At 44.9% G+C, this 72,089-nt stretch overlaps 1 protein-coding gene across 1 annotated transcript; it reads left to right on the plus strand.

Moving 5' to 3' along the window:
- The first annotated feature begins 5,050 nt into the window (after positions 1-5,050).
- Positions 5,051-50,965, plus strand: DBP (D-box binding PAR bZIP transcription factor). Its single transcript, XM_083162367.1, has 4 exons — positions 5,051-5,749; positions 15,234-15,566; positions 40,966-41,186; positions 43,304-50,965. Exons 1-4 carry the CDS (start codon positions 5,584-5,586, stop codon positions 43,517-43,519), a joined length of 936 nt encoding a protein of 311 aa, XP_083018493.1. The 5' UTR covers positions 5,051-5,583; the 3' UTR covers positions 43,520-50,965.
- The last annotated feature ends 21,124 nt before the right edge of the window (positions 50,966-72,089 follow it).

Below are 72,089 nucleotides of genomic sequence, written 5' to 3' on the forward strand. Positions count from 1 at the left end.
TCTAAACCATCGCTCAAGCATTCAATGTTCCAGCCATCGTTCAGCATTCCACATCTCAGTCCAAGGCAGCTCAAGCATTGCTTTCCTCATTGATGTTGGCTGTTGCCATGTAAAGGACTTCATCAGTGCTCTGCACGGGAAACGGTCATCTGTCAGACCAGACTTAGGTCGACAGTCATTAGGTCGACCCCGGATAGTCGACTGTCCCCAAGTTCGACAGGGTTAAAGGTTGACATGGCTCAAGGTCGACATGACTTAAGGTCGACATGGGCCAAGGTCGACATGGTTTTAGGTCGACAGTCATTAGGTCGACATGAGTTTTTCACTGTTTTTTGAGCCGACATGTGCCGACGGGCGGTATTTCATGCCCTACCATCCACTAGGGCATGCTGGGAGAATAAAATAGTGTGCCGAGCGCAGCGAGGCACCGTGCCCGAAGCATTGCGAACAAAGCGAGCGATGCGAGGGGCTGCGGTTCAACTCCAACTGTGTCCATGTCGACTGTGTCGACATTCGGGTCAAAAAACAGTGAAAAACTCATGTCGACCTTATGACTGGCGACCTAAAACCATGTCGACCTTGGCCCATGTCGACCTTAAGTTATGTCGACCTTTAACCCTGTCGACCTTGGGGACAGTCGACCTTCTGGGGTCGACCTAATGACTGTAGACCTAAGTCTGTTCTGACAGATGTACCGCTTCCCTTCAGAAGACCCTTCCTCCCCGATTTGTGTACTGGTCCGAGTTTCCACCAGAGGTCCTTGTCACAGTGACTCTGACCCCTGACGTGACACGTTCCCATTTATCTCTAGCGATAAAAGGCTGTATTAGGGATATTAAAATCAGATCGTAACTGTTCAAAGGACTTAAATTGTCCTTCTACATACACCCGGAGTAATGTTGTAACTCCTACCATCACCCATATATTATCTCCCAATAAGTGGAATAGTTCCGGAATTGAACCACAGCCGAGATTCTGCATCGAGGTCTCGACTAGGGTTGAGCGCCGGGGCCGAAGATTTGGATTCCTCAATGAGATTTGAATTTGGATTTGGCTTTGTCAAGTGGCGGTGAAAAGCTTTGGATTTGGATTTTTTTTTTTAAATGGTCAAAAAATGCCCAAATCATGTAATTTTTGCGTTGTTTTTTTTTGTCCCTAGAGTAATATTAACCTCAATAACATTAATTTCCAGCCCTTTCCAGACAATTTTGACCACTTTACACCTCACAATGGCCCTTATTCTGATCGGTGCGGATATATCCGCGTGCGTTCGTGCCGCCGATGTTTTGTGTCTGCGCATGTGCAGAGGCGTCTCTGCGCATGTGCAAGCGGGGCGTACGGCTTAATCCCGCATGATATGTGAACACTCCGAACAGGGGGTGGAGAGGGGCGTGAAAGGCTATTTGGGCTCATTACCATATGCATACGCCCCGCGTTTCATGGGCGTTCCCATGCAAACGCTGGGCGTACGCATGGTAATGCGGCCGTGACGCACGTGTAGGGGGCGGACATATGACATCGCCGGATGTCAGCTGCCCGCCCAGATCCCTGCTTTTGCACGGAAAAATGTCCGTGTGGTCTGAGGTTGCGGGAGCTGGTGGACCATTCGGTCCTGCATTCGATGGTCTGCGACCATCGAATGATGGGGGAGGTTCCCTGAGATGGAGGAGGCGTATTCCATGAAAAAAACACATGCGGTCCGTTCGGCCAGCTTCTTACCGCGTACGGACGGAGTTGGCGATCCGTACGGAAGGCGGGGTTTCGCACGCACGGTCCTGGCCGCATAATCGGATCCGGCCGCACCGATCAGAATAAGGGCCAATATTGTTTTTAGGGCAAAAGGTTGCACCGAGGTAGCTGGATAACTATGCTAAGACACACAAGTATATACTATGGGTGCAGTACAAACAAAGAATGAATAAAGACGAGAAAAATTGATTAGAATTTTGTAAATTTTAATTTGTTTTTAATGTGCAGCTTGTACAACGCTGCTTGGAGGCCAAACAATCACACACCCACCTTCTGACAGTATATACTATGGGTGCACTACACACAAAGAATGAAGAAAGACAAGAAAAATGTATTAAGATTTCTTGAATTTAATAAATTGAATTTGTTTTAATGCACAGCTAACAGCTGCGTGAAGGCCGAACAAATGCACCTTCTGACAGTATACTATGGGTGCAGTACGCAGTACACACAAACAATGAATAAAGAAAAGAAAAATTGATTTGGATTTTTTACTTTAATTATTTTTAATTGGATAACACAGCGTGGACCGTGGAGGCAGAACAATCACACACTGAACTTGTTCTGCTTCTGACAGTAGTATATGGTGTATTGGATTGCAGTGCAGCACACCACAGTGACCGTACACCACAATGAAAAAAAAAATTAACAAAAGCTGACTGACAGCCTGCCTGTATGCTACTGTACCCCACTACACTGACTGTCAGCCTGCCTGCCCAACACACGACCAGTACAATTACAATATAATTAAGTATATTTAATTATATATATAATATTAATATATATAACCCAGAAAACAAACCCCTCTGCAGTCTGCACAGCACAAACCCCTCTGCACTGCACAAACCCCTCTGCTGAGTCTGCACTGCACTGCCACAAACTCCTCTGCACAGCACAAACCCCTCAAGTCTGCACTGCACTGCACTGCACAACACCCCTCTGAGTCTGCACAGCACAAACCCATCTGCAGTCTGCACTGCACAACACCCCTGAGTCTGTACAGCACAAACCCATCTGCAGTCTGCACTGCACAACACCCCTCTGTCTGTGCTGCCCAGCACCCCGCTGCACTAACTGAACCCCTCTGCTGCACAACACCCCTCTGCACAAGTAATGACACAAGACACGCCTCTAGCCAGCACAATGCCCAGAGTGACCCCACTGCTATGCAGAGCTGTACGCAGCAGAAAGCGTGACTGTGAAATGGCGCCAAATTCTCTGGACTCTGCGTCTTGCGAGAATCTGACACCAGATTCCTGCGTTCGGCCGCGCTTGAGTTTCCAAACAAAGCTGGAAACTCGCGAACGCGGCTCGCGGGCACTTGGGCTGGGGTTGTTCAGAGCGGTTCAGATTCCACGGAATCCGAACCGCTCATCTCTAGTCTCGACACTCATAGAGGACATGGGCCAGACCCCACACCAACAGGGCCTGACTTAGAATAGGAGGGAGAGCAGAGACAGAATGACCAGATAGTAAGAATTGGATAGGAGAAAGAGGGGACTCCACCCACTTACTATAAAAAAAACAGTTCGCGTGGAACCACCCTTACCCCGGAGCCAATTGTAAATATAAAGTAATTGTGAGGCTAGATAGTAAACTTGCATATTGGAAAGGGGATGCAGTTGAAATCCCTGCGGTCGGAATCCCGGCGGTCGAAATCCCGATGCCGGAATCCCGACTACTGAAATCCCGGCCACTTGTCCCCCCCTTGTAGGAATTTTGGCAGTCGGGATTCCGGCATCGGGATTTTGACCGCCGGGATTTCAAATCAATCCCTTGGAAAGACCCATGCCTCCATCCAGTGTGGATTTAACCAGAGCCCCCAGTGCCACCCTGGGTGCTTCACCACCCCATATGAAAGAGGATATCATACACCCGGCGCATGCACGTGCACAGAAATTACTCTGCGCATTCGCATATGCCCACCATCGATGCCCTTGCGAAGATTCTGGTCCTTGCGAACGGACCAGAATAAGGACCTATGTGTGTATGTGCAGAAGCAGCCTGCGCTACGTGCATACATAAGTGCATTCTCTGAGTGCTAATTTGCATAGCCCCGCGATCAGGTGATCATCGACTTTCAGAGTGAAATCCAGGCAACGCTTACGATAATCACTCACCATCGAATGATTTCCCCAGTGTGTGCAGGCTGTGCGTAACCCAGGACCTACTCGGCCGGTGCGATAGAAACAGTTTGACTGGGGCCGGAGCTGACGTCACACACCTTCCATTCAATCGCCTGGGTCTTCCCTGACACTCCCAGAAAATACCAGTTTACCCCCCCCCCAAACACCGGCTTCCTGTCAGTGTACGCTCAGCGAATAAAAGAAGCTGGATTTTATCGCTGGATGGCGTCACGCATGCATACTATGGGCCGATCGCATGCACATTCTATAGACTATCGCCCGGCCTGCAGATTCGCAGCCGTGGGATCTGGTCCGAATACCCCCTAACTCCAGAGTAACCAACTTGCTAAAGAGGCCGATCCAGACCTGCTCGTTAAGCAGCTAGTTCGGCCCCATTCTTGATGGTGGGGGAGTGTGCATGTGCACCTGCGAACGTCAGCACCCGCCCCCATTTCGGCCATCCCCACGCAGGATAAAAGTCCAGGCTTACTTTTACCAGCAGAGAGAGGAAAAATCATTTGATGTGGGTGACCATCGAATGATTTTTCCTCTGTGAGGCTGCATGCGAGCGGACATGTAAGTGCACACATCAGCTCGCATTGTGACGCGGGGTTGAGTTCGGTGGGGCGGCATTTATCTGCTCGCTAGGCAGCAAATATATGCAGCCTAGTGAGCAGGCCTGAATTACCCCCATCATTTGTTCAATTAGTTGACTGAATCTGTGTTGTGCTACTGCAATCAATTCCTAAATAAAAACAAATGAGCGTGTGCTCCACCACATTAATCACCCTGCATTCCACACACACTGTACACACACTGTACACACTGTACAGAATGTTCACACCTCTGCAGCAGCCACACCGCGGCTTATGTACCGGTACAAGTGTCCCGGCTCTTCTGTACAACGTGTGCCCATAGGCTGCTGCTGCCACTAGCTGAGTCACAGTCCCTTTAAGGGAAGCAGCAGCGCTCCTGCCGCACACACTCAGCTCCCTGTAATCAGCAGCACAGCCCAGGTGACACATGCCCGTCCATGTGTACCTAACTCCACGGGGCACGCCCCTCCTCGACGATCATTGGCCATAAGTGGGTCAAGCCCCTCCCCGCCGCTGGCTGATTGGACAAAAATAGGTCAGGGTCCACCTGCCTCTCCCCATGTCAGTGCCACATGACTATCCCAGTGCAACTTGCTAAACACCAATACACACATAGCAGCAGCCCAGGCAGGCGCACAGCTGCACAGCAGCACAACACAGCACACAGCACAGCACAGCAAGCGGCTGCTGGTGATGATATAAAGGTAATAAATAAATGGTGCACGAAAAAGCTGCAAACCCCACCGCTGATTGGCTGCCAGGGAGTTCTCGTTCCATGGATGCAGAGCCCTCCTGCATTCTCACTGCCAGGGAGGACAAGCAGAACATTGCAGAACACTTTCCCATTGATCAGGAAATGGGGGGACTCCTATCTTCTCCCCAGTGCACCCCATGCCAGCAGCCTGCCTTCCTAGCCTGCTGAGCTGCAAGCCTGCATTGCATTCTGTCCTCCTACTCATTTGCTTTTATTTTGTTTGTACTTGCACCTTAAGGGGCATTTATTATACAGCCTATCTGGAGTGAGAGAGGTGTTGGAGAACCACAAGTACCATTTGTGACCATTCGTCTTCTACATCATCTGCTTCTTACTGACGTGCGAGCTGTCAGAGGAGATGGCACGGCCAACAGCCCAGCTGGCTGGTAGCGAGAAGATACAGGGCCAGCAGCTGCATCCTACGCCTCCCATAGGGGTGCCAGGGCCTGGGATGGTGAGCTTAAAGAGCTTGCTGCAAGGGCCCGTAAAGGGGCAAGAGCGCAGGGCAAAAGACCTACCCAATTGTAAGTTATCTATCTATCTACAGTAACTATATATATATCTAACTACTGTATCTATCTACAGCTTTCTATCTACCTATCTACAGTATTTATATTTGCAGCATCTATATATATATCTAACTACTGTATCGATCTACAGCTTTCTATCTACAGTATCTGTATATACAGTATATCTGCAGCATATATCTATCTACAGCTTTCTATCTACAGTATTTATATTTGCAGCATCTATCTATCTATCTATATATATATATATATATATATATATATATAACTACTGTATCTATCTACAGCTTTCTATTACAGTATCTGTATATACAGTATATCTGCAGCATATATCTATGTACTGTATATATCTATAGCTTTATATATACAGTATCTATCCAGCATATATCTGCAATATCTATCTATCTATCTATCTATCACCTCTGTAGTGCATACACCTCCCCTCCTCCTAATCCCAGTGCAGTGTATAGGGCTACTCCAGCCAAAGGTTATCTCTCCGCCTGTCACACACTTTTTATTTTTAACACTTTGTGAAAAGGGACTGATGTAACCTTCCACCCTATATAAATACATACATACATACATACATACATACATCCATACCCTGCCACCCTGTACATCCATACCCTGCCACCCTGTACATCCATACCCTGCCACCCTGTACATCCATACCCTGCCACCCTGTACATCCATACCCTGCCACCCTGTACATCCATACCCTGCCGCCCTGTACATCCATACCCTGTACACCTGTACCCTATACATCCATACCTTGCCACCCTGTACATCCATACCCTGCCGCCCTGTACATCCATACCCTGCCACCCTGTACATCCATACCCTGCCACCCTGTACATCCATACCCTGCCACCCTGTACATCCATACCCTGTACACCTGTACCCTATACATCCATACCCTGCCGCCCTGTACATCCATACCCTGTACACCTGTACCCTGTACATCCATACCCTGCCACCCTGTACATCCATACCCTGCCACCCTGTACATCCATACCCTGCCGCCCTGTACATCCATACCCTGTACACCTGTACCCTATACATCCATACCTTGCCACCCTGTACATCGGTACCCTGCTGCCTCCCTGCACATCGGTACCCTGCTGCCTCCCTGCACATCAGTACCCTGCACATCGGTACCCTGCCACCCTGTACATCCATACCCTGTCACCCTATACATCCATACCCTGCCACCCTGTACATCCATACCCTGTACATCTGTACCCTATACATCCATACCTTGTTACCTTGTACATCCATACCCTGCACATCGGTACCCTGCTGCCACCCTGCACATCGGTACCCTGCTGCCACCCTGCACATCGGTACCCTGCTGCCACCCTGCACATCGGTACCCTGCTGCCACCCTGCACATCGGTACCCTGCTGCCACCCTGCACATCGGTACCCTGCTGCCACCCTGCACATCGGTACCCTGCTGCCACCCTGCACATCGGTACCCTGCTGCCTCCCTGCACATCGGTACCCTGCTGCCTCCCTGCACATCGGTACCCTGCTGCCTTCCTGCACATCGGTACCCTGCTGCCACCCTGCACATCGGTACCCTGCTGCCACCCTGCACATCGGTACCCTGCTGCCACCCTGTACATCCGCACCCTGTCACCCTATACATCCTTACACTGCCACCCTATTCATCTATACCCGGCCACCCTATACATCCCTAGTGTCTCCTCTATATTTTATTATCGTTCTCTTTATTTAAAAAAAAAACATGTCCATCTGCTGTCACTATTGTGTTATCCCTATTTGCTGTTACTTCTGTATTTGTCACATTGTATATAATGAAGTGTTTTGTGAACATATCTAGTTTGCATTTATGCATCCTGCTCACTTTGATGTTCTGTTTATTTACACTCAGTATTTGGGAAACACACATCCCTGCCCCCATGGTGTATCCAGCTGTATGACCACTGGTAACCTTCATTTCTAGTGTTTGACATTTGAAAGCATTTTAAAAGCAAATAATGTGACTCATTCTAAGAAGGGATGCATGTTATATGCTGGTCATTGCCCTAAGAAGGGATACATACATGTTATATGCTGGTCATTGCCCTAAGAAGGGCTACATACATGTTATATGCTGGTCATTGCCCTAAGAAGGGCTACATGCATGTTATATGCTGGTCATTGCCCTAAGAAGGGATACATGCATGTTATATGCTGGTCATTGTCCTAAGAAGGGATACATACATGTTATATGCTGGTCAATGCCCTAAGAAGGGATACATGCATGTTATATGCTGGTCATTGTCCTAAGAAGGGATACATACATGTTGTCAATGCTGGTCATTGTCCTAAGAAGGGATACATACATGTTGTTATATGCTGGTCATTGCCCTAAGAAGGGATACATACATGTTGTTATATGCTGGTCATTGCCCTAAGAAGGGATACATACATGGTATATGCTGGTCATTGCCCTAAGAAGGGATACATACATGTTGTTATATGCTGGTCATTGCCCTAAGAAGGAATACATACATGTTGTTATATGCTGGTCATTGCCCTAAGAAGTAAGATTTAAATATATTATTCATTAAAACCATACAGTACATGTGCACCGTGATGTTAATCTGTAATTTATAAAGCCCCTATAGATTCCAAGGCAAGGTTCTATGTTTTATCCATATAATGGTTAAAAAATATTGATCTGTATGTACAATAGATACTTTCCAATGGGATGAATTAGCCGCTGGGCCACTAAAATGTGTTTGATAGCTTTGTTTATCATCGGTACTAAGGGGGTGATTCAGACTCGCTTGCTGCAAGCTTACTTTGTTCCCCTGTCCGATGTTTGTTTGGGGTTTGAGCATGCGTGAATATGGATGGGGGGGGGGCAGAAACAGGGGAACAGCCTGCATTATATGTGTGCACCCATAGAAACGCTGGCATATTCCAGCTAACACAGGTGCATTGATACCTTCTTGGGGTGGGCGGATGACGTCCGCGTCTGCCCTGAATTTGGCCATCAAATGATTTTTTTTCCTTCCATGCAGGCCGCATGCGATTGGATGTGTAAGCGTACTAGTGCGGGGATTCGCTTGGCAGAGGGGGGATGTTCGGCGGGGGAGACGTTTACCCGCTCACTAGGCAGCAATCAGATCTGCATCGGGCCCTTTTCTGTATAGTGGACATACTTCCTAGAAATGGTAGTAGCCAGATGGACTCACATTATTTGCATTCATTAGAATCTGCAGAACACGCAGTAGATGAGGAGATACAGGGGGAAATTGATGTGTATTCTACTTCACATGTGATGTTGCTATTGGCAACCAATCAGAATCTACTTATTTATTTAGCACCCTCTAGAAGATAGTAGACAGGATCTGATTGGTTGCCCATAGCAACATCACATGTGAAGTAGAATACACTGATCTTAGTAAATTTCCCCCATAGTACCTTCAGACATATTCTTGCCCAGAGATGTCATTTTCCAATTGACAGCTGTTTTTCAGTCTCTTAATGCTGTAAGTGCCAAACTGTGAAGATATTTTTACTTAAAAAAAAAAAAAATGATTTTAGTGCAAACGTTTTTTTACAATACAGAAATATTTAGCCTGTAGAGATGATGTCACGTATCCGTTCAATGTGTTCCTAGGCCTAGTGTATCTTAATAGTAGCAAGCAGCAAACTCGCATAGCTCAATTCCAATTAGGGATGCCAATCCCGGGGCATTTTTTTTCAATCCCGGGAATCGTAATGGAAAAATGCTCGATCCCGGGATCCCGTGATTGGCATCCCTAAAAGAAAAACGCCCCCATCCCCCATATTAACTTACTTGGGGGGAGCAGGTGGAGGCAGTCAGTGGTGGTGTGACATGTGTGGGTGTCTGCTGAGCGGCGCAGCTGCTGAAGTGGAGCTGAGAGGGTTGCGGGTGTCTGCTGAGCGGCTGAAGCAGAGCCAGGAGCGGGAGGTGAGAGGGTTGCGGGTACCTGCTTAGCAGCTGAAGTGGAGCCAGGAGCGGGCGGTGAGAGGGTTGCGGGTACCTGCTTAGCAGCTGAAGTGGAGCCAGGAGCGGGAGGTGAGAGGGTTTTGGGTACCTGCTTAGCAGCTGAAGTGAAGCCAGGAGCGGGAGGTGAGAGGGTTGCGGGTATCTGCTTAGCGGCTGAAGCGGAGCCAGGAGCAGGCGGTGAGAGGGTTGCGGGTACCTGCTTAGAGGCTGAAGTGAAGCCAGGAGCGGGAGGTGAGAGGGTTGCGGGTATCTGCTTAGCAGCTGAAGTGAAGCCAGGAGCGGGAGGTGAGAGGGTTGCGGGTATCTGCTTAGCGGCTGAAGCGGAGCCAGGAGCAGGCGGTGAGAGGGTTGCGGGTACCTGCTTAGAGGCTGAAGCGGAGCCAGGAGCGGGAGGTGAGAGGGTTGCGGGTACCTGCTTAGTGGCTGAAGTGGAGCCAGGAGCGGGAGGTGAGAGGGTTGCGGGTATCTGCTTAGCGGCTGAAGTGGAGCCAGGAGTTGGAGGTGAGAGGGTTGCGGGTACCTGCTTAGCGGCTGAAGTGGAGCCAGGAGTTGAAGGTGAGAGGATTGTGGGTACCTGCTTAGCGGCTGACGTGGAGCCAGGAGCAGGTGGCGGCGGTACAGCAGTGCGGCCTGCTCAGCATGACCTATGACACACTGCGCAGGCCACATGCCGGGTCGGGAACAGCTGGGCATCATCTGAGCTGGTGCTCAGAAGCTTCCCGGCATTAGGCATTAATCCCGAAATCACAGTATTGGATACTCCAACCCCGGGATGGAAATGCCGGACATTTTGGGGCCAAATCCCAGGATCCCGCCATTCCCGGTATTGGCCACCTTAATTCCAATCATATTCCATTAATTTATGATAATACAATTTAGTAAAACAAAAACTAGTTAAATTAAATAATAAAAATAGTGGTCCAATGTTATACTGCCATTTGTGGGAACTTTTTGGTTACATACCAAAGGCCTATGCCTCTGAAACTGCTATAGTTAAAAGCTAAGACAACATTACCTGGATACAATGTTCCTCCATAATTATCAAGTAGGGTCCTCACCGCTTTATCTTTAATACCCAGGGCTATAAGTAACAGGCTCCGATTTGCAGCTCCCGCTATATTTAAAGTAGCAATTAGCGTCCTTAAAATGATTTGCTGTTTTACATTGGATGGATATTGTCAGAATCATGCCAGAACCAGTAAATTGCAGCTTTTTTGATTAGGTCTTATGGGCCTGAATCTGGTTCACTCGCAAAAGCAAATTCTCTCACCATAGGAATCAATGTTAAAATGGACTGAGTCCATTTTAACATGGAATTCAATGGGAAAAAGGGGTCCTTTTCATACCCCTACTATCCAAGTGGGCATGGAGTTGGATATAAACCTGTGGCGAGCGTAGCGAGCCACCGAGCCCGAAGCGTGGCGAGCGAACGGTATTCTGTGGCCCCTCGCGGGGCTCGCTACGCTCGCCACGCTTCGGGCTCGGTGGCTCGCTACGCTCGCCACAGGTTTATATCCAACTCCATGCCCACTTGGATAGTAGGGGTATGAAAAGGACCCCTTTTTCCCATTGAATTCCATGTTAAAATGGACTCAGTCCATTTTAACATTGATTCCTATGGAAAAATCGGGTCATCGCATCGCATCCGATGGTCGCATGCGATGCGATGCGATGTGCCCGATCCGACCCGATTTAGAAATCGGCAGCCCGGATAACTCACAAGTACCTTATTTTGTTTCTGTGCAGGGTAAATACTCTCTGCTTTATTTTTACACTCCAACATAGATCTCAGTTTAAAGTACAAACCCCACCCACATCTAACTCTCTCTGCACATGTTACATCTGCCCCACCTGCAGTGCACGTGGGTTTTGTCCATTAACGAGAGAATTTGCTTTTGCGGGTGAACCAGAATCATGGCCTATGTTCAGTTTACCACTGTCCTTCTCCCCAATTGTAAATGGCTATACTGACGCTATGTGAATAATGGGTGCTGCCAGAATTTACCTTTGCTACAAATATTGGTGTTCATTGCCCAGTAATGTTAAGGTGGGGGGGAATGTTGTACCGAAAAAGTACAGTGTCCATGCACAGTGGATACTGCCAGCATTGTGTGGTCATCATAGGAATTCTCCTATCCATTCACCCTAGAAATAGTGACATCACTGTGGCTAGAGGCACCACTAAATATTGGAACAGGTGACATCATAGCTTCTGTGTGTAGATATCTGGGACACCTTGATGGTACAATCATCCGTGACTGCTGGTTACTGTAATAGACTATTGCGGCATAGTACATGTATTACATTAATTAAATACTGTACTCATTAGGATGGATCCTCTCGTTTCCCGAAATTTGGCGTTTGCGAGATATCCGTATTGCGCAATTAGATGGAGCGCTGCCTGTGAGTCAGAGAAGGCAGGGCGTAGGTAGGGTGCATTCCAGGTGAGCAAGGAAGCTGGAGCTGCGCACCGTGTTCTGCATGTCTGTTACCTGACTGGGTGAGTCGGTACAGCACGTGTAGTACTAGGTGTTTACAGGACAGACCATGTGGCGAATGTTTTACTGTACACCCAGCAGAGCTCATTTCAGCATTGTTGACAGTAACATGCTTTTAATGAGCACAATAAATACTGCTTCCCTTACTATGGTGAGCAAGTCAATGAGAAACAAATTATAGGCATTACGATTAAAGTTGCATCGTTCAAACAGATATTGACATGAATCGTTTATATGGGGTCATTTATTCTGAAACCTATCAATAAAGTGACAAAAGAAGAAACCCCAAACAGAACGGAATTGGATTATTTGTCGCTGCTGGTTGAGGCTGCATGTAAGCAGAAGCAGTCACTAGCGGCCTTATTCTGGTTGGTTCGGACGGATGCGTATTTGCGGACTGGAACCGAGTGTTCTTAGCCCCGCCTTCCGTACAGACCGCTCGCACCGTCCGAATGCGCTAAGACGCCGACCGAACGGACCGCGAGTGGATTTTTCATGTGAACACCTCCTCCATGTGTGGGAACCTCCCCCATCCTCCGATGGTCGCCGACCATTGAATGCTGGACCGAATGGTCAGGCAGCACCGAGTGCTCCAGACCACTTGGGCATTTCTATGTGCAAACGCAGGGATATGGGCGGGCAGCTGGCATCCGGCTATGTCATCTGTCCGCCCGCCAAACGTACGTCGCGGCTGCATTACCATTCATACGCCCAGCGGTTTCATGGGAACGCCCATGAAACACGGGGCGTGCGCATATGGTAATGAGCCCAAACAGCCCTTCACGCCCCTCTCCTCCCCCTGCTCGGATTGTACAGAATTCACGCCGTATTCGGACGTACGCCTCTGCACATGCGCAAACATCGGCCATCCGAACAAACCAGAAAAAGGCCCTAAGTGTGGCCCACTACAGTTGGGGGGGTACATCTTGTAAAATATGCTCCAATTTACTACACCATAAGCTATTGCTTTATGTTATCAGGGTATCCATCGTTTCTGTCTGCTTCATCCAATAAGGTGAGAGATTTTAACAAGGCACTATTTTGGCATTTACAAATAAGAGACGAGGAATCTAAATTTTTAATACTATCAATTTAGTATAACCAGTGACGGAACTACATGGGGTGATAGGGGTTTCAGCTGCTACGTGGTCCAGAGGTGAGTGGAGACCACAAATGCAGGGTCCATTATAGACCAGCTTTTACGTCCCCACTCTGTAAGTTGAGGCCTAGACTTTTCCGTCTTGGAAGCAGAATTAAAGCAGGTGACAGTGTTATCACCGGCCCCTAATCAGAGTGTTCAGTTTGTTCTGAAGATGTTGACTGAATGCAGAATAGGTGGAGTCAGACGTGGATCTGCATTGGTGGGGAACCACGGCCCATGCATTTCCCAGGCCTTCTTACTCAGTAATGTACTGCAAACTGCATTTGTTTAGTGGCAAAAGAAGGCAACAATCTTGCATTGTAAGCGCAGTCTGGTCTTATTATTTCTTACTAGGGGCCTAATTCAGATCCAAGTGGAACCGAGTTGCATAGTGCAGAGAGTAAAGATCTTTGGTGTTTTGCACCTGTACTGGGCATGTGCAGTCCGGGTCCTATGCAATGGATAACCATCGATGTTTTTACCTATGGATGGTCATTCATTTTCTTTGACTTGTTGGCCTGTGGGCCAATCAAAACTGGAAGGTGAGGCTTCATGGGTGTTGGAGGCGGAGCTATGCTCAGTGTCCCAGCCCATTGGGGAAAAACAGAAAAGAAAATGATTTGTTTATGCTTGACATCGATAGAGGGCGAGAACCGTCTGGTTCTCCCCCATCAATGGCAAAACTATTCTACATTGACCATAAACCATAGATGATTTAGAATCATCAATGGCCATCCCTACGAAGGCAAGCCGAGGTCAGGATCTCTGTCAGAAGACTGAGGGTTCCCCTGCCTCTTTCTAGGGACTGCAGCAGCTGGATTGCACGACCCCAAGGGTCATAGCCAGGCGATAGTGTCACGGGTGGTCCGATACTGGGTCCTAGGACACTGCACAGAGCACTAATGCATGCAGGAGGCATTTACGTTACCATCCTATTCCATTGCTGCCGCTGTCTAGTAAGCAGCAGTGATGTCACCTCCAAACAAAAAGATGTTTGTTTGTTTGTTTGTTTTTTTTTTTTAAAGCGGCACTCTTTTACAAGGCATGGTTTTGCCTAGAAAATGATTGCCGCTTTAAAAAAATGTTTCCCGCTGTGTTTTGCTGCCTCAACATGGAAATCACAAGAATGCGGTGCTTCAGCGGCATGACGGCTTTTCCAGTTAGTAAAAACTTGACCCGCCCCAAGAGCCGCCGGATTGCTGGGACATTATGACCTTTTCTCTGCTTTGACCAAACAGATTGCATGATATTATATTCTGTACCTGAAATATAGTAGAGTCCCATATAGCAGTAATTGTTATATAAGAAGGCGGTGGTTCGTGAGCAATGTCCAAGCATGCTCAAGTAATCAAGTGCAAACCTAAACAATGATAATGATGTTATTACATATTAATTTTTTTTTTTTAAAGACATTTTTGGGAGGAAAAATTTAATCGTTACTAATTAAATCTGCTTTACCCCTTATTACTAATAAGCTCCTTGCTGTCCCCTTGGAGAGTCTACTATTCCTTGCAGCCATGTTTGCCAAAGCTAGATCGAGGTGAAAAGCAAAGCTTTGTGAGGGGCGGAGCCTGCAGGAGTACCAGTCAGAAGACTCGATTTTGAAATGACCGCTTCTGATTGGGCCTTCTGAGGGATACCTCTGAAGCCACTTTAAAGTGGCAACACTAAATAATTTGCTACGTTGGTAATGCAGCATTAAGTAAATTAGGGTCAGTTCCAACCAATCATCTCCTAGCTGTAAAATCTCAGAGACTGATTGGCTAGTACTTTAATTCTCTCCATATGTGGATGATTCAAGAGGCTCCAAGTGTTAAACTGGTATGTGACTATTTAATGTGCTTCTTTGAAGGTGTCGGGAAAGATAAAGAGAGGAAACTGGAGGATGAAATGACTGGACCTCGTCCTTCTCACTGTGCTTTCCTGGGATCCCTTTTATGGGAACGCAACTTGCCATACAATGAAATAGAATATGTTGACCTGGATGAGTTCCTACTGGAAAATGGACTGCCACCAAGCCCGCCTCACCAGCCTTTCTCACCTGCCAACTTGACACCACCTCCATCTAACCAGTCAGTTGTTGACCTCAGCCGACCAGCGTCGTGCGACTCTTCTTCTTCCACTTGTTCCTCCCCAGGACAGAGCATGATGGGTAGTGAATATGAACACCCAAGTGGCAAAGCAGGTACTACATTTTGTAATATTAGCCAATTAAATTGGTATACGTTTTATATCTGTGTGTTGGGATAATTTATCTTCTACTCCTCTACATCACAGAATTTCATTGAGCATGACCATGTTTATTATTATTATTGGGTGTTTTGCTTTGCTTTGGATATTGGTATAATTATAACTCCCTGTGTAGATGGTAAGTTTGTATGGTGTTTAGGAGTATTATGTACTAAAACGCAGGTTCTCAAACTTGGTCCCCAGGACCCCACACAGTGCATGTTTTGCAGGTCTCCTCACAAAATCGCAGGTGAAATCATTAGCTCCACCTGTGGATCTTTTAAAATGTTTTAAATGAGTAATGAAGGCACCTGTGCACCTGCCGGGTGACCTGGAAAACATGAACTGTGTGGGGTCCTGAGGACCAAGTTTGAGAACCCCTGTTCTAAGACTAAACAACACTGAGCGCAGATCCTTTACAGAAAGGGGGCAGCCAATTCCAGTCTCCGAGCACCACCAACACGTTTTTCAGGTGAAGTAATTATCTTCACATATGTCAGTGAGTAATGAATACAACTGTGCATCAGGTAGGGGAACTGTGTGTAGCTCTGGAAGAGTAGATTTGGCTACCTCTGCTTTACAGACAGACATGTTTCAGGGCTACCAGGGTATCTATTTGTAATATACATTGTGATATATTATATGATTTTTTTTTTCCCTTTTATCCGATACTGTTTTATGATACCATAATTCATTTTCCGCTGGTATGATGGAGGCAGAAGGGGACATATATGAAAAAAAAAAATGTATTTTGTTTCTGTGCAGGGTAAATACTGGCTGCTTTATTTTTACACTGCAACTTAGATTTCCGTTTGAACACGCCTCGCCCCAATATAAGGGGGCATACACATGGGCGATTTTTTGAATATTTTCTAAGCGATCTGTCTAAATCGCTTAGAAATGAAGCACATGTTGCCCTACTGTATATGTATACTCCATAGCAATGGTAATGCCATCAGGAGCTTGGTGTATATGAAGTTAGCGGACAAACCTCCGACTGCAGAATCAACTTTCATGCGTCACACCGTGGCCCTTTATAGTGCATAGTCTCTGGTGCATCCTAGTAATATTGTGTTGCAACTAAGATGTATCTTCAGGCTAAAAAAAAAAAATGCTCTTTGAGTTGCATGGAATCTGGCGGATCACTGGTGCTAGGCATCTCGCACTGCATGGCGTATTGAGGCTAGATCATACTTGCCTACCGTTTAGAAGCCCGGGAATGAGACTCCTATGCAGCTAGGGAGGGCGGAACAGACCCAGACACCAAATGATGCAATTTGCATAATTTTAGCCCCTCCCCAAACCCTCACGATCGCCGGTATTCATGTCTGCAGCCTGGGGCACCACAGATGTTTTTGGGAGGATGCAGGGTACTTTCCAGGGGGCCATTTGATTTTCGGGAGCCTGCCGGTCATTCCGTATGGGCTAGATGTACATTTGTAGTTGTTTATCTATATTTGCCTGTATACAGGCAAGTCCTTTCTATAGCCAGCGGCACTACATGCCAAGCAGAATAGAACATAATCGTTTAAAAAAAAAAAAAAAAGAAAACATGGCTGCTAGTGTCGATTTAGAGCGAGAAATTTAAAATTGTTTCCGCTTGTGCTCAGGCGATGTTTTTTTGGAGACCTCATTGTGGTCAGGATGACAAATTTACTTTAAAGATCATTACGCTGTAATGCAAATTAAACGTCTTGACTGATGTATGGCAGGCTAATATATTACTGTAAAATCAGTGCCTGCGCAGTATTGAAATAGTTACCAGTAATTATATCCAGTTGCGTAGCGTGGAGGAAACACTGTGTGTTCCTGTTCCCTTGGCAAGCACATGGACAGAGGAGAAGGGCCAAGCCTGTCTCTCTCTTATTTTGAGTTTAACAGGAGGAAACCCGCCCCAACCAACAAACGCATAACCGGTTTGCCATGTTGTGCCAGCCAGAAGTGCCACTGTTTGTGTGCTGGAAGGGCAAATCCGAAAACTTAAGCAGGGAACACGAACAACAGTCCCATTCTCGGCGAGGAAGCAGAAGGGCTTTGTGCAATAGCAATAGGATTAAATGCATCATTGTGATATCTCAAACACATACCAAGGGTCAGGTCACAGATTAATCGCATGCTCTTGTAATCACCACACTGTTAAGGTTTTGTTATTTTCTCTTTGCTATAATGGTGGGATTCTCCGCTTCTCAAAATAATATACCAAAAATGAATGTTTCCTTGCACCATGGGGGGGAATTCAACATAGATCAGGGGGCTATTTCAGCCCCGTTCCTCTGTGCGGACGCCTTCACACAGGTAGGGGAGGGGGAATGCCCAACGTTTTATATTCAGGGTGGGCAGCTGATTTCACATGACGTCCATCAGGGTGGGCAGCTGATGTCACATGACGTCCATCAGGGTGGGCAGCTGCCTGCAAGGGGATTGGTTCACGTACATCCCCTCGCATGGTACCAAGGGGATGCTGGGAAGGAGGGGGGGGGGGGGGGGGCGTTTAAGCTATTCTGCGTTAAGCAGCGAACTACAGCTACCCGATATTTACAAAATGTCAGTGACATGTTTTCTTTGTTATTATTTTTTTTAACTATCTAGTAATGCTACTTTGTTATTCCATTAACGTCCCCTGGCTCCTCCCAGAACTCCTGTCTAAAACGTGTACGGGAAACTAAGCAGATGACTGCTGCCAGCAGTAGTGCGCGGTCCACGTGCAGTCCCAGCAATGATTCTTATGATGCAACCCTGAGTTTATAGTCTGCAGTTATACACAGAACGGCGGGGTGGAACAGATGGCAGAAGGCTTACAGCTGTGTGTGTATGTGTGTGTGTGCATTCTGTGTGTCTACTCTGTGTTCTCCCTGTGAGTCTATGTAGAACATAGAATTAATGTGCAATTGTTTGGCTGCATGCATGCACCTACATGCCAACCAGAAGACTTAGGCTGTGTCTCTTGCTTACTTCTCAATAGCCAAAAAAAGTAGTTTTGAAAAGGTGATGCGGGGTGAGCTGGCAGCAGCGTAGCACGGGAGTGTTTGTCAAGCAGAATATGAGAGATGAAGGTTATGGGTGAGGCTGGCATTATGTCTGCTCGGAGGAAAGCGGAGCTTGTGTGTGAATCGGATTAATCACTTTTGAATATTTAAAAAAAAAAAAAAAACAGTACGATCAGCGCTGTATTTTCTGTGCACAAAAGAGGAAACTATGCAAACACAAATATCACATTGTATAAAAGACATTGTTATTACGTGTACTCTGGACGAGAAAATCACACAAAAATTGTCGATGGAAATCAAATTGATTAACCCATGGAGGTCTGGATTTGGAGTCACACTCAAAATTAAAGTGGAAAAACACACTACAGGCTGATCCAACTTTGATGTAATGTCCTTAAAACAAGTCAAAATGAGTGTGTGTGTGTGTGGCCTCCACATGCCTGTATGACCTCCCTATAACGCCTGGGCATGCGCCCGATGAGGTGGCGGATGGTCTCCTGAGGGATCTCCTCCCAGACCAGGACTAAAGCATCCGCCAACTCCTGCACAGTCTGTGTTGCAACGTGGCATTGGTGGATGGAGCGAGACATGACATCCCAGATGTGCTCAACTGGATTCAGGTCTGGGGAACGGGCCGGCCAGTCCATAGAATCAAAGCCTTCGTCTTGCAGAAACTGCCACACACTCCAGCCACATGAGGTCTAGCATTGTCTTGCATTAGGAGGAACCCAGGGCCAACTGCACCAGCCTATGGGGTCTGAGGATCTCGGTACCTAATGGCAGTCAGGATACCTCTGGTGAGCACATGGAGGGCTGTGCAGCCCCCAAAGAAATGCCACGCCACACCATTACTGACCCACTGCCAAACCGGTCATGCTGGGGGATGTTGCAGGCAGCAGAACACATGTGACAATTGTCACATGTGCTCAGTGTGAACCTGCTTTCATCTGTGAAGAGCACAGGGCGCCAGTAGCGAATATGCCAATGTTGATGTTCTCTGGCAAATGCCAAACGTCCTGCACGGTGTTGGGCTGTAAGCACAACCCCCACCTGTGGATGTCGGGCCCTCATACCACCCTCATGGAGTCTGTTTCTGATCGTTTGAGTAGACACATGCACATTTGTGGCCTGCTGGAGGTCATTTTGCAGGGCTCTGGCAGTGCTCCTCCTGTTCCTCCTTGCACAACTGCCGAGGTAGCGGTCCTGCTGCTGGGTTGTTGCCCTCCTACGGCCTCCTCCACGTCTCCTGATGTACTGGCCTGTCTCCTGGTTGCGCCTCCATGCTCTGGACACTACGCTGACAGACACCGCAAACCTTCTTGCCACAGCTCACATTGATGTGCCATCCTGGATGAGCTGCACTAACTGAGCCACTTGTGTGTGTGTTGTAGACTCCGTCTCATTCTACCACTAGAGTGAAAGCACCACCAGCTTTCAGGTGACCAAAACATCCAGAAAGCATAGGAGCTGAGAAGTGGTCTGTGGTCACCACCTGCAGAACATCTCCTTTATTGGGGGTGTCTTATTGGGGGTGTCTCGCCTGTTGTCTATTTCATTTGCACAACAGCAAAATTGATTGTCAATCAGTGTTGCTTCACAGAAGTGTGATTGACTTGGAGTTACATTGTGTTGTTTAAGTGTTCCCTTTATTTTTTTGAGCAGTGTACTTTTTATTAATTAAGGTTGTGGGTTTTTGGAATCTGGTTGGCATACCGGCGATTGGGATGCTGGCAGATCGAAGACCAGCCCCGGAATCCCTACAACTGTCAGAATACTGACATCAGACTCCTGACAGTCCAAATCCCAAAGTAGCAATCATTTTAGGGTTAGGTGGAAGGGACATTTAGGTTTAGGCTGCAGGGGGGTTCAGGTTAAGGAGAAGGTTAGAATATTTTCACTAGAACTGTCGGGATCATGGACATCTGGATGCCGAGGTCAATCTATTGATTTCTATTAAGTAGAGACTTTCTGGCCTGTTTGGTAGGCTGCGAGTATACGCAGTCTAGGGAACAGGTCTGAATAAGGCCCTTTGTTTCTTCAGTTGTCTCCTGTTGGCAGTTCAGTGTTAGGCTGCCCCATGCTCCACTGAAGTCCTGTTCACAGCGGTGTAAAGTATGCATGGCACCCATTCACCACTATTCTGCTATGTTCTCCCAAAGCTTCAAATAGACACGGTCCCACCTACGTGGAGATTGGTTGGGGGCTATGTTATTTGCCTAAGACAGTGGTTCTGACGCCATTAGCCCAGTTCCCAGACAAAAAATTTATCCATCGCTGCCTTGGATAAAATAAGTCGGTACTTCTTTACTTTCACGGCGCCATGCTACTTCCGCCTTACGCTCACCACAAGCTATGTAAAATAAACAAAGTTAACGCCATGCCAACATGGATAGTTCATACCTCCACTATCCATGTTGGCATGGAGTTGATTTTAAATAGCGTGGTGAGCGTAGCGAGCCACCAAGCCCGCAGCGTGGGCGAGCGAAGCGAGCCCCGCAAGGGGACTGTGACGCGCGGCGCCATGCTGGCGCCGTGAAAGTAAAGAAGTACCAATAAGTCTAATGCCATCATTTTGCTGACTTGTAAAGCCTTCATTGTAACTACCTTTAAAAAAAAAATCCCAATTTCATTCTGGAGCTTATGCTGGAAGATTAAGAAACAAGTATCTGCAGGAAAATCCTCCCATAGATTTGGGTGTGTTCATGACTGTTTTTTAATAGCCTGAAGCCTTTTCTGCCACAGTCACCCCCATCCAGTTTCTTACCACCAGTCTGGCTCACATCTTGGGGTGACCGATTGCAAGCTCTGCCCGGCCTCTAAAGTGTCTGGGTGGTCCACATCTGTGGTTCTCCATCTCGGACCTCAAAGTGCACGTTTTCAAGGTCACCTGGCAGGTGCACTCATTATTCACTGACACATTTTTAAAGATCACAGGTGGAGCTAATTACTTCACCTGTGATTCTGTGCAGAGACTTAGAAAACGTGCACCGTTGGGGTTCTTGAGGACTGTAGTTGAGAACCACTGGTCCACATGACTCCCACACTAATTTTGTGGACTGAAGGCTGGTTTTCCTATATCTGTGCTAGCTATGAAGATCTCCCAAAACCATTTGTGGTATCTGCCATTGGGGCTAATGTATTTAGCATGGTGAAGAGATAACGCACCAGCCAATCAGCTGTGTTTGAAAAATGACAGTTGATTGGCTGGTGCATTATCTGTTTCCACTTTATCTTTGCACCAGGCTTGATAGTTTGCCACACAGTTCTGTATCCTGCAGGCGCTGTAGACTGATCACCCACCTAGTGACAATAACGCTAATCTATTTGGAAAAGTTAGGTCAAGAGATATCCCGATTTCTATACCTTGCTAACCTGACATTGCGCCTAAATGTTGTTTTTGTAGCGGAAGTAATAAATCAAATTTTGACCCTTTTTTTTAATACTGATAGGTGAATAATCAGCTTAATTCTTACTGACCTTGATGAAGGGCTAAACTGGGAATTGCATGGCTAAAACAGATCTAGTATATGGGTATCCTGTATCTATCCGGTACCAAACATTTCACACAACAGTTGGTGCAATGATAGATTTATGGTACTATTTTGTTATGCAGTAGTTAGAGAATGCTCTCTATAGTAAACTGCAGAACAGAAGCCCACGACACTGATCCAATTCGTACATAAGATCAACACAGTTGTGAGTCATTGTTTGGATTGTACCAATATTCATCTAAAAACCAAATCGTTAGTAATTAATGATATCACTAAAGCAGCCTCTTACCAACATGTGGCATCTCTAGAGATTCTGTGGAACAACACTTATGGACTCGCTGAAATGCTGCCATTGGTCCTGCTGGGAATTCAATTCAAATGTCTATTACGCTAATCTACAAAGGCCTCAACGGCATCTCTTTAGACATTTGACATAACTCCAAATACTACATGGTCTGGTACAATTGCCTCTGGTCAGTGTCTGACCTCCTCTCTGATGACCACTGCCGACTCCTAGGGATTAATATACTAAAGCATAGGCAAACGCAGGTGGGGGTGGGGGTTCCGTTTGCCCAGAAACCACTCTCTTCTTGGCAAGTATGGCGCACTGGTCTATATAATATGATCAATAGAGCTGCCACCACACCATGCAGTGTAAGGGACAGAGCAGAGCTGCTGCACATGCCCAGTGTACCAGCTTCTTCTACCACATTTACTGTATGTGTGGATCTGAGCCCTCAAACAACACAATGGACCAGAGAGTAGCTGCCAGGAGGAAGAGACAGGAGCCTTACCATGAAGTGGGAGATTGTGAGCTTAGAAATTGCAGTACTGGTTCTATTTTGTTTGTGTATTTATTTATTATATGTTTAACCTTTTCCTGACCATGTATCTTATGTAAATGTTTGAAACAGCCTATACTATAGACAATCTGTACTGTTACATGCATACAGTATCCAATGTATAAAAAGACCAATTTTCAGGGCTGTTACTGTTCCCCCAGACTTCCGTACTTACTCCAATGCTCTGCAGAGTGGGAGATTTTGGATCACATTTGGATATCCTGCATTTGCCACTGTAAAGGTCCATTGTCATTCCTTTTCATCAATTTTCAACCAGATCTATGTTGGGTTTCAGGGGCTAGAGCACACATTTACTGACATTATAAAAACTCATCTGCCAGTAAATGTGTTTCAGCCCCTGAAACCAAAAACCGATTTAGACCACTGTTCCATTTGAAATCCAGGAAAATCTATAGTAAATTCTATCCCACTGTACATAAAAGATACTACTGGACACTTATACGGTGCCCATGTCGACCTTTGTTGACACACCCAAAAAAAGTGATAAACTCATGTCGACCATGTCAGACTTTTCCATGTGTCAACATTTCACCTGTCGACCAATAGTGGTAGAGGACATAGCGATAACCATCACCCGGCGATTAAGATCCTGCATGCAGGATAATTCTAGTTAGATCACCAGTCAGGGTTCTCACCGGAGAACAGTCCCCCCATGTGTAGGCCCCATTAGTGGGGCCCTGAACGGTCATATTTTTTTTGGCATGAGGTTACTGATTCCAGCCGTTTTTTTTTAAGCTGGCTGGCTGGATATTCCTTATGTTGAATGTAAAGGCACTTGCTGGGCTTGAAAACGCTATTCTCCATACCTCCCAACTGTCACGATTTTGGAGGGACAGTCCCGATTTTTGGGTCCTGTCCCGCTGTCCCACCCGCGGCAGGCATTGTCCCGCTGCGGGGGGTGACAGTTGGGAGACCCCCAATCTAGTAGAATAGACGCTGTGCGCATGCGCACAGCGTCTATTCTCGTATGAAAATGAGGTTGTGGCTAATTAGCATAAGTCACGCCCTCATTTGCATACGCCCCGCCCCCTGCATACGCCGCGCGAGTGTCCCTATTTCATACAGACAGAAGTTGGGAGGTATGTATTCTCTGTATCCCACTATCATGGGGACAGATGGAGAGAGGAAACCGTTCTTAAAGATTAATGTGATGGCAGCAGAAGAGAAGTGAGTCTGTGTCATTTACTGACTTAATAAATAATGTGCTGGGATCTACGACTCATTAACTTGAAGATGAAAGGTTTAGTCATTTATTTAACATTGTACAAATATATCGCTCAACCTAATTCCTCAAATTACTGCCTTTGTCTTTCAAATTAAATATTTCTCTTTCGTCCATCCTGGTGACACAGCTTGACCTCGGGATGTAGGAGGGTCCGCCAGGAGCCAGGCACCTATGCTAACATCTTTGAGAGGCAGGCTCCTCCCTTCTGCATCCCAGCATTCCTCGGTTTAGTTTTAGGTGTCCACCGGTGTGGATGCCACGCTGACAAGGCTGCGGTAGGCAAGGCTTTCCAATTTCACAATTTATTGGTGGTGTATCCCATATCCTGAAATAAATAAAGATTATAGAGGATACCCCACTTTTTGAGAATTAACTCTAAAAACCGTTATATAAAAATAAATATATATATAAACCCCTGGCGTGCATCCATACAACTAGCTTTACTCTTCTTCCTTGCCTTTTCATATTGAGCCTACCATACATAACATAACATGCCTTGGGTATCGATACATGCATGCATGCAGAGAGGGGGAGAAGGAGCGGAGACAATTTATTGCCTTGCCCCGGGTAACGCAAATCCTAGTTTCAGCCCTGTCCATACATTTACAGTATGTGTTAATTAAACAACAGCATATCAATTACTGGGTTCTTGTTAACCTGCAGTAATCAGTGAAGCGGAATGTGAACGTGGTAGACCTGAATCATCAACAATGCAACAGGAGGCTGCTGCTCTGGAATTGCTCTGAGGTTTCCTGAGTGATGTGTTCAGTTGAGCTGCACTCACTTCCTATACACAGCTGACTCAGTATGTGGGTTCTCTCGCTCACTTCTACCACCAATATTTTAACCTGGCGCAGATTTTAACATTGTAAGCTTTTAGTTGCCACTAATTTAGAAATACTGGTCTATTGGATTAAACCACACAGAAATGCACAATTACACCTGACTGAGACTATTCCAGGGTTGCCTACCCTCCCGGAATGGCCGGGAGGGTCCCGGAAATCGGGGCCCCCTCCCGGCCCCCCGGAAAGAGGGGCAACCCTCCCGCAAATCTGCCTGGCTATGGTAGCTACACCCCTGTATATAACACATGCAACTGTCATAGGGAAGATGGCCCCTCTCAGCTGTGGACCCCATAGCAGCTGCACCTACGGTAGCTACACCCCTGTATATAACACATGTAACGGTCACAGGGAAGGTGACCCCTCTCAGCTGTGGACCCCATAGCAGCTGCACTCCCTGCACCTACGGTAGCTACACCCCTGTATATAACACATGCAACTGTCATAGGGAAGATGGCCCCTCTCAGCTGTGGACCCCATAGCAGCTGCACTCCCTGCACATATGGTAGCTACAGCAGAGCCGAATTTCCCATTAGGCACGTGAGGCATGTGCCTAGGGGCGGCACATGTTTGGGGGCAGCACTTGGATGCCTGTGGTAGTACTATCAGCCCAAAATGTACCAATAACTGCAAAAAATCCACTGTACTGTACTATATTCCATCTTAAATAGAGTGTAAATGGATAGGACAAACAGATACTGCCCCTGTAACTGTCCTACTTAGTAACTATGTATTCATAATAAAAGAACATGTCACAGTTAGTGGCTTTTTTTTAATAAATCCATTAAATTGGCTATTATCAAATGAGGGCTTATAAGTAATCAATAAAAATAATAGACAGGGGGTGGGGGGGGGGGGGGGGGGGCGCGTTATTGTGCCTAGGGGCGCCGTCATCCCGAAATCCGCCCTTGAGCTACACCCTGTATATAACACATGTAACTGTGACAGGGAAGGTGGCCCCTCTCAGCTGTGGACCGCATAGCAGCTGCACTCCCTGCACCCACGGTAGCTACACCCCTGTATATAACACATGTAACTGTGACAGGGAAGGTGGCCCCTCTCAGCTCTGGGCCCCATAGCAGCTGCACCCCCTGCACCTATGGTAGCTACACCCCTGTATATAACACATGTAACTGTGACAGGGAAGGTGGCCCCTCTCAGCTGTGGACCCCATATCAGCTGCACTCCCTGCACCTAGAGTAGTTGCACTCTCAACCTCAATTTCTCTTGGAACTTCGCAACCTGATTGGTGAAAGTCTGGATCTATCCACCAATCAAGATGCCAAGACCCTCCATCTAGTCCCCTGGCCATGCACTTTAGCAACATTATGAAGAGGGGCATGGCACTTTAGTTAATTTACCCCCTAGACACAAGGCACGAGGAACATAATAATTTGTTATGTTAGGAAAGAAAATTTGCTGGGATGAACAGTTCATCCCTTCACGCATGTGAGCTCAATTAGAGTTTGCATGACTGAGGCAATCACACATTTAACAAGGAACACCCAGCTCTTGCAATCACCGATGATAGGCCCTGACATATAAACATGAAATGTTTCAGTGTGCCAGTGTTGGTGTTTATGGCGATCAACTCTGCTGCAGTGCATTTGTGTGTATGCTATACTGAACAGAACATGTGATCATGCCTTAACAGTGCTTTACCAGTTACAGGTCCATAAACAAGGTGAGGGCCAGATGCACTTGTGGGGCATGATGGGACGGGCTTTAGTGTATAGGAAAATGTGGTTAAACCCCCAAAAACTGGGTTTTTACCACATTTTCACTTTAGTACATCCTACCCATAGCGAGTGCAAAGGAGCCAATATCTTTTAGTGGGTATGGATCATTAGGTCTACAAGAGAATGGTCGACAAGCCATTGGGTCGGCATGGAGTTTTTCACAGTTTTATTTACCCAAATTTCGACATTATCAACATAGACACTGAAACCTAGCGCAGCGGCCGCTCGCTACACTCGCCATGCTTCGGCACCTGTCGTCACATGTCTGTTCAAAAAGCAGTGAAGATCCATATGTCGACCTTTTGACTGTCGACACAATGCTTGTTGACCTAATGACTGTATCCCCTATTAAGTTTGCAGAGAACTTGTGATATGTTTTTTCCTGCCTGCAGCCGTTGCGCATAGTTGGATTGGATAATTCCTCTCACCCCCTCTTTGTGTTAATTATTACACATTAGGCCCAGGCCAGCACAGCTGTGTCACATTTCATGTCTTCCTCCAGCCACCACACAAACTCTGTTCCTGAATATAATAATGAATATTATGTTGTAGAGAAGCAATGCTCCTTTCATTGTATGAACTCCTATACTACATGCGCATGTGAGACTGGCCAACCATATCTTATCCTAGCTGCATTAATGTCTCCTAGGCGGTTAAACCAGCCAGTCACATCACAGTTTGTACAAGGGATTACAGTAAATATAAGGCTTTCTTCACTTTCTGCTGGGTTGAAACTTGGCAACAAGAACACAAAAAGTTAGCCAGCTCTAAAGAACAAGTTTGGTACATAGGTTACAGAGCGGGCAGATGCGAGGGAGAAAGGACCAGAGCGTTCCATTTTATTACTGTTGTCTGAGCTGACCGGCCATTTATACACATTGGAAAGTGTAATCAATTCTTCAGTAATATGTAAAAAAAAAAAAAATGATGTATTTAAAATGTCTGATGCTGGGAACACATTATACAATTATCTGATATCGGTGGATCGGCCAGATAATTGTGCTGTGGATGTGTGCGGCACAAAATATATATCGATCGGATATGCCAAATTGTGCGGCATGTCTGATAGATCCTTGCCAGTGGCAGTTGCAGAGGTGGGGCTGTAGCGCAGTCCAAAATTCAAATAGGGGAGACATACCAACTGCCAGTGAGATCCGTACGGCGATGTTTGGCAGAGTATGGGGTGGCAGTTGGTGTGGAATGGAATGGGCCCCCAGGGGAGGAACGCTGATATCATTGGCCATCCAGTGGGGCAAATGTACTAAAGCCCCATACACACTAGACATTTCTTAACGATATTGCTCAGTTTGGCCCTTGTGCGCGATATTTTTTGAGAAATTGCTTAGTGCTTAATATCATTAATAGTGAGTGCGCTGTCTACTTCTGTGCTGTGTGCCCAATGTTGGCTATCTCGCCAAGGAAGCATGCTGCAGCAGCGGGGGGCTGGTGACATCACAGGCAAGATTGCTTACTGGTATCATTTTGTCTGTCAGTGTATGTCCAGCACAAGACTGACTGCACACACCTCCCTCATCTTCTTACTTTTCTATAAATGATTAAACACGTAAGGCATTTGCATTCCATTACATGAGCAGCAGGGTTAGTTTGGCAAAATCTGTAAAATTATAATTTACCTTCTGTCGTATCTCCTTGTTACAATAATAATTAACAGACGTGCAGGTTTTGTGCACTATTTTACAGTTATGCAGTGTTTTATAACGAAAAAATCAAGAAAAAAGTGCCCTTTCCCGATCAATTGTTGGGGCTGATACAGAGTACATAGCTGCTGCCCAAACAGAAAGAAAACCCGCCCCGTGAGTGAATTGCAAAGATTTCGCTATTCTCTGCAAATGGCAGACTGGCAGGTTGAACTTCCAATAGGAAGTCAGTGCCAGTCACAGTAAAGTAGGGATGGCCATCATTGACATTGATGGCAATAGTGCAACTGGCCATTGATGGTGTTATAATATGCAATGGATGACCATATATTTTTACCTATCGATGGTCATCCATTTTGTTTGACTGATTGGCCTGTGGACCAATTTAAAACACGGGGGCAGGGCTTCGCGGGTGCTGGGGGCGGAGCTATGATCCGTGTCCCGGCACTTTGGGAAAAAAAATAACCAAAACATCGGTCTTGCTGTGCCATCGATGGATGGAAACCATCTGGCAAGAGTATTTGACATCGGCCATAAACCATTGATTATTTCAAATCCTTGATGGTTGATGGGCAGCCTTCACTAACACTGAGCACAGTATTGTTTTTTACCTGGGAAGGGGGGGGTTACCCATAGGTAAAACCCGCCACTGGTCAGCACCCTCTTATACCAGCCATATGCTGCAAGAGACCCATCTAAAATATGTAATACTTAAATTTGGGTGTGTTTATACAGCGGCGTAGCTACGTTTTGGGCGCCCCCCTGCCGCCCATTCAAACCCCCCCAATCCCCCGCAGCCTTACCTTTCGCGCTGGTCCCGGCGGCTCCGTTCTTCTGCTGAGGACCACCACAAAATGGCCGCCCCATACAGCAGACAGTTTCACGCCAGTGTGTTTATATGCTGTATGTCTATAGTTTTTTATAAAATGCCACATAACAAGCATCAACTATCATGTTACAGACTGGGTTTGAAAAATGGCATTTAGGAGCTGATTGGCTGCTGTGTTCTCACCTTGTACTTTATCACTTCACCTGGCTTAATACATCTGCCCCAATGTGTGGCAAGTATTGGCCTACGATACCCTTGTTATATTTCAGGTTCTCAGTACAATTCTATATGTTGTTAATATACGATTAAGTCTTTTTTTTCCCCCCATGGCATGTTATATTAGCTGCAAATAGCATTCCTATGTGGGCACAGTTCTACCCACATAAGCTAGCAACAAGGCTTTGCAAAGGACTGGCAGCAGATCTGATCCTGTATCCAGCCTTTCCAGCCCCCTCCCATTTCCCCCCTAGGAATTTAGGATTTCACATCAATTAGTCTCGCTCAGCCGGCTTCCTTTGTACAAGTCCTCTCTCTCCCTGCTCCTCCCCTCCCTTCTCCTGTCTCCACCACCCTCCTTAGCATTCCCTTCCCTGGGGCCACCTCACACTCCAGCTCCATGTGCATGCTCACCGCAAACAAACCCCTCCCTCCCTCGGCGAGAACCCGGCCAGCCAGGGAAATCCACTCACGGGGAGCAGCTGCAGGAGCTGACATGTGCTGCTGGGCCGGGGAGGGCGGGCAGCCGCCTCATGCGGCCGGATTACTGTGCATGTAGTCCCGTGCACTGGGCACGGCCATCACCTGTGTGCACAGATCAGGGAGGTGTTCAGCCGCTTCTGCTCATGGACCTTGACCTTGCACAGGATGCACACACTGCAGTGCTTTGCAATGCAACCTATGGCTCTCCAGCTGTTGTTGGACTACAATTACCAGCATGCCTAGGCAGACTTTTGCAGTCACAATTTTTGAGTTGCAGTCCCATGCAAACAGGATGACCTGAGTTTGGGTTATGCACCCGTTTTACACTAATAGGTATATTAATCTGTCCTTTTCCATTTCATGGAACTAATTGAAGTAATTCAGGTGAGTTGTAGTTTTGCAAATAATTTACGTCCCCGTCAAAAACTTAAATCGCATGATCACTATTATGCAAGCGGTTCGCTATACAGCGACATGCTAAGGGTAGCCCCCTGGCTGCGAATCCAGTCGCCGGGCCGGCATCTTCTGGGTCATAGCGGCTGTGTGCACCTCGGATCTCCCCGCAAATGGTTTAGACCACAATGCCGCATCCTGCCGGCCCTTAAACGGCGGTCGCATGTTTCTGAATGCAACCACAATTTCAGGGCTCGCTTGCAACCGGTTGCGCACGGAGGCAGATTTTCGTTACTTCCTGTCAGAAGCTGAATAAGGCCCATTATGACACACACATATAGATTGCACGCTTGTGAGCAGGGCTCTCCAAAGTTTTTGTCAGTTGGGCGCTGTTACTGTTGTGAAGAGCAATACAATATGCTGTTGCTATATAAAGCAATTGATGTCTTTATTTTCTCTGTGGCGCCCCCGGTGCTGACGCAGCAGGTAACGTCTTATATGATGCTGACGGGATCTGCTTGTCCATGTCGGCAATGGGCTAGGACATCATAACACTCCCACAAAGTAGTGGGGGATGCACCGAAGGCTATGATGGTTATTCTCACCAACACTGGAAGTATCTCAGGAAATTGATTGGTCATTAGGGTCATCCTTGAAGAGAATATACAGATTATTATGTAGTAAAACCAATCCACCCTGTACTGCTGTCATTACCTCCCATGTGCTGTCACCTTGGACCTTCAGTTTGATTATACCTATTTTTCTACATATTTGATCAGTACTGTGTGTTATGTAGAGATGTGCAGATCCATATTAACCCAGATTTTAAAACTGGATCGTATTGGCTATCCGACTGGCACATGTTTTGTAGCCAAAACATGTGACTGCTGATAGCCAATAAGATCCCATTTTGAGATCCAGGTAAATCTGGACCTGCGCATCTCTAGTCTTATGGCTACTTTTACATACTTGCTGCAGCAAAATGGCATTGGTGTGTTTAGTTCAGTATAGGCATGGCCATCGATGGTGATACTGCAACCAGCCATCGATAGTATCAAAGTATGTGATGGATAACCATAGATCATTTTAGCTATCAATGGTCATCCATTTTCTTTGACTAACTGACCAGCGGGCCAATCAGGATGTGGGGGCAGGGCTTCATGGTTGTCAGTGGGCGGAGCTATGTTCCGTGTCCCGGCACCTTGGAAAAAAAAAAGAAGAAAAAAAAAAATTGCTTCTGCTGTGCCTTCTATGGAGGGAAAACTTACCATAAGAACACTGGTGAATCCCCAGGCCCCGCACCCCCCACCCGCACTGTTGTGTGCAAGCGCCTGGCAAATAACATATTCGCCATGTCCGTTTGCACATAGCGGTTATACATGCGCATAACTAACTATGCACAGCAGTGAAAAATCGTTCCCCCGTGCGAATGCGCGGAGGAACATTTAAACCAGAATCACCCCCCTTGTCCGTGCTTTCCCAGTATCACTGGTCTGACACTGGAGCTCATTCGGGATTTGGGTGGGCATGCTGATTTTATTTGTTTTCTAATGGAGGATTTCCCATTCATTTCATTGAAATGTAGATAGAATCAGAATCAGCTTCATTGGCCAGGTATACTTGCATATACTAGGAATTAGATTTGGATTTCTGTGCAACAGCCGGGTAGGTAAAAGTTCAACAGTGACAGTACACAGGGCTATTTTTCAGCAGGCTTCAGCAGGAACTGAGGCCCTTATTCTAGTTCACTCTTTCTGACAAAATATTTCTTATATGGACAAAACCATGTGCACTGCCGGTGAGGCAGGTGTAAAACCCCAACCAAATCTAATTATCTCTGCACAAGTAACACCTGCCTCACCTGCAGTGCACATGGTTTTGTCCATCTAAGAAATATTTTGTCAGAGTGAACTAGAATAAGGGCCTCAGTTCCTGCTGGAGCCTGCTCAAATATAGCCCTGACAGTATACAGATATACATAACACATATAGGTATACAATACATGTACCTTGGGGAGGGTGATGGACATTTACAGGGGGGACGCAGGAACACATGCCCGCCAAGCTGCACAGCACCTAGGCAGCCATCAGCGGAGCCACTGGTCGCTGCAGCAGCCAGGTGGTAATGGGGGGGGGGGGATTCTCTAAACTAAAAATGCGGTAAAAACCCTGTTATCGGGGTTTTTACTGCAATTTGGGATGCTCTTGCTGACATTTTTTTACATATTTTGAGAATATCTCACAGCAACGCTGGCACGCAAGGGGTTTAATAAAAAGGTTTGCCCTTCTCAATTTTCACACCTATTTTGACAACTTCCCTTGGCACTCAAAGGGTTCACAGTTTACTTGCAAGGAAGGCCAGGACGACCGACATTGAGAACAAGTGATCCATAATTGTATTGATAGTACTACTGCGTTCAATTCTGTAAGCACATTGGGTGTGTTGGATAACAGAAGGTCTGTGTATTCATCCAAGTCATGAGTGTCCTCAGTGTATGGGTGTGTGAATTTACTAGAGCATACATCGTGTAAGATCATGTGCAGCTCATCCCTGCTGCTGCTGCTGCGCGTGTCTCATCCCATACAGTATGTGATGTTCCCTCCTACACACGTGCAATCCCATGTCTCTCTGTAATACAACAGCAGCAGCACAGCCTCTTCATCCCCAGGCACAAAGCTTGCTAATCACCAAGTAAGTCGGAATGTAATTGTGCAGGTTATAATCTTTTCTTCCAAGACTCGTGCTACACACAAGCAAAACCCTTCCTGACGTCCATATAACATCGTAAAGAATATAATATTTCTGCCTTGTTTTCTTTCAAGTAAATTGTTTGCATATTGAGTCGCTTGAGCAATACATTAATTATTAAATGATTTGTGACTTTGATACACTCTGGTGTGCTTGGAACCTTATCTCGGGCTAATTGGTTCAAGTTTCCGTATTGATTATGTGTCTACCGGTATTGGTTTTTCTGTGACCTGACTTCAGTGATGGGAATGTGGGGATTTGTGGTGTTCAGTCCATTGAAACGGTTCTTTTAAGATTTAAAGCTACAGTACTTAGACTGTTCACGGTGTGTAGCTCAAACCAGAGTGCAGTCCAGGGATATGGGTCTTTAGGTCGACCAAATTAAGGTCGACATACATTGGATCGACACCTGGAAAAGGTCAACATGCCTAAGGTCGACAGTCAAAAGGTCAACATGAGGTTTTTTGTCCCGAATGTCGACATGGACAGCGGAAAAGTGCACCATGTTCTCTCGCATGCTCGGCAAACGGTTCTGTTCTCCTTCCATTCGCATTTACGGATGACTCAGAAGTGTAAGCATGCATTTCCATCCATTGGTGATGCAGAAGTGTAAGCAAGCATACACCTCTACAGGTGACACAGAAGTGTATGCATACACCTCTACAGGTGACACAGAAGTGTAAGCATACACCTCTACAGGTGACACAGAAGTGTAAGCAGTTCATTTGCATCAAGCTGAAGCTGCAGAACTTGTCAGTACTGGGTTATTTGTACTAAATACATAATGAATAAATATTAATAAATAAATTAATAAATAAATTCAACGAGAGCGTGTCATTAGTGTAAATACATCTTTCAGATGGATTTTTTGCACTAGGATTAATAGTGCAAGGGTTCATCAATAATGTTTATTGCAATGAAACCAAGTGCCAAGGGAAGCGGTAGATCTGTCAGAACAGACTTAGGTCATTAGGTCGACCCCGGAAGGTCGACTGGCTCCAAGGTCGATATGGGTCAAGGTTGACATGGGTTTAGGTCGACAGTCATTAGGTCGACATTTCACTGTTTTTCACTGTTTATTTTACTCGAATGTCGACACAGTCAACATGGACACAGTTGGAGTTGAACCGCAGCCCCTCGCATCGCTCACTTCGCTCGCAATGCTTTGGGCACGGTGCCTCACTACGCTCGGCACACTATTTTATTCTCCCAACACGCCCTAGTGGATGTTAGGGCATGAAATACCGCCTGTCGACACATGTCGGCTCAAAAAACAGTGAAAAACTCATGTGGACCTAATGACTGTCGACCTAAACCCATGTTGAACTTGGCCCATGTCGACCTTTAACCCTGTCGACCTTGGGGCCAGTCGACCTTCCGGGTCGACCTAATGACTGTCGACCTAAGTCTGATCTAACAGATGATCGTTACCCGCGCCAAGGTAGGGGGCGAATCAGCTGCTAATAGACTCTGAATATAGGTGGATGTACAGTACGTATTTGGGGCCTGATTCTGGTTCACTCGCAAAAGCAAATTCTCTCTCTAGTGAACAAAACCATGTGCACTGCAGGTGGGGCAGATGTAACATGTGCAGAGAGAGTTAGATTTACGTGGGATATGTACTTCAAACTGAAATCTATATTGCAGTGTAAAAATAAAGCAGACAGTATTTACCCTGCACAGAAACAAAATAACTCCCAAATCTAACTCTCTGCACATGTTACATCTGCCCCACCTGAGGTGCACATGGTTTTGTACATTAGAGAGAGAGTTTGTTTTTGCGAGTGAACCAGAATCAGGCCCTTGGTTCTGAGCATGCAATGCCGTAGCCATTACAGCAGACCTCCATTCAACTCTGCATCAGCTTCTAAATATTTAATATTGCTGCAATGCCCACGAACCATGGTAAAGGGAACAGAAATCTGCTGTTCTGTTTCTGACTTCATATATCAGATCTCCAGTATATATTAGTGGGGGGGGGGCTTACACATAAGCCAGGGTTTTGACTATATATAATATGAAAAATACAAAGAAGATCTTATAAATATCTTTTGTATTATGCCAATTATTTTTATAGTCAAAACTCTGAAGTAAAAAGTCTGACAGGTGAGGCACTGCCTCCCCCACCTGCCTATTCTGCACATCTCTAATCACATCAAACCAAATTCCCAGCAGTATATACTGCCCACATGTATGTACTGCTGCACCTGGGTACAGTGCCCACATGTATGTACTGCTGCACCTGGGTATAGTGCCCACATGTATGTACTGCTGCACCTGGGTATAGTGCCCACATGTATATACTGCTGCACCTGGGTATAGTGCCCACATGTATGTACTGCTGCACCTGGGTATAGTGCCTACATGTATATACTGCTGCCCCTGGGTATAGTGCCCACATGTATATACTGCTGCACCTGGGTATAGTGCCTACATGTATATACTGCTGCACCTGGGTATAGTGCCTACATGTATATACTGCTGCACCTGGGTATAGTGCCCACATGTATATACTGCTGCACCTGGGTATATTGCCCACATGTATGTACTGCTGCACCTGGGTATAGTGCCCACATGTATGTACTGCTGCACCTGGGTATAGTGCCTACATGTATATACTGCTGCCCCTGGGTATAGTGCCCACATGTATATACTGCTGCACCTGGGTATAGTGCCTACATGTATATACTGCTGCACCTGGGTATAGTGCCTACATGTATATACTGCTGCACCTGGGTATAGTGCCCACATGTATATACTGCTGCACCTGGGTATATTGCCCACATGTATGTACTGCTGCACCTGGGTATAGTGCCCACATGTATGTACTGCTGCACCTGGGTATAGTGCCCACATGTATGTACTGCTGCCCCTGGGTATAGTGCCCACATGTATGTACTGCTGCCCCTGGGTAGAGTGCCCACATGTATGTACTGCTGCCCCTGGGTAGAGTGCCCACATGTATGTACTGCTGCACCTGGGTATATTGCCCACATGTATGTACTGCTGCACCTGGGTATAGTGCCCACATGTATGTACTGCTGCACCTGGGTATAGTGCCCACATGTATGTACTGCTGCCCCTGGGTAGAGTGCCCACATGTATGTACTGCTGCCCCTGGGTAGAGTGCCCACATGTATGTACTGCTGCCCCTGGGTAGAGTGCCCACATGTATGTACTGCTGCACCTGGGTAGAGTGCCCACATGTATTTACTGCTGCACCTGGGTAGAGTGCCCACGTGTATGTACTGCTGCACCTGGGTAGAGTGCCCACGTGTATGTACTGCTGCACCTGGGTAGAGTGCCCACGTGTATGTACTGCTGCACCTGGGTAGAGTGCCCACGTGTATGTACTGCTGCACCTGGGTAGAGTGCCCACGTGTATGTACTGCTGCACCTGGGTAGAGTGCCCACGTGTATGTACTGCTGCACCTGGGTAGAGTGCCCACATGTGTATGTACTGATGCACCTGGGTAGAGTGCCCACATGTGTATGTACTGATGCACCTGGGTAGAGTGCCCACATGTGTATGTACTGATGCACCTGGGTAGAGTGCCCACATGTGTATGTACTGATGCACCTGGGTAGAGTGCCCACATGTGTATGTACTGATGCACCTGGGTAGAGTGCCCACATGTGTATATACTGCTGCCCCTGGGTATAGTGCCCGCGTGTATATACGGCTGCCCCTGGGTATAATGCCCGCATGTGTATGTATGTATATATATATATATATATATATATATATATATATATATATATATATATATATATATATATATATATATATATATATATATATATATATATATATATGGCTGCCCCTGGGTATAGTGCCCACATGGACCTTTGGGCTTGGGTTGACATTGCTAAGGTCAACAGGGTCGGAGGGTAGACACAAGCATTAGGTCGACAATGGGAAGGTAGACAGTCAAAGTTTCGACATGAGTTTTTCTGCGGGTTTTTTGCGCCAACTTGTGTCGACGGGCGGTATTTCACTATGGCGTGGAGGGAGAATATAATAGTGTGCCGAGCGCAGCAAACCAACGCGAATGGACGCGGTACACTACTACGGTGCCAGGACAAAAAAAAAAACTTAAAACGCATGTCTACCTTTTTTGATTGTCAACCTAATGCTTGTGTCAAGCTTCTGACCCTGCCGACCTTCACAGTGTCGACCCTATAACGCAGAATCACTACTGTATTTATTCCTGTAATGATGGAGTTAATTGCTTTGATTGATAAAGTGCGGCAGTGCTGTACTTCTAGATGCAACACTCCAGCTCTTCAGTCCCTCAGTATTGTTGGCGTGGGAGTTTCTGCTCCGAGCAGAAGAGGACGGAAATAAAAATAGACATGTCTTCCATTTTCAAGGCTTCATCTGAATTATGCACACTTGAATTGCTGGCGTCGTTGCTGTAGAACATTTACAGCCTCACTAGGCTGCATGGCACAGATGTATGCCTGCTACCCATAGGATTTCTTCCACCTTGCCGAGTACTCCCTTTTCACAGTTCACTTGTGGTGTTCCTGCTGATGTGCTAGAGCGCAGCAGATCATGGGTTTAACCCTATCTGACTGCTAGTCACGACTGCTGCACTAAGGAGGAACGTATGAATAGAACCAATAACAGCTTCTGGAAGAGACATTGCTTGTCCATCCGTACATACTCCTATTTCCACTGTGTAGTCTCATAAGGCTCCCATCCACGGTCCTACTAAGGTTCTGATTCATTTTATGGTCTTTTAGGATGGGGGGAATTGAGCATCAGTTTATTGTAGAGATAACTGAGAGAATCTTCAGTGTTATTACATAGATTGCAGTAGCTTTCCCAGTGGTTCTTTTGTAGGCATGGTGATATTGATTTATTTGTGAAGTGCAGCTTCTCTGAGCGTGTCGCAGTTGGCCAACACCATCTTCAAATGGCCTTCGCTCATGCTGTCTATAGGAGGGATACCCGGTCACAGTGGGATTTACTCCACTCCCTCCCTCTTCCAAAGTGACTGCACGTGTACAGTTTATACATTTTTTTAAATTTGAATTTAGTGTTCATTCTAGCACCCGCTATCTTTGAAAACCCATGCAGTTCCTCTTCCCTGCCTGGGGTGTCGCTGTCTGCTGCAGTGCTTCTAACACTGTGTGGTCTGTATATCAGCACTGATATGCAAACCAGACCTGTGCTAGAAACACCACAACAGACAGTGACACCCGAGGCAGGGAAGAGGAACTGCATGGGGTTTCAAAGATGGCGGGTGCTAGAATGAACACTATGAATTTATATAACAAATGCGAGCGACGCTGGCATTTTTAGCAGATCTTTTGTGCTTCTCTCACAGAGATGTTGGCACTCAAAGGGTTAAAATAAATTATGTATTTTGGGGGGGGGGAAATGCTATATGGTCTGCTTAGTCCTAATAGAGTATGCTATAAAGTGGTATCTAAAAAGGCAACAATTATATCCGTCAAATAACAAGGGAGCCTAAATCTCACCGTATGCCTAGAGCTGCAGCATGTTCATTGCCAGTGGGGCACACGTGGTAGAGGGCGCAGGGAGTCTGGGTACCTAGAAACTCTTCCCAATCCCCCCCCCTTGCAATGGTTTGAATTTTTCATCTTTGAGATGGAGACAGCTGTGTCTCTGTCTCGGCAGAAATTGCAATTGCAGAGCTGCCTCTACATACAGAGAGCTCAGCAGCAGAGCGCTCTGCATACAGAATATCTATGGGGAACTGCGGCACATGCTCCGTAACAGTTGCTCCCACTATACAGTGCCGCCAGTCGCAGCCGTATGGTATGTGTGTGTGTGTGTGTGTGGGGGGGGGGGGGGGGGGGGTTGGACTTCTTGCTTTGTTATCAACTTTGAACATCGATCACTGATTTTTACACTGTAAAACCAATTATTGGATTACAATGGTTTTGTTTTTTATATGTTTTTACTTTTTGCATGATCACTATGATTTCATGTATGCAGCCCTGCTTAGGGCCTATATAATATTCTAGGTGGTTTTAACTGAGCGCTGTATACTACCTACATCGATCTCTTTCCCTTCCCCCCACTAACGGGGGAATTGTAGACCAGCAGCCCCTTTTTGTTTAATCTATAGATCAACAATGACGATAGTCAACAGCGCCTAGATCGACCGCAACTAAAGTGGACACAAGCGTTAGATCAATGGGTCGATCTAGAAGCTGATGACGATTTTTAGGCATCTAACTAGACTCGTTCGCCCAAGAGTGGTTGACCAGATATGGTGCGGAACAGCCCCCATCCCAGTAAATGCTGCATTACCCCTTGATTGCCACATAATCACCGCAACTTTAGAATGTCTGCCCATTGCAAAAAACTGTACGGGGAAGGGGGGTGTGGATTTTTTGCTATGGGGCCCCCATAGTTCTAGCTACACCCCCGATGATGAGCATTCTTACTGTGCACACAGATAGTGTGTTTTTTTTTGTTTTGTTTTTATAGAGAAGCGTAACACCAGCATGAGGCAGCAGGAATACTGCCTCACAGCACTGAGGTCATGGGTTCCATTCCCACCATGGCTCTAACTGTGCGGAGTTTGTATATTCTCCCCGTGCTTGCGTGGGTTTCCTCCGGGTACTCCGGTGAAACTGTTAATAAAGGATATATTCAGTTGTGCTTTAGATAGCTATATACTGTAACAGTGGAATCATGATGAACATGGCTCCTTATGCTGAATACCTTGTACATGTTTTTTTTTTTTTTTCAATATTTATAATTAGAAAAAAATGAAAAAAGTTAGAACTTATTCAAAAATACTGCCTAGTCACTGTGTTGTTCATGCTTCTAACAGGGTGTGACACAATACACAGCACAGTTGTTGTTGTTTTTTTGTACGTCGGACACCTAACAACATGGATCTATTTCATCTACAGATGTTTGTTTTGGATTTTTTCAGTGAATTAACCTTGGCGCAGTTAATTGATTGCTGTGAAGCTAATTCATATATTGATTGATTATTTGTGCCTTGTTTCATTCAGTGGAAAATGAGACTGATTATACCATAATACCCATTTGTGTATGACGACATTGGCAATGCAAGCATTCCTCTAATCGATGCACTTACAATTTGTATTGGTTTTTAGATGCATTTATTTCATACAGTACTTGCCTACTTTTGAAAACTAGTTTCATAGAGATTATAGTTGGTGGTAGAATTTTGCACGGAGCCCCATTGAGGGGGCGTGTCATGCTCCACCCAAAGGGCGTGTATAGTTCCATATATGGAGAGATTGTGAAGAGATTGTGAACGTGGCACCTAGAAGTGTGGGTGTGTACTGCTATATCTGAGAGGAATCTTTTATAATGACTTATATCCAAATGTAGATGAGCCCCAAAGCAGTTATCTCTCATTCCTTTTTCCCCAAAAAAAGTGTAATGTGGGCTAGGTGACATGGGGGAGATTGCTGCTATGTCAGGTAGTCTCCTGCAGAATGTTGGAGGGTAGGTAACTATGATGTAACGGTGTAATGTGGGCTAGGTGACATGAGGGAGATTGGTAGACTAATGAGGGAGATTGCTGCTATTTCAGGGAGTCTCCTGCAGAAATGCAGGAGGGGAGGTAACTATGGTGTAAGTGTAATGTGGGCTAGGTGACATGAGGGAGAGAGGGCGATTGCTGCTATTTCAGGGAGTCTCCTGCAGAATGCAGGAGGGGAGGCAGTTATGATTTATTTGTGTTTATAACAATCAATTGTTATTAAAGAAATGTAAGAAATACAATGAAAGAATAAAAGCAGATGATCAAAATGCAGAAAATCCGCAAAGATATGAAAGATTCCTTTAAAAAAAAAAAAGTTTTTTGCACATATCCTGCTATGTTTAAAGTACTGACATATACGGTTTTTCCACACCAGGTCAGATTACTCCGTTGTCGAGAGAAAGTCCCAGTCCTGTGGACCCAGAGTCCGTGGAAGTAATGATGAACTTTGACCCAGATCCCGCTGACCTTGCCTTGTCCAGCGTACCAGGACATGAGACCTTTGACCCTAGGAAACACAGATTTTCGGAAGAGGAACTGAAACCTCAGCCTATTATGAAAAAAGCACGAAAAATCCAAGTGCCAGATGAACAGAAGGTAAAGATGGCCATGGGCCATTTTATATGAATAATAAATCTAATCCTATAGTGAATGACGCCGGCCTGTTTCACAACACATTACAGAGATGTTGTAGTCCAGTGATGGCTAACCTTGACACTCCAGCTGTGGATGAACTACACATCCCAGCACGCACAAAAACTGATGCAGGGCTTGCTGGGATATGTAGTACAGCTGTTATCGTTTTTTTATTTTATTCAAGTTTTATTATATATGTGCAGGTATACGTGTTTATCCACATAAATGGGTTTATTTACCTAGATGGGCGTTTTATTGAAGATGGGAAGTTGCTGTGGGTGACCAATCAGATTCTTTCTATCTTCATAAAGCTGCTAAATAAGCTGTAGATTCTACTTGGTTGCTATGGGAAACATCCCATCTGCAATAGAAAGCCCATAAACAAACCCCAAAAAGTACCGTAAAGAAGGCTGTTAGGTGTGCAGGTACGTACATGGCTGCAACGGCCTGTTTAAAGCGATATGCTTTTGGTGAGAATTACATTTATCATCGAATTTATCGTTTTTCAGGTCTTACTATAAATGATACTATATGTAATAGTGTCTGAGTTATCTCCAGCAAACTCGGACACAAGGGCAGATGTATTAAGTCTGGTAAAGTGATAAAATGGATGTTAGTAACGCACCCGCCAATCACCTTCCACTTTATCAGGCTTATTATATCTGTTCCTGTTACATATGCCCCTATGTATTCTTATTAATGTGTACCGATCCCCTGTAGGTAGTGAAGTGGAGGAAGGCATGATATGGCAGCCTCCCCAATAAGTAGGTGTCCCATATACTTTAGGTCAGTAGTACCCAGGTGTTTTTCCCACCTGGAATATCAATTGTCCATATGGTATATTGTTCTATCTGCAAAGTGATAGTTCTTAATAGATTTTTTGCCTCACTGACAATCGGTGAACACTGCTCTCTGGCACCTCCTAAAAATAGAAGTTAGCATTATCTACATTAACTGATGCACTTGCAAAGTGCAGCTGGAAAGACCGGGTTAAATTAACTGTTTTTTTTTTTTTTGTTAATGATAACTACACAAAGGCCAATTGCACTCCTTAATCTGACTTTTAACCAATAGCCCCTACAGTTTGTAACATTTTGCCACATAAAGCTGGCAACATTAGAAGCAATCTAGATGTTTGGCACATGTTGGGCTTCATTGTCAAATCTCCAGTGTCGCTAATGGGGCTTACTCACAGGGCAACACTGTTGAGCGATCTGTAAAATGTAGATTGCTCAACTCACAGCGCAGCACAGCGATGTGTCAGCGATGTGTGCTGAGCGATCTTTCAGGGCCAGTGTTCTCCAGTGAGAACACTGGCCTTGACACTGGCGATCTAACTAGATTTATCCTGCATGCAGGGTCTTAATCGCCCAGCGATAGCTACGCGCGGGGTTGCACATCGCTGTAGTTATGGCCCCTACACATGGAGCAATGTGGGTCATCAGATCGCTTAGAAAATGAGCTGAAATCGCCCCATAAGGCCATTTAGCACTACCTGCATAGGCCACTAGAGGTCACTTTCAAATATTCCTGATAACCCAGTCAAATAATTGTTCAGATAATTGTTGAGCTTGTTTATGGATCCTATATACTATGATAATGGACTAATTGGCCTTTATTGCTAATAATACCACCACAGCCATTTTGTTACCAAACTAATTTTTATTTTAATTCTACCTGTACTTTCTTTGGGGAGTCAAAAAAAGAGAAATAACCAGCTCTTGATTGCCATGTCACAGACTGTGTTTGAAAAATATCAGACAGGAGCTGATTGGTTGGTTGTTTATCATTTGCGAAGCTTAGTGCATCTGGCCCGTGAAGAGTAAAATATAATCTTTAAACCTGGAGTCACCCGCTTACTGCCCCCCTCCTCCACCTCTACTACATAGAAGGAAATACAATTCTGAAACGTCAGTCACCGTCCTAACTTGTGGTGGTTTCCGTTACGATTGCGTTGAAAGCCCCTCGGAGTGTCGCCTGCATCACTCATTGTTATATATAAATAATATTCATTTCTGGGAATTCCGATATTTGTAGGCAGCATGATATTGATCAGTATTATTTTGTTGATCTTTTAGGATGAGAAATACTGGAACCGGCGGTACAAAAATAACGAAGCTGCCAAACGCTCACGAGATGCTCGTCGACTAAAGGAAAACCAGATCACTGTCCGGGCCGCCTTTCTGGAAAAAGAGAACGCAGTTTTGCGCCAAGAGGTAGCCAAAATTCGCCAAGAACTCTCTCGTTACCGAAATATCCTGTCAAAGTACGAGTCACAGCATGAAGACGTGTAAAGAACAGAGTAAAGCGGTAGCTGTCCCACTTGGTTGCACGAATTAAAATGACTTCACGAGATCCTTTCCCGCCACGATCTTCTTTTTTTGTTGTTTCCCCAAGCTCGGCCCTTGTTCACAACAAACACAAGATTTAGAGGGAAAGAGGGACCCATTGGAAGCAGGCCATCAAACTCGTTATTTTGCCTTGCTTTCTTCCTCTAAGTCCCAGCATTGCATCAGGACCTCCCTTTCGGAAGGAAAAAGGGTGCTATACGTTGACTTATTAACAGCATGGGGGCATCACCAGCAATTGGGCAAAAGAGAGGAGATGGAAAAGGAAGCAAAATCCGATTCGGAGGAAGCCAAAGCTGATTTTTGATTCTGAACACAGGCACTATCCAATACACCAGCTAGCACTTAACGGCTAATTACTGGTACCTGACAATCCTTGCACATACAGTAACTTTCCAGTAGCATTGCATTTCTTTTTATTATTATTCTTTTTCTATCTGTCAGAGAAAGGTTGATGGATACAACATGAATGAGATATATAAAAAGTGTAAAAAACAAATGTATATATGTAAAGGGAGTATGGAATATTGAACATTTTATTGCAATTTAACAAGCAGAAATGGCATTGAACAAATAATTTTTTTTTAATTATTGGGTTAGGACGGCAGAGATTTGGTACTAAATGATAGTATTAAGGCGGAGATGGACAACCTCAGTACTACCGCCGGTGCAAACTTTATATTGATCTCTAGCTACATCTCAGCTAGCTGTGGTGGCCAGTCACGTTATGGGCACTATAAGAGATGGAATTTCAGTGTGTTTGGGGTGCTCATGGTTGCACATCCTCGTTTTAATGTCCTTGTCAGGAAAAGGCAACTCCTAAATGGAGAAAGACTCAAAGTCATTATTATACTGAACCATTTCTAGCAGTGCGTCGTAAGGCACTGGGTTTACAGCCACCGTGTTGGTCAACTGACCAAACCCAAGCAAATTAAAATCCCGTCAAGCTTGTTGATGAAAGAGCGGTTTTCTCTTTGAATCATCAACTACATGGGTTTGATTGTTTTTATTGTTTTGGGTTTTTATATGTAGTTATTTTACAGAAGAAAATTGTGATCTTTATGAATTAATTTGTTTTTATTTTCAACTTGCGTGTAAATGAACCATCCCTGTAATGTGTTTTTTAACCTTGTTTGATCTGCCGTATTAGAGCCATATATTGTCAAGACGATCAATTTTTCTATTTCCTAACAGTTCTAAAAAAGTTCTCGACTTCGGTTTACAAAGATTTATTCAAAAACTGAATTCTCTTAATATTGTGACCACTGTTTTAGAGCAATGCTGTTAACTCATGTACTTTAGGATGGTTCTAACGAGAGTTTGTGGCCTAGTCTAGAACACCACTTTGGTGTCCTAGCAAAAACCCAAAAGTGCACATATGGTTGATGCCAGGCAAATCTGATGCTCCTGAGGTTCAAAGTGGACTCATTCTTGGCCATTCGGAATGGTCTGGGATGCAGGTTTTCAAATCGGTCCTCAGGATCCCACACATTTCATGTTTTAAAATTTGGCAGTTGGTGATACCCACCTGCCGGGTGACCCTGGAACACGTGAACAGTGTGGGGTCCTGAGGACCGAGTTTGGGAATACCTGGTCTGAGGGAATGAAGGGGAGCATGCTTACCAAGATTGTCAGACGACATTATCTTAAACAGCCACTGGGAAACCCCTGGTGTCACTCCAGTATTTATCAGTGGGCATACTGCCCACTTAGGGCAAGCAAAACCACATCACAAATTGGTTTGTTGGTGCTCTGGATTGAAGAGGATAAACATATTGAGTCAATAGATATATTAACCGGGTATTCAATCTTGGCTGATATTTTTTTGACTGACGGACTGCCCTCAGTCTTGCTTGTCCAGTTTTGACTTTGTTTAAATTCGAATCTGCATTCTCGAAAACGGTTGCTGGATTGTCGAATTTGTGTCAGTTTTCAACTTTTGGCATCCATTTTCGGCGATCCAAGGACCCGACCCCGAATAAGTCGATGTCTGTTCGACCCAATCTTGTTGGAAAATAACGATATTTCCACCTGTCGGAAAATATGGGCCAGGATTGAATACCGCCTTTATTTTGTCAGTGATTTCTTGACCTTTGCTCAGTAAAAAAGGAAAGGTTAATCCAGTCAACTTTTTTGTTAGAAAGTAATTATCAAACATTAACTTAGAATGTGCATATAAAGGTGGAAATATGCGTGAAACATGGTGTTATCAGCACATGTTGTACATTTTTAAATTGTCGCAATTTATTTTTAAAACCAAGCATTTATTGACCGAAGATAGCCATCAATGAATGATACGCTAGTGTCCCAGTTTCAAGATAAACATGCACTTAATTCTTAACCCGCACAGACCATCCTTGAGGTTTTCTAAGGTGAAATAGTTTTTTTAGTACAGTTTAAGGTGCCACGTGTTAAGCAATATTTGTTATATTTAAAACATCCATAGAGTTTATTAAGATACATTGCTTATTCGATCAGTTCCAACTGCGTGTTGATTAGTACAATATTAATTCTAATGGAAATCTCCCTTTGGCATATTCTGTTCTTGGCAAGGAACGAGACGGAATGTGCATTCGTTAAGACGAAGGGTAACCACAAACTGGGGGTGGAACAAATGGATTATTGGAGTCTAATTGATTATGCTTCTATAAATTAAAGAACTATGGCTGCACCAGTAATTCTGGTGCGGAAATTCTGTGATTGTGGTATAAGCTGCAGTCAATTCATGAAACTTTATTAACAGCCATAGAAGAGCAAATCATTCAGTGTGTTTTTCTGCATGCGGTAGAGGCCAGGCATAAATAACAGCAAAAATACCTAATAGGCTGATGGGTAATCGTTCCATAAAAAGGCTGGCAGATGTATGTCTGGGGGGCAAATTACTCTTATTGACCCAGATATAAGCCCTTACACGTGTGTCTTCGTATGAGTCTCACAGTCCAAGATGTGTGTGTGTGTGTGTGTGTGTGTGTGTATATAATATACACACAACTCAATGACTAGAATTCAAATAATTTTACCTTTTTTATAGTTACAATATATGCACTAATTCGTCATACTTTCCTGAGACTACTTATTTTAAATACAAAGTTGAGTGATAAAGAAAAACCAAAAAATATCTATAATATAAAGCACAAACTTCTATAACTAACCTATGTGAAACAATTATTTTCTAAAGTCATGGGGTGGGGGTATTTATGGTTGTCCAGATGTTTTCGGGCTAGCCTAAAAATACAGACACACTTATTCAGCGCGGCCGTATTTGGATGGCTTTTTGGCTGATGCGGGTTCGCTTTTCTTTAAAGTCCTATATGTATGTGAATCGGCAAGTAATTAGACACGGATTGAATACCTTTTTTAATGTCTAGTCGAATGGTAGCACATGCCTTTATTTTAGTGGAAAGTGGGGCGTTTGATTGGGACAGAACACATATCAAACCATAATGCTAGGGCAGTTAGCTCCAAAGCCTCCCATGAAGAAGAAGAGCAAAATTTTCAAGTACAAGAGGACACACTAGTACTCTTGGGGGGGTGGCAATGTGGGATTCCGACTGTCTGAACATCTCGACAGTCGGAATCCTGGGCCGTTTTCACCCAGCTCGACAGTATATGGACAGGCGGAATTCAATGTCCACTGTCGAAAAGGGGACAAGTCAGCCAAAACCTCCATGGATTGTCTAGATTCAGCCGTGAGTTTGACAATCCAGGGTTGTTTTCATAAAGTGGGGTCCGTTTTGTCGAATTCCAATTGAATAGGCGGCCGCGGCTATTTCACCTGTCGGAAATAGCGGCAGGGATTGAATACCGCCCTTGTTCTGTCATAAATGGGTTGAGACAAATAGTTTATATCGGAGTGTGACACCCCACTAGATCAGCATACCTACAGTATATGGACAGAAATGAGAAATAGAGGTCAGCTATCTGATAAAATATTCATGAATATTTAGTATAAATCACCTAAACCGCTAAAAATCACTCACAATATATTCTATAACAATCTGGGGAACAGGAATGCTGGATACAGAAGGACCCTAGATTTGTAGTGGTTCTAGTCAGAAGGCCAATTCTAATCTGTAAGCTGTTTTTGTCCATCGTTGTGAGTCATTTGGCATTTTATGTGATTCTCTAGCACGTCCCACTTCTCCAGAATCTGGAAGGCAAAGAGAATGAATGAATGTTTGGAAGCCTGTGTAGATCAGTAGTCCGTGTACATTACACCTTTGATTGCACTAGCTAATAATGAATACAGAATACCGTTGTAGAGTTTTTTGGGTTCTTTATATAATATTGAGTACGTTTTGTTTTCCTCAACTGATCTTTGTATTTTCTAGATGTTTTCTGCAATTACAGACACCTTATATTTACTTGTCTGAAATTGACAAGCCAAAAAAAAAAACTTAGCAAGGTTTGATCCAAATCTTTGGGTTCCTTTCTTTCCTATTTGCATGAGGCACTTTTGAAAAGTAATTGTTCTTGTTAAAAGCGATGCACCTTATACACTATTTATAGTTGTCACAAAATGCCACTCGATGACCGACTCAACCGGCAGTTCCTTTCTGGGGGTAAATATTATTCATGAAGAATTTAGAATACATTGATTGTTGTTTACATAGCTGTCAGCATTATTATGGTAACAAAGGATAGGTTTGTTGCAATTTTGCTGTCGTTCCCACTTTGTATTCTTCTATTATCGTTAGTCAAGCAATCTAAGCCCTGGGTGCCTTATTGTATGGTACAGATTGTATGTTCCTCATCACCGATTTCCATCTCATGTCTCCTTAAGTCATGCAGGCTACTGGCAGCATGGATTATATTACAACTTGGTCCTATGGTTGGCATATATATGTCCAGTTACAAACTTGGGATACGTCAAGTTCTGCGGAGACAAGTGAGGGGGCGAGTAGAGAGAGTTGATACAAGGCTAGGAGGCACCCTCTTAGCACCTAAAGTTACCCTGGTGACCATACAAAACATTATGAAATTGGACTTGTTTAAAGTACTTTTTAAAATATATGACAATCAATATTAATAGAGTGGGTATGTATAATGTCATTATACTACAACTTACCATTAGTTTTACTGTTCTGATATTTCTTGGCCAAAAATTATATAAATGCTGGATGGTTTGTAGGACAATTTATATGGAATTGAATTAAGGACCATTAAGTATGTACAAATATACATTGTGGATATTTGAGGCTTCCATTCGTCAAATGAGAGTACAATGTGCTTATAGTAATAATACCAGTTTTTCCAAAAATAAAACCTTTTACATGTATGTGAAGATCATTAATCAAATGGGTTACATGAAAGTGATCAAAACGAACATCAGACAGGTTTGACAAACGTTGAATGGGCTTTGAATTGATGATGGGTGATTGAATAAAGCATGAAAATATTTGAGACTTTTGCAACATTTTTCAAAGCCATTCGATTAGTTTTAACTCCGAGAAATTTTTCATTTTGATATAGAGCAACTTCTATTTAGGTTTAGTGGTCCTAAAGTTAAATAAATAAAATATTAAGGTGGAAAAATTATTTTTATAATCCTAAAAAACTTTGTAAGAAAAATGGTTGATTTTTTTTTTTTCTTTCATTGTTACCAAAAGACAAATCCAGGTTCTTCGTCATTAGTTGACTTACAAAAATGACGGTATTCCTTCAGGTGGGAGAAGTGTTCTTGAAATGAAATGTGCCCATGTTAATTGCTTCTACTGCTGGTGTACGATATTTGAATAATCTGAAAACTTATTGTGGACAAGCATTCATGGTAAAAAAAAAAAAAAATTCATCATTGAAATAGGATATATTCACTTTTGCATCACTGTCGCAAATGAACAGATTTTTTAAATTATTTTATGGAAAAGGAATATTCACTTTTGCATCACTGTCGCAAATGAACAGATTTTTTAAATTATTTTATGGAAAAGGAATTCAATTCACCTGGATTGATTTTAAATTTGATTATTCGGTAATGAACCACATTTCTAGGGCTGCCTACAAACTAGATCTAGTGTCCTGCTGAAATGTAATGCAGTAGGCCAATTAACTTTCTCAGGGAAATCGGGGGCTGCATTTGATAGCCACATTAACCAGTGGGGTCATCAATTGGGGATTGGAAAACCTCTTCTATTCCTGTGGGGTGGGATACATATGACTGCTAGATATTTTTTTTCTAGATGGTATCCTTTTCTCCCATACAGTACTATTAATCTGATTATTTCTCCATATTTATTGGGGATATACTCCAATTAAATCAAGACAAATTCAGAATATTAAATTCTATTGCAGTTTCTCTACATGGACACCACCACAATTTTGAGTAAACAAGTCCAATATTCATGCCTTTTATTGAATTGGCGCAAACTTAGGAGGAGACCTATCAATCCTTCATGGTCATAACAAATAATCAGATATTCACTAAAAATGATTGTTGCTGATTGATGCCAACTACAGCACATTTACAAGTCCTTTTAGAACAGGCATGTCCAAACTATGGCCCTCCAGCTGTTGTGAAACTACACATCCCAGCATGCCTTGCAATAGCTTTAGCATTCCCCAATAGCAAAACCGTGGAAAGGCATGATGGGACTTGTAGTTTCACAACAGCTGGAGGGCCATAGATTAGACATACCTGTTTTAGAAGGTTTGATAAATCTTCCCCTTAGACGTTTAAGTAATAAGATGGTGAAAAGTTTGTAGTAAAGGCTGAGTGAGTTTAAGAATTTCTCATCTAATTTAAGTACAGTGCATCCTCCTTAGAACATCCTCCTCATAGTGGGCCAGATGTACTAAGCTTGAAAAGTGACAAAATGAGGAGTGATAAACCACCAGCCAATCAGCTCCTAACTGTCACAGCATCAGCTAGGGATCCATTGGCAGGTGGTTTATCACTTTCAATGTTCTCACTTTCCAAGGCTTAGCACATCTCGCCCAATGGCATCACTTATTACCAGGTATCTTAAATGTCCAATAATTGTATTGCACTTTTTATAACACTGCACTCCACATACCACCTTTTTTCTACAATGGGAGGTATACAGGGAGGGGAGCCCGAAATATTTTACTATATTGGTTTTATAAGCTGCCAAAATGTATGGTTATATTTAGCACAAGAAAAAAAAAATATATTCAGAGAAGAGAACAATATATATATATATAAAGATATATTATATAGATGTATAGATATATTTATTTTATCATCCAAGAAATATATTTGTAAGCAATAAAGTTCACAGATAACACGGGGCTCAATTTTCCTTCGATAAGATAAAGATGTATGGTTTGGTGCTTGTGTCATATTTTTGTTGTTGCAAAATCATATTATGGATGAAGCATTTTGTACCAATTATTGCAATACTGTTCTGAGTAAAGCTTTTGTGTTTTGTGTTACCATGAGTTTGTGTGTCATTTTTATAGTTTTAGGAGTCCTTTATACTTGTTCTGTGGGACTTGGACATTATCTTACTGAACTTGATCTGTATGTACTGTCTTTCTAACTCATTAGTAAGACAGATGTACCTGTGGGTACCTGCCCTGGATATGGGTATAATTACGGGTGTGGTATAACACACCGACAGTCCTTAGCCTGATGTCGGAATCCCGACTGAGGGGACTCAGAGAGTGGGGGGGGGGGGAGTGCTACGAAGCCCCTTGCAGGCTTTTATTATCCCTCTGGGGGGGGTCGTGGACTCCCACGAGGGAGAATAGCCGCTGCCCATCTGTCGGGATTCTGACGCCGGGGTAATGACTGTTGGAATCCCGAATGCCATCCTGCACCCATAATTACACTGATTGTCTTTTATCCTGATTATTCCCAAAGGACCACACTTTTTATAGACAAGAAATATGGAACCAAATTTCATACAACAAATATTATATGCTGTATACAATGGAACAATTCATAGGCCCCAAATGTTGGGTGAAAACAAAAACTTTTACAATTTTACACTACTAATGGGGAATTAGCTAACTGACACCCCCCAGGGATATTCAGTTGTCCTCATCCATTGGGTATTTATTTGCAACTGCATGAGGCAGGCAGTGGTGCCGTGTGTGTGTGTGGGGGGGGGGGTATACTCAGGGCCGTCGAGAGGTATAGCAGCCCCTGTAAATTTTTGCCCGTGACCTAATCCCGGGAGGCCACCTCCCGCAGTTAGGCCACGCCCCAAAATGTTTAAGGTAGGTGAAAAAAACATCTCTATAGTTGAGGGGGGAGTGTTATTGTCCACCCCCCCCCCCCCACACACACACACACACACACACACACACACCTCAGCAGCATGCGAGAAAAACGTCCCCGATTACAAACGTTATCCCCTGATAATTGCAAAAAGAAGGGGGGATCATTTAGTTGGCTTCAAAAATTTGCAATTTTTTAAAATTCTTTTAAATGTGGAAACCTACTTTTTTTCACACCCTAAATTTTTTGCCGCTTTATTGAATTTCCCCCTAAAAGATATATTTCATATACAACCAATGAATGGTTTGGGATCAGAATAGGCAGAGGGAAAATGAGTGGAATGTGGTTTAATTTATAGTAATAACACAAGTAGGGATGCTACCATTATACCAATGCTCTGGACTAGACCAGTATTCTGTCTACACATGTATTTTGAGGTAATGACTATACATACCCTCCAACATGACCCATAGCATTCGGTACACAATGCTCTGCTCCTGGACTTCCCTCGTAATGTATGAGTGCCGTCACCTGAGTTGAAACAACTTTCTCGTCAATTACCTAGTTCCACACAGGTGATGGCAATCCTACATTACCAGGGAAGTCCAGGAGCAGAGCATTGTGTACCGAATGCAGTGGGTCATGTTGGAGGGTATGACTATAGAATTACTCATTTTTACAAATTAAATTCTAAAAAGAAAACAAAAACGTAGATCGTACTAGTTCACTGCACCCAATGATCTAAAACATGTAAATACATGGTCTCAATTTCAATGTGTTGCTTTTATATCACATGTATTGCGTGTGAGAGCTTAGACTTTCAACTTGAGCAAACCTACTTTAGACTTTCCACCTAATGACCTACAATACTGCAGAATGATTTGATTACATTTGCTCATCCTCTTCTGAGTCATTCACAACTTAAAGACACACAATACTACAGCTGGGTACACACAGGAACAATATTCTGCTGATTTGTCTGCATAGCCATCATCTTATATAGCCAATCACATGACCTGCATGCGATACAGTGAACGTTAATGATTGCACAGTGATCGCTCCATCGCTCATTAATATCTGCCTAGTGTGGAAACTCTTGGGTAATCGCCTTGCGCATTAGCGCCATTGCTGGTCTTGCTACTGCAGTGGTTCTCAAACTCGGTCATTAGGACCCTACACAGTTCATGTTTTCCAGGTTACCGGACAGGTGCACTCATTACTTAGTGACATGTTTTAAAAGATCCTCAGGTGGACAAGGGCGGAACTACCAAAGGTGCAAAGGGTGCAGTTGCTATGGGGCCCAGAGCTGAAGGGGGCCCATTTTTACTGTCAATTTAATATGTTTTACATATATTTATCACCATCAGTCCCTAAATAAGGGCCCTTACAAATTTTTGCTACGGGGCCTACGAATATCTTGTTACGCCCCTGCAGGTGGAGCTAATTATTTCACTTGATTCTGTAAGGAGACCTGCAAAACATGGACTGTGTGGGGTCCTGAGGACCGACTCTGAGAATCTGTGATCTACTGTATACCCAGCTTAAGCGAAGTCATTTTGTCTTCTATAAGGAAAATTAAAGCAACTTCTCTTTAACTAAGAAAGCACCAATAGAAGCTGCTACACAGACATTTTAGGGGCTCAATCACTAGCTGTAGGGTCAATGGGTTAAACTCATCAGGAGTGGGAAATGCATTTTAAGGTCCTGAGATGATCATAGTTTTACAACCTGTGTTGTATCTGTAATTTTATATAATGGTCTAGTACCATTACAGCTTCTTATGGCAGCACTATTACTATGTAGATGATGTTTACGCTGTTTTTTTATGGAATTTTTGGAACAGTGCCACTAATACCGCTTTCACACTGCCAAAACGTTTAAAAAAACTGTATTTTTAAACGGTATTTAAGACGTGTCTGAGCCGTCACATTGCAGTAGATTACCGTTTTAAATACCGTTTAAGTACCATTCACATCAGTCAACCCGTTTAATCCCCTGAACATGTTTCAAGGCAGAATGCAGGGGACAGCCTATCACAGGTCTGTAATATGATGTTTTTACTAAATACCGTTTCAGAGCCATTCTCACTGCATAAAAAACGGCTCTGAAACGTGTAGGACTCTGCTTTTTAAACGTTTTGAAATTATCTTTAACCGGTAAATCAACTGGGCGCTTTCCCACTGCAGCCTTAAACGTTTTGAAATGGGAAAAAAATGGCAATATACCGTTTAACAAGTGCGGTGTGAAAGGGGTAAAGAATACAACCTTTTGTATTTGCCTAGAAACGCTACAGATTTTTAGGAGTCTATCAGCGGTCATTTTATTTGCTTGGTGCCATCATTTTGTAGCTTTGGAGGCTATTGTTGGAAGTTTTAGGCACTTCTGCCATTCATTGTGTTCTCAGAACATTTAACATTAACCTTCCCTAATTGATTTAGTCAATGTTGAGCATTTTTCAGAACAATGACAGAGTGTAGGAAATCGGTTTCGGAGTGAGAATATATGTTCTCTTGCACCCAAAAAGTCTAGACCCATGTACAGTGCCGCATTGACTCCCAACTGCTGGACCTGCCTGCGTTTTTGTTTTTTTTAAGGAATCCCATAAAATGCTGGGGTGCCAGCCAGCAGGCTGTCAATCAGCCAGCGTACGGCCTGCGATCACAGGCTGATGCTGGCTGTAGCCACATGGAGGGCACATGCATGTGCACTGCGCATGTGCGGTCCTCCTGTAATCCTATAGACGCCAGCCTCGGTATATCTATCATTAACCATGCGCGCTCCCATGCATCGTTACCAAAACTATATTTATGCCTAACTGCATTTTCAGATATATATTTTTTTTGTGGCGCACAGAACATTTGTCGGCAATAAGTGTACAATAGATGGTGGTTACTCCAGAGCTGGAGAGTACCTTTGAGTGGATTTTATGTGCTGAAGGTTATGGCGACATCACCAAGTGTTCTATAAATATCCCTGCACCAAGATCTCCGTGCTTTATCCTATGGAGGGACAACAAACAGGAAATTAGGAATATTATGATCATCTACTTGAACCCTGATCTTATTATGCCATTTATTGGACGAGCTCCGCCCCCCAACACCCTTGAAGCCCTGCCCTCATGGTCTGATTGGCCCATGGTCCAGTCAGTGAAAGAAAATGGCTGACGGTAAAACTATCGATGGTCATCCATCACATAGTTTATTTTTTACTATCTATGTCTGGTTGCAGTATCGCCATCGATGGCAACTGCACCGATGGCCTTCCCTACTGTCGTTCTCTGAAGTTCTATGGTGTCAGATTGCACTTTGTCTTGATACAGTACGACTGCCTTTAATCAGCAGGACGGGGAGAAGATATACAGCACGCAGATCACAAAACCATAAATTAAGGTATTAGAAACTTGTAGAAGAGGAACAAGAACAGTTTCTTTGACGTATGTCTTTGTCACTTAAAATACAGGTGCTTCATTCAACCCTCTGGTGTTTAAGAGTTGTGTGACTTTTCAGCAGTACAGTTTGCGGAATGGGATTTGTATGTTTTTTTGGGGGGGGGCTTTTTTTTTGGCCATGGTCGGTGGATATTATTTGTTTATTCTGAGAATACTTAGAAGGACATTAATATGTAGAAAAGACCCCCCCTTCCTCTGTAAGACAGGAGTCGGTGTTGCGTTGATAGCGAACACAAATACATTTTAAAATCCTTTGTACACGGTGGCCATACAGGTGCGCTTGCGGTTGGTTTTTATAAGGAAACGTATGTTATTGTAAAGAAATTCTATTTTTCTACCGCTAAGGGTGCTGCCCATAGGCAAACTGAGTCACATAGGTTTTCTATAAGAATCAAACATCCACTATATCATAGATAAGGTATAAGTGAATGAAGTGCAGATTCATTAATCACCAGGGAAATGTGATAACTATATTTAAAAGATTTGATAACTTTACGTACTGTGGTCTTGATCGCCAACAACTAAAACTTCAAGGGTTCAACAAAGGTGACTCAGTAAATATCAGTTACCTACATCTCATAATAACTGATATTTGGATTGAAATAGGTTTATTTAGAAAGTGGTTTTAGGCTTATGGCCAAACGCAAACATGTATGTGTAATTTTATGGATGCTTATTTTAGTCAGATAGATTTATAATGAATAGATATTTTTTACATGATTCAAATGATATTGAGTCAATATTATCCCTTTAATAACCGCCTCCTGTGATTGGACGATTTGTTTTATGATGTAGACACACTTTGCGGAGTTGTAGCTGTGCTCATTATGCACAGACATGGAGAGTCAATAGGCCTACACCCTTACGTCAACATACAAATAGTCGACATGGTCTTAAGCTCAACACAAGTAAAACGTCTACATGGCAGTGTTTGACACATAAAAAGGTTGAGCTTTGGTGGAATTTTTTAAATGTTTCATACTTCGAGGTGGGCTCCGATTGGGAACGGTAATATGTAGCAAGCACCGTAGAGGTGGAGCCCGGAACCGGGCCCAAAGCATTTTAAACGAAGCGGTACACTAATGCGTGCTCAGATGTTGACATTGACACAAAAAAAAAAAAAAAAGAAAAAAAAATGACGTCATCCTTTTCATCTGTCGAACTTTTCAGTGTCAACCTTTTGCTTGTGTCGACTGTGTGCATGTTGACTTTCTGGTGTCGACCTAATATACAGTACCGCACCCTGCATGACACACTGTGAAAGGTAGAGGAGCTGGCTTACCCTTACTTCTCTATTCTCTATTCTCTGCTGCAGGATAAGATTACTGAAAAAAAGTCCAATCTAAAACAAGGTGCCTAGAAAAGTACCAAGGTCAATTGTAAGAGAAGAAAATCAGTAACTATACAGGGCGTGTACACGGGTGGTTTTCTCACGCACTCAGGATCAGCTGTGGTCATCAGAGTGTCAATGGTGCGCGTGTGTGTAAAAAAAATATATATATGTATATTAGTAAGCCTGCTCGAAGCTACCTTCTATGTTTGTGTATGTGTGAGAACAAGATGTAGTTTCACTCTCTCTGCCAGCAGATGGCAGTGTTTTGGAGACTCACGGACACTAGACATATATTTTGATGAGATATATTTATATATATACATATATATATATATATATATATATATATATTATGTTCTACTATCTTTGAAGAAAAGTAAAAATAAATAATTAAATAAACAGTCATTATAAAGAATATATATTTTTGGCAAAGGCTACAAATCCCATGAAATGTATAGATAATTGTGTATTGCAGGTTTTGTCAGAGACAATCCTCTGATCTAGATACACGGGTTTTGCACAATGTACAGTAGGTGTATTAAGGTGGATGGTTGATTTATTTTGTAAACTAAATTTCTACTATTTTGTATGATGAAGCTTTTCCTTTGTGTCCAGCACGGTTGCCTAGCTGTTGTAGTTCTCTGAGCACAGACCCTAATAACATTCTATAAAAAATGTTTTCAAAAAAACATGTATTTTTAAAACAAATTAAATATTCTAATTATGCCTGAGAACAAAAAAGAGAAAACATAAAATAAAATAAATAACTGGTACGTATGTATTTTTATTTTTTTTGTGGTCAGAATCTGTTTAAATGGAGATTTTTAAAAACTGTTTACAAGTGTAAAGAAACTTTAAACACAATAAAAATAAATAAACCAACCTCGAAGATTGCGTGTTTTTTTTTTATATTATTACAAATGTTCTTGGTACAACAAAAAAAAAAATGAAAAGAAGGGGGAATGTCAAGGTGTTTCAGGTCAGAATAAAGAGAAAGAGGGATGGTCCGAGCTTCTTCTGGTGACAAAAATGTGACAGCTACAGACCTACATAGTGCAGTACCACACACACAGGATCTAAAGGAGAAGATGGAGTTATTACTTATTATTATAATGCAGTGTTGTGAGCTATGAAACGTAAACCTTAGTAATAAGCATATAGGGCGAGATTCTCTATTACAGAAATGCGGTAAAAACCCCGTTATCGGGTTTTTACCGCATTTCTGTATTCTCTAACCTCCCTCCGCAGTGTCACCGCTATGGGCTTCTTACCGCAGCGGTGTGTGAGGGATCCGTCACGGATCCCTCCCAGCATGCCCTGCGGCCGGCGCGTCAGTCTGCGCATGCGCAGACGGACTCCCGGGTCATAGACCCGGAAGTCCAACAACGGCGCCGCATCGCAAGGGACAGCTCTTACCGCAAGAGCTGTCCCTTGCGTTAATGACCGCATATTTTAGAGAATATGCGGTCATTAGAAATGCGATGCCCGGCGAAGAGGGCTACGGATTTTAGAGAATCCCGCCCATAATGCTGTAGTTAAACTTAATAAATACATATGCTAGAAGTGCTTGTGAGGTATGAAGGCACTTTCTATTTTTTCCGGGAGATAATTTGTCGCAATTCCGGTTACAATTTACTGATCGACTAGAGAGGCTATCAGAATTCCTATGTCGGTGGACACTTAGGCATTTCTAACTAATGTACTCTGCAATTTATATGGGAAATCCTTAAACTAAATAGGATCAAGGAAATCATCTCTCCATACAATCGTTATCACACATATTAATAGGAATTTACGCAGTTAAGCAGTAGATTTCACCAATTGAAGATTGATACAACATATTCCCCTGATGAAGTCTCTATGAGACGAAACGCGTTGGGATGTTACCTACTCGTTGTTTTATACCCTTATCCACTGAAGATCAATAAATGAATATTGGACGAATTCTCTTCTTGCTTCTTTGGATCTGAAAATTGGATATTGTATCAGGACTATCTTACATTTGTTTGGAAGGCGCCACTCCACTATTGTGTAGTATTTTGGTTGTTTTATTCCCTTCCCTCAGGGAATTTAGTTGAAAGGCTGCCATAAGTCAAGTCATATCTAATTAATCTATTCTGTGGTACATATTTGAGCATAGCGCGTGTTGGAATATTGGCATTTCATATATATATATATATATATATATATATATATATATATATATATATAGGTGACAGTGGCTAGCAAGCAGCGGCACTCAGCAGGATTTATAATGGTGGCAAAACGGTTTTTATTCCAACGTTTCGAGGCTCCAAAATAGCCCAAGCTGCTATCTAGCGGTGTATGAGAATATATTATCACAATCTGCCCCATAGAGGGAAATAAGTCTAATGCTGGTATTATAAGGTCTGATATAAGCACCATCCAGCAACCTATGAGGGTTACAGCTGCTAAGTGATAAGAAGTTTATTCAATACATCAATAAACTATAAAAGACTGACATCTTCGATAATACTAATTGAAACTGGTACCCAATCATACCCCTTTCACACTGCAGTTTTTAAACACTAAATTGACGGGTTTTTTAGCCTTTTAAAACGTGTAGAGCTGCAGTGTGAAAGCTCCAGGGTGCTTTAACCGTTAAACGGTTAAAAAGCAGTGTCCTACCAGAGGCGTAGGGAGGGCGGAGCCACCGGAGCTCATGCTCCGGGCGGCAATTGGTTGAATGGCGCCGCCGGCCCGCCCCCCCTCCGCAAGTCACTCAAGCAGTGTCCGGTGCCTGCCTCCTGCCCTGCCCGGCGCCGCCGGCCCGCCCCCCCTCTGCAAGTCACTCAAGCAGTGTCCGGCGCCTGCCTCCTGCCCTGCCCGGCGCCGCCGGCCCGCCCCCCCTCCGCAAGTCACTCAAACAGTGTCCGGCGCCTGCCTCCTGCCCTGCCCGGCGCCGCCGGCCCGCCCCCCCCTCCGCAAGTCACTCAAGCAGTGTCCGGCGCCTGCCTCCTGCCCTGCCCGGTGCCTGCCTCCTGCCCTGCTCGCCCGGTCCCTGCCGCCAAGTGTCACGGACGGTGAGGCCGGGCGGCGGGCTGACACTCCATGTCCTCTCCTCTCTCTGAAATTAATTGCTGCTGCTGCTCGGTCCGGGCGGGCGGCTTCCGGGCAGCGCAGCACTGTACAGGCCCTCCCAGAGTCAGTGTCACCTCATCCCTGGCTACAGCATGGCGTCGTCAGCCTGGAGAAGGAGAAGGTGGTTTTGCTGCCGCCCGTGCCTGTGCCTCTAACTTATTCAAGGTGGATTTTTTTTTTTTTACAGTTAAATTATGTTGTTACAGTAATAATAAACTTGTTTTTTGGTGGATTCGTGGGGCCCCGGGGTGGGGGGGGGGGGGGGGTGCTGTATATATATTTATTTATTTACAGCATGTTATATAGCGCAGCAGATTCCAGTACAGCGTCTTATATAGTGCAGCAGATTCCGTTACAGCAGGGGTCTTCAACCCATGGCCCGCGGGCCACAAGTGGCCCGCTGAGTTGTTTTGACTGGCCCGCCTGTAAATGCCGATTAAAAAATAAAACAACCCTGTAAGTGCCGTTTAAAAAAGCCAAAACCTTCCACGCTCATCCCTTTATATGGGGGATGCGGCGGAGGAGGACGTGCAGTGGCTGGGGTGGACGGGACATGCACATTGTGGATTTCCTGAAGCTGCGCACACGTCCCGCCCGCGCCCTTTCAGAAAAGACAGCCGCCGCGTGACAACCGGCTCCAGACCTCTGATGCTGTGCACCCGTCCCTGCCTGCCTCCTTCTCATTGAAGACAGCCGCCGCCGCCAGCAGGAGCAGCCCTCTGAAAGGGAAATACGGAGATTAAGGCAGGTTTCTTAAGGGGAGGGGGGAGGTGAGCTGCCTGCCTGCAATGCGGTGCTGACTGGGGGGGTGAGGGAGCTGAGATGCCTATGTTTGGGGGGGAGGGAGCTGTGCTGTCTATCTAGGAAGTGCTGTACTTTATGGGGGCTGTGCTGGCTATCTAGAATTACCCCTTTCTGACCAGTGACACTACTGGTGGCATTTTATGAGGGACACTACTGGTGGCATTTTATGAGGGACACTACTGGTGGCATTTTATAAGGGACACTACTGGTGGCATTTTATGAGAGGCACTGCTGCGGGCATCATATGTATAAGCAGGAGTATTGGGGGCATTATAGTGCAATGGGCATTACGGTGTGTGGCACAATGCGTAATGGGCATTACAGATAAACAGTGTATATTGATTTAAGTAGCCTGTCATTGCTTGGGCTTGATTTGTGAGGAGTTCTAGGTAACTGTGTGGGCCTTCATGTTTATATGTCACTGTGCGGCCTTTAGCCAGCCAACTTAAGCGTGGAAGGACAACAACCATTCCTGCGGTAACCAATATCTGGTCATGCAGGTTGCAAAAGTGAAATGTCAGGTAATGGTTTTCCTGCTAGTTCACACGCTTATAATTAGACCACGCCCCTTAGAATTAGGCCACACCCCTTTTGGGGAGCGCGCCTACGGCGCGCACAATTTCTTCAATATAATATTATGTATGGGGGAGCTGCATTTTTTTATTTTTGCACTGGGACCCTAATTGTCTAGAAATAGCCCTGCTGCTGATTATATATTGGGGGCAAGGTTTATGTGTATGGGCAGCTGTGCCAACTATGTATGCCGGGGCTGTGATGTCTATCTATGAAAGGCTGTGCTAAATACCACAGTAGAGATTAGTGGCCCTCGGGCTTCGTTGAATTTTTTAATGTGGCCCACACTCTCGGAAAGGTTGAAGACCCCTGCGTTACAGCATCTTATATAGGGCAGCAGATTCCGTTACAGTGTCTTATATAGCGCAGCAGATTCCGTTAAAGTGTCTTATATAGCGCAGCAGATTCCGTTACAGCACCTTATATAGGGCAGCAGATTCCGTTACAGTGTCTTATATAGCGCAGCAGATTCCGTTACAGGGCGAAATGTAATAGGGTGTGATTTGTTAGACATGTGCGATTTTTGGTCAAAAACGGCCGAAATCGCACATTTTCCGAAAATCGCACATTTAATAGGTTGAAAATCGCGGTAAAAAATCGCACTTTTTACCGCGAAATCGCACTTTTCTAAGTGCGATTTTTAGTCACATTTCAATTCGCATCCAGATGTTTTCCCATTATAAAGTATACAACTCGCAAATGTAATAGGGTGCGATTTTTGGTCAATGTTACCAAAAATCGCAAAAAAAATAGACCAGGTTCTGACAGGCGATTTTGACAGAACCATGCACAGATCATTGAGATCTGTGCATGGTTCTGTTAATAAAAATGTGTAAAAGTGTTTTTATAAAAAAAAAATGGCGTGGGGTCCCCCCTCCTAAGCATAACCAGCCCCGGGCTCATTGAGCCGGACCTGGTTCCAAAAATACGGGGGGACAAAAAGCATAGGGGTCCCCCGTATTTCTGAAACCAGCCCCGGACTCTTGGACCGGTCCTGGTTCCAAAAATACGGGGGACAAAAAATCTGGGGGTCCCCCGTATTTTGAAACCAGCACCGGGCTCCAACAGCCCGCGGTGTCATGCCACAGCCGGGGGACACTTTTTATACAAGGTCCCCCGGCCAAAACATGAGCACCGTGGCTGGTCAGCCTTGGACGGGGTACCTGGAGGAGTGGGGACCCCCCCAATAAAGGGGTCCCCCCCCCCCAGGCTTCACCCGTCCAGGGCTGAAGCCCGGGGCTGTCACCGGCGTCCGTGGCCAGTGGACGCCGGCCTGATAGGGTTAAATTCATCATACATATCATTACATTGCTTTTTACCGGCGAACTACAAGTGCCAGCAGACCTCCCCCGCATGGTGGGACTTGGAGAACCACAAGTCCCAGCATGCGGGGCATTAATGGGCCCGCTGGGACTTGTAGTCCACCTGTAAAAAGAATGTTTATAAAAAACACACACACAGAGAAGTACAAGTTTATTACACACACACACACCTCAATTTTACACAGCGTTACTTACCATTCCTGGATCCAGCGCTGGTCTGGCTGCTTTACAGCCGGCTCCCCCCGAACTGACAGGCAGCGGGGAGAAGCGGCTGTCTCCGTCGCTTCTAACAGCCTCTGTAGCGCTGTCCGAGTGCTACAGAGGCTGAGAGCGTGATTGGCTGAGCTACAGTATGCGTCTCCATGGAGACGCATAGCTCAGCCAATCAGGACTGAGCTATGCGTCTCCATGGAGACGCATACTGTAGCTCAGCCAATCACGCTCTCAGCCTCTGTAGCACTCGGACAGCGCTACAGAGGCTGTTAGAAGCGACGGAGACAGCCGCTTCTCCCCGCTGCCTGTCAGTTCGGGGGGAGCCGGCTGTAAAGCAGCCAGACCAGCGCTGGATCCAGGAATGGTAAGTAACGCTGTGTAAAATTGAGGTGTGTGTGTGTGTAATAAACTTGTACTTCTCTGTGTGTGTGTTTTTTATAAACATTCTTTTTACAGGTGGACTACAAGTCCCAGCGGGCCCATTAATGCCCCGCATGCTGGGACTTGTGGTTCTCCAAGTCCCAGCATGCGGGGGAGGTCTGCTGGCACTTGTAGTTCGCCGGTAAAAAGCAATGTAATGATATGTATGATGAATTTAACCCTATCAGGCCGGCGTCCACTGGCCACGGACGCCGGTGACAGCCCCGGGCTTCAGCCCTGGACGGGTGAAGCCTGGGGGGGGGGGACCCCTTTATTGGGGGGGTCCCCACTCCTCCAGGTACCCCGTCCAAGGCTGACCAGCCACGGTGCTCATGTTTTGGCCGGGGGACCTTGTATAAAAAGTGTCCCCCGGCTGTGGCATGACACCGCGGGCTGTTGGAGCCCGGTGCTGGTTTCAAAATACGGGGGACCCCCAGATTTTTTGTCCCCCGTATTTTTGGAACCAGGACCGGTCCAAGAGACCGGGGCTGGTTTCAGAAATACGGGGGACCCCTATGCTTTTTGTTCCCCCGTATTTTTGGAACCAGGTCCGGCTCAATGAGCCCGGGGCTGGTTATGCTTAGGAGGGGGGACCCCACGCCGTTTTTTTTTTTACTTTTTTTTTTTTTGCACAAAAGCGCATTTATAAAAATGCGCACATTTTCATGACTGAAAATGCGCACATTTTCATGACTAAAAATCGCGGCAAATCGCGGCAAATCGCATTTTTTTGCCGCTAATTCGCATCTCATTACATATGCGAATTCGCGGCAAAAAACGCGATTTTTAAAGGTGCGATTTGGTGCGATTTTTTTTTAGTCTAAAAAATCGCACCCTATTAAATTTCGCCCACAGTGTCTTATATAGCGCAGCAGATTCCGTTACAGTGTCTTATATAGCGCAGCAGATTCCGTTACAGTGTCTTATATAGCGCAGCAGATTCTGTTACAGCGTCTTATATAGCGCAGCAGATTCCGTTACAGCACCTTATATAGCGCAGCAGATTCCGTTACAGGTTCTTATATAGGGCAACAGATTCCGTTACAGTGTCTTATAGAGCGCAGCAGATTCCGTTACAGTGTCTTATATAGCGCAGCAGATTCCGTTACAGTGTCTTATATGGCGCAGCAGATTCCGTTACAGTTTCTTATATAGCGCAGCAGATTCCGTTACAGCGTCTTACATAGCGCAGCAGATTCCGTTACAGCACCTTATATAGCGCTGCAGATTCTGTTACAGTTACTTATATAGCGCAGCAGATTCCGTTACAGTGTCTTATATAGTGCAGCAGATTCCGTTACAGTGTCTTATATAGTGCAGCAGATTCCGTTACAGTGTTTTTTTCTTTTCAAATTTAACATGCCAACACATGTTAGCCACGCCCCCAATTCATTACCGGGGGGGGGGGGGCGAAATATGCCCTTGCTCCGGGCACCATGTCGCCTAGCTACACCGCTGTGTCCTACCCATTTCAGAGCCGTTTTTTTTGGCAGTGAGAATGGGTCTATTTTTACGGCTTGAAACATGTTCCTTGGGGTTAAACGGGATGAATGTGTGAATGGTATTACATGCTATTTAAAACAGTTTTCACCTGCAATGTGAACGGGGTTTGAAAGGGTTACTTGCTCTGACCAGTTTTTAAAAAACGTTTTAAATACCTGGTCTAAGCAGGTTTTGCGGTGTGAAAGCAGCATAAAAGGATAAAAACAAGTGGCAGACTAGAAGGGCCACGTGATTCTTATCTGACATCTAATTCCACGTTTCTATTTTCCGAAGAACCCAGAAATACTTGCAGAGCAGAGAACATTAAATTATTAGCATTAAAATACTGGAATATTTAATGTACATTATTACTATCCTTCAAATATTAATTGATTTATATGTAAAACAGTTCAATAGAATAAATTATAATTAAAGCATACACACTGAAGTGCTAATAAAAAAATATTACATATTAACAATGTTCTGTTCCGAAAACACATCAGAATCAGAATCCCACATGGTACAAAAGTATTTAACATGAAATTAATATTTATTTATTTAAATTTTTTTTTACTCTTCTACTGAAAACAATCTTCTGGTACAGCAAGGTGCAGCTTGACTTGGTAATATGTGAAAGTCAAGAAGTTAATACGGGTCTCCCTTATCCGTGCATTCCAAAAAAACGAAATATTCCGAAAACCATGGTTTTTCAGAATATTTCGTTTTTTGTTTTTTTACTCGACTCCATTTTTTCATACTTACCTCGTGCCTTCAGAGGCATCACCAGTCCCAGGGGTGCATTGTGTGGTGAGCGCAGTGAGCCACCAAGCCCGAAGCGTGGTGAGCGGACACGGAATACATGTCAAGTAATCCACGTCCCCGCGCTGCGCTCCCCACGCTTCGGGCTCGGTGGCTCGCTGCGCTCACCACACTTTATAAACTCAACTCCATGCGGACGTGGATAGTGGGGGTATGAAAAGGTCGGGAGGACCCGTATCACGTCCAATCGGGGAGCTCGCTACGCTCGCCATGCTTCGGGCTGGCGTAGATAGCGGGGGTTTGAAATAGAGGCATTTGCCAGTATGTAACATGGAACACTGGCAAATGCATCCTTTATTGTGCATGAGAAGCACTTGCACTCCGCACCCCCCTTTGTGCAGGAGACGCACGCGCTACCGAACCCCTAACCCTGTCCGTCTCCCTGAAGCAGACACGGGCAAGGTTGCCGTACCCTGCCGCAATAATTACTGAGATGCAAAAGCGTCTGAGTTGCTCCTGCATCTCAGACAGATGGAGCGCCTCTCAGCCGGCATCCGCCAGCGCAGGGGATCTGGTGGTTACCGGCGCTGTGTGAGAGGCGCTCACTAGGCTTGCCAGGGACAGAGCTGCAGATTGCGAGGACAGTACGGTGACTAGCTGCCTGCCGGGAACACTACGCTGACTACGCAGGGCTGCCGGAGACACTATGCTGACTATGCAGGGCTGCCATTGGGCTACGCTTACAACGTAGCTTAATCTACGCTGAAAATGTAGCGTAGCCTGCCACCATGAAACTACACAAGTACCATGTTGCTTATACACAATGCCCACAGTAGTAGTACCCCTTACACACAATGTCCATAGTAGTATTGCTGCTTATATACAACAGTAGATCAGGAAATGTCCACAGTAAGTACCCCTTACACAAAATGTCCACAGTAAGTACCCCTTACACAAAATGTCCACAGTAAGTACCCCTTACACAAAATGTCCACAGTAAGTACCCCTTACACAAAATGTCCACAGTAAGTACCCCTTACACAAAATGTCCACAGTAAGTACCCCTTACACATAATGCCCACAGTAGTGCCCCTTATACACACATATCTGCCTCTATCACTCCACCCATGTTCATCCAGAAGCTCCATGCCCTGTGTCCTTTCAGCAGCTTTCCCACCTCTTTGTGTCCCTCCAGCCCCCTCTCACTCCATCTTCAGCAAGCACAGAGCCTGCTCCTCTTAGTGGTCCTCTTCACTTCATCGGTGATGATGGCATGACATCACATACGCCATGCCGGAAGAAGAAGCCGCTGAGACAGGCTTTTCTGCTGGAATTGCTGTGCAGGTGGAGGTGGGTGGAAGTGTAGAGCTGCAGTGTGAAAGCTCCAAGGTGCTTTAACCGTTTAACAAATACCGGTATTTGTTAAACGGTTAAAAAGCAGTGTCCTACCCGTTTCAGAGCCGTTTTTTTGGCAGTGAGAATGGGTCTATTTCTACGGCTTGAAACATGTTCCTTGGGGTTAAACGGGTTGAATGTGTAAATGGTATTACATGCTATTTAAAACAGTTTTCACCTGCAATGTGAACGGGGTTTGAAAGGGTTTGAAAGGGTTTGAAAGGGTTATGCTGCTTTCAGACCGCAAAACTGGCTTTGACCCTGTATTTGAAAACGTTTCCAAAAACGGGTCTGCCAGGTAAAACCCCTTTCACACCGCATCTCTTAAACGGTATATTACCGTTTAAGTGCGGTTTTTAGACACTGGCAGACCCGTTTTTGGAAACTTTCCAAAAACAGGGTCAAAGCCAGCCAGCTCTGCAATGTACTGTCCCAACTAACTGCAGTGCCCCCCCGCCCCCCGTGTGCAGCCGGTACCTCAGTTATTGCGGATCCCGGCACTGCAGTATGGACGGTTGCACGTATGAAAAATGTGTCTTTCAGAAAATGGCTGCCCCATAGGAAAACTTTTTTTAAAAACTGTCTTTGGTATGGGGGCAGCCATTTTCCGAAAGTCACTTTTCTTATAAGAAAAGTGACTTTTGGAAAATGGCTCCCCCATACGAAAGACAGTTTTTTAAAACAGGTTTTCCTATGGGGCAGCCATTTTCTGAAAGACACTTTTTTCATGAGTGCTTCCGACCATACTGCAGTGCCGGGATCCGCAAATTACGGAGGTCCCGGCTGCACGGGAGGGGGGGCGGTTTAACACATTGCGGGGGTGGGTAGGGGGAGTCGACCCACGCGCGGGGGGGCGGCAGGGAGCGGCTCCAGTGCTGTGAATATTTAATGAGCGCTCATTAAATATTCACAGCGCTGAATTTAGGACCCAGCTCATTGGCTGGGTCCTAAATACCGTTTCAGACCCGATTTTGATGCCAAAATACCGGGTCTGAAACGGGTAGGACCCTCCATTTTTACCGTTTTACAAAATCGGCTTTTGTAAAACGGTAAAGTGGTCCTGCACCTTTCAGACCGCACAGATTACCGTTTTAAAACGGTTAAAAATTGGCAAAATACCGGTTTTTAAGTGCGGTCTGAAAGGGGCATTACTTGCTCTGACCAGTTTTAAAAAACGTTTTAAATACCTGGTCTAAGCAGGTTTTGCGGTGTGAAAGCAGCATAAAAGGATAAAAACAAGTGGCAGACTAGAAGGGCCACGTGATTCTTATCTGCCATCAAATTCCACATTTCTATTTTCCGAAGAACCCAGAAATACTTGCAGAGCAGAGAACATTAAATTATTAGCATTAAAATACTGAAATATTTAATGTACATTATTACTATGCTTCAAATATTAATTGATTTATATGTAAAACAGTTCAATAGAATAAATTATAATTAAAGCATACACACTGAAGTGCTAATAATAAAATATTACATATTAATAATGTTCTGTTCCGAAAACACATCAGAATCAGAATCCCACATGGTACAAAAGTATTTAACATGAAATTTATATTTATTTATTTTAATTTTTTTTAACTCTTCTACTGAAAACAATCTTCTGGTACAGCAAGGTGCAGCTCGACTTGGTAATATGTGAAAGTCAAGAAGTTAATACTGGTCTCCCTTATCCGTGCATTCCAAAAAAACGAAATATTCCGAAAACCATGGTTTTTCAGAATATTTCGTTTTTTGTTTTTTGTTTTTTTACTCCACTCCATTTTTTCATACTTACCTCGTCCCTCTTCTGAGGCATCTCCGGTCCCAGTGGTGCATTGTGTGGTGAGCGCAGTGAGCCACCGAGCCCGAAGCGTGGTGAGCGGACACGGAATACATGTCAAGTAATCCGCGTCCCCGCGCTGCGCTCCCCACGCTTCGGGCTCGGTGGCTCGCTGCGCTCGCCACACTTTATAAACTCAACTCCATGCGGACGTGGATAGTGGGGGTATGAAAAGGTCGGGAGGACGCGTATCACGTCCAATCGGGGAGCTCGCAGGTGGAGGTGGGTGGAACTAGTTCTTCCTAACATTAGAGGTGGTGTACTGCAACTCAGTTAAACCCTGCCACCCCACCACACACTATAACCCCTGATCACTGACCACCAGTTACCATGAAATAATTATCTGACACACTGTGGAGTGAGAGAGATGATGGCCAGTGATCAGTGATTCAGGTCCAGAAAAAGAGTCACCAGTAGTAAAAGGATGGGGGTATTTATTTCCATACCAGTGTAACCGTCCTCAGACACACATACATGTGCATGCAAGGCATTACACGGTGCAGTAGATGAGCACCTAACTCTACTCCTTCTGCCCACGATCAGTGAAGCTGTGAAATTCACAGCAGCAACTTCTTTTTTCAAACCTAAAACACAAATTTAATAGTAAATTTTTCCAGATTTCACAGAATATTTCACAACCGTACCAAAATTTCGTATTAATTGGGAAAATAACAGTAACTGGAAACAGTGACTAAGAATGGAATAAATGGCTACCATTGGAACAAATGAAAATGTTTTGTTGACGAATGTGCTCTGTTTCGCCACTAGGTGTCATCCTTTCCTGTAATGTTCTAGCAAGCACATAATAATCTCAGTTAGAAAATGGCAATTTGACACTTTATTACTTGTTCATCTTTTGTGTTACAAATTGTTTTAACTGGATTTCACTTGCTACTGTAGGTTAGGAAAACCTTTTACACCACCTCAAAACCCCAGGTCTTCGGTGGGTCAGCAGGGGTGCCGAGAGGGGGGGGGGGGGGGGGGGAGCAGGTACAGTTTACCCGGGTCTGTCAGGGGGGCCCTGCTCTGGACCAGTGCCAGATTAAGACTTCATGGGGCCTGGGGCACTTTAGACAGGGGGGCCCCCTTGCACTTGTCATTACTGGCCGCAAACTGCATGGGGGAATATTACACTGTCAAAACACAGAGTAAAGGCAGTATAAACTTGGTCAATGGGTAACTTCAGGGGATATATCTATTTAGATATACATACACATACATACACATACATACATACATACATACATACACACACACACACACACACACACACACACACACACACACAGACACACACAGACACAGACACACACACACACACACACACCACATGAAAAGCCTGTGTTTGTCCCTCTGCACCTTACTCTGTAGGAGACCTCACAGTCCCAGTGCTGCCTTTGATTAAAAACCCTCCCATGACTAGGCTGCTGCTGCTGTTATCCATGGGCCTGAGAAGCATGTAATGAGCTCCACCAAGCAGAGCTCAGCACAAACGTCTCAGCCTCTGCCCTCTGGTGCAAAGTGTCATGGGACTTAGTTAACTCCCAGTAATGCACTGCACACTTGGCTCCCGATGCTCAGCACCATTAATCATTGTCACATTGGCAGATAGGTGAAGCTGCAGCACTACCCCACTCCCATGCACAAAACCTTTAGCTAAAAAATAATAATATATATATATATTTTTTGGGGGAAAAATACATGCCAACCACAGGGGGCCCCTAGCTAGAGGGGGGCCCAGGGGCACTGACCCCTTGTGCCCCCATTATAATCCGGCCCTGCTCTGGACACACAGTTTTTTTCTTTAATTTGGTGGCGAGCGCGCCGGGTCTGAGTGCGCCAGAGTCAGCTGTTCAGCATCGGCATTGGGAGTGTGGATGTGGGCTGGTGTGGGGCCAGCAGCATCACAGAGGTCCTTTTGAGTGTCGTTCCGCTCTCCAACTCCAGGGCGTAACTTGGGAGTTTACCGTGGCTTGGCGACAGGAGGATACTTAGGGTAGGTAGTTCCAGGGTGCCGGGAGGAGCTGGGTCAGAGAGAGGCCACCTCCCGCAGGAGTACCACCCACTCCGCAGAATCCAGCCTGCCCCGCTCCCCACATTCCCATTCCACAGGTCACTGTGTTCCAAGGTGGAAGGTGGGTGGCTGGTTGCTCTGTGTCTGCTGCCTTCCTGCATGCTGCTGGGGCTGACATCAGACTCCAGAAGTCAGCATCTAACCCCTGGCAGAGCATGTACTGTAAATCTATGGCATTGAGCATGTTAACCCCTGGCAGAGCATGTACTGTAAATCTATGGCATTGAGCATGTTAACCCCTGGCAGAGCATGTAACTCCTGGCAGAGCAGGTTAATCCCATGGCAATGAACATGATAATCCACTCATTTGCAATGAGCATTACAGTGTAGGGAATAACGTGTAATGGGCATTATGGCACGTGGTAAAATATGTAATAGGTATTACGGTGTATGGCATAATGTGTACTTCACACTACGATGTGTGGCATAATATGTAATGAGCATTATGGCATGTGGTATAATATGTAATGGGTGCAGTGGCGTAACAATGGGTCCGCAAAGTGTGCAGGGAGCTACGTCCATGGAGGCCACAGGAAGTTGTTGTACCGGGACCCAGGATTTCTCTTGGCAGCCCTGCGTGTCAGACCCGGGTCAGAGGCGGTGTAAATTGGACAGGTTGTGTCCCTTTACACGGGACTTCTACCCAGGTCCTGACCTGGGTAGAGTACAGCTAGGACCTGGGTAAAGGGAGGTGTAAATGGGTACACCGGGTCGGACTGCCCGGCTTCCATTTACATCAATGGGGACGTACAACCTGCGGACTGCAGCGTCCGCAGGTTCGACGGGGAGGGGGGGGGGGGGGGGGCAGACAGCCTTCGTTGCTGTCTGCTATACTCTGCAGACAGCAGCGGCAGCAGCGAATGGATGCCCGTGTGCACGGGGGCTGGATGCTGGGGGGTGCACGGGGGCTGGGGGTAGCCCAGCAGCTTACCTTGGTGCTGGGCTGCCCCCAGCACGGCGATCGGTGTATCCGGTGGGGATCACCGCGGTGGGCACCGCAGTGTAAATGGAGTAAATCCCGGATCCGACCCGGCTTGGATCCTTCTTCCAAATGCCGGGTCGGATCCGGGATTTTTGGTATAAAAGGGGCATAAGCAATTCCAGCCTACCTTTTGAATAGAACCATAACCCTATAGAGAACTGAGTGACAGTACAATTTACAATAACAGAAAATACAAAATAACACTCGGGTAGCTCGAAGGGTTTTGATACATTTTTATTACATATGTTGCAACACCCTGAAAATCTCTCCAGACATAACCCTCCTATAACTAAGAAAAAATAGAACAGAACAAACACATGGACAGAATAAAAGAAAAAAAACCAATGTACTTGAGGCAGTATTAGCCCAAATAAGATAATTACAAATAAATCTGAAGACGCCACGATTAAACAGTATTAAATCCCTATTTTTCAATACCTTTTGCACTTCTTCTATACTTATTTTATAATTCTATTAATAATACACTAAGGAATATACCCTATACCAAGGGAATTTTATGGGAATTTAAATAAAAGTTAATTTTTAATAACCTTCTTTTTTCATTGGAGGCCAAAATTAGAATCCATAGAGTTCACCAACAA

Source organism: Crinia signifera, chromosome 19 (genome assembly GCF_055691185.1).
Source record: "Crinia signifera chromosome 19, ASM5569118v1, whole genome shotgun sequence".
In the NCBI taxonomy this organism is placed as follows: Eukaryota; Metazoa; Chordata; class Amphibia; order Anura; family Myobatrachidae; genus Crinia; species Crinia signifera.

What these genes read in the sequence shown, in the direction of transcription:
- DBP (XM_083162367.1), top strand. Translation starts at nt 5,584, where the DNA reads ATGGCACGGCCAACAGCCCAGCTGGCTGGTAGCGAGAAGATACAGGGC. An exon ending in ACACCCAAGTGGCAAAGCAG is followed by an intron (nt 15,567 to 40,965) that starts GTACTACATTTT and finishes TTTCCACACCAG; the next exon opens with GTCAGATTACTCCGTTGTCG. An exon ending in AAGTGCCAGATGAACAGAAG is followed by an intron (nt 41,187 to 43,303) that starts GTAAAGATGGCC and finishes TTGATCTTTTAG; the next exon opens with GATGAGAAATACTGGAACCG.